Below are 60,001 nucleotides of genomic sequence, written 5' to 3' on the forward strand. Positions count from 1 at the left end.
CAACCATGAAATATGTAAGTTTGCCATAGTTGCTGCTTTATGTATGCTGCAAAGCATGTGACTAACAGCGCAAAAAAAGGACAAGGGACCGAAAAGAAACACAGACGGTCCTTTGTCCTTTTTTTGTGCTGTTAGGGTAATGGATCACCAACTTGCCCAAACATTTGCTCTGCAGAAAGTACTTGCAAACTTACGATGTATGTCCTTCAATCATGACCATTCACCTCTCAAGATGCAAATAGGCTTCAAGAGATAGAAAGAATGCGAATGGAAGTAGCGTTCTATGTCAGCACACGCTATGACCCTGACCCTTTCTTCCACTGAACCTATTCAGAGGAAGGCCCTCCGCGTCCTCGCCGAGCTATCGCCCGTCTTATCAGCGAACCAAGACAATGGAGGCCCTCAACATCTTGCCCCATATGAGTCAGGCATGCTACGTTCACGGCTCAGCCGATTCAGACTTCTTTATCAGTACACAAACAGGTACTGTACAATCGTCGCAACCACCGTGATATCATAACTGCGGCAGACTGCACGCTGGGCCTTCTCTAAAGCATAACCGCAAATGCAAAGGTAGTTTTTCACTCAAGCAAAAGGCTTAACAGAGGTGCCCACAGAAAAACACATGCATGCAACTATCCTATACGCATGCAGACAATATGGGGCTTGCTGCTTCTTCAGCAGTTCCATGAAGATTTGCAAACCGATACGTGTTATCATGATTGTAATAAATGCAGCGTTACCTGAATCATTCTGGAAGCAGAACCAATATCCTTCACAGACAGCGTTGGTTTAGCTCTCAAAAGAGAAAAGTTTTTTTTTTGACGTTCATTTTCACTTGCCTTCTCATTTCTACACTTCAATTAAAAGCAAATACTAAATTCCTAAATGCTTAATTTCTTTATATGGTTATGAATGACAAAACTGGGCCCTTTAATGCCCCCTTTTTCTCATTCACTGCATGAAAGGCATGAGTACCTAGCTTATGGCAGTTGTTGAGAACCCAGCCGTATACAAAGGTCACCTCTTCCAATGCCCGTGGGTAAGGGCTCTCTGGTGACAAGGAATAGTCTACCGAGAGAATCGGTACGTTCACCAGGCGGGCCCAGTCCTTTAGGTAGATCTGCGTAACATAAAAAACAAGAGGGTGCACTGGCGTAAATCATGGGGAGGACAGGAGGGTCCTCACCCCCCTTCTGTTCGGGCTGGGGGGGGGGGGGGACGCCATTGCAAGTGTGCCCCCTTTAAGATTTATTTTTCAAACATGATATTTCAATTGCTTGACAGTTAAGTATAGCGCTCTTAACTTGTTTAATGCCTGTTTATTTCGTAGTACGTGTGTACCTGTGTTCAATACTCTTCAGCTGTGTAAAGCTGTATTGAAATTGCAACTTCAATTTGACCGGTTTTCAAGAACACTCAACAACACAATGCAATCACGTGAGGTGTGAAACCAAGCTTGAATTCTTTTTTTTTTTTTAATTTTACTTCAAAGCATGATTTTAACTTTTATATGATTAAATATAAAACCTATATTTATAAAAACAAAATGGCCGCCGTGGCCAGAAATGTGTCCCCCCTCGTGGTTTTTCTGGATTTACGCCTCTGAGAGGGTGAATGCCACGTTCACGAAATGTGCAACTGACGTCGTAATGTAGCTACTATTTATCACCCAGTATGAACAACACAGAAAGCACCACACTGCATGGTACAGAATAAAGCTGAAAAACAAGGTCGATCTAGCTGGAGACAAGAAGAATATATACTAACACAAGAAAATAACTTTAGCCATGCAGAAACGTCATTGCCAGTATTTATCTTACAATTCAATATACATCAGCTTAACACAAAATGTTACCTGTTGTTTAGTTATTTCAACTATAACTGAAATAATGTGAAAACTTTCAATGTGCAGTCAAATGTTCCTATCGACATAAAGCCACAGCCTATAAATGTGAGCTAGGTTATCTATTTTATCCATAACAAATAAGCTGAGCTTTTGAACAACAGTTTCAAACAAGTGGCCATGAAGAGGAAAAAAGCAGAACATTTATACATAATGCCTTCGTATGAAGTTCATGAAAATACAGAGTGTTAAACAACCTGTGGTACAAAGCGACCAAGCCCCATTTTTTTTTGTGCCTTGAGAGCTCGCTCTGTGGCAATTTGAAGTTAAACAAATTACATAAATGTGAAATAAAATATTTCAAAAGTGAAAATAACTTGAAAATGCTTTGAAATATTATTACTTTAGAGGAAAAACACAAGGCAAAAATATTTAGCAATAGTAAGCTTAGTAATTGAACAGTCCAAACTTTTTCCACATATTATTCTTTTTTGTTTCTTTATAGGAACATTTCCCACCCAAATTCCTCTATGCTTTCACAATTTTCTCTTATGATAGACCCCCTGCTTTGATAGTCCATGTCACATACACAACTCATAAATAAATTAGAAGTCCTGCTGCAAAAAAAAAGAAATGAACGAATTAAATTTTGGGGTTTTATATGCCAAAGCCACGATACAATTACAAGGAATGCCATAGCGGGTGAGCCCGCATTAACTTTCACCAATGGGGGTTCTTTAAAATGCATTTAAATCTAAGCACAACATGGATGTCTTTGCATTTTGCTCTCATTGAAATGCAGCCACCTTGACTGGGGATCAAACCTACGCCATCATGCTTAGCAGGGCAACAAGTTAGCCACGATGCCAATACTGTGGGTAACTCCCACTTGAATGCTTCATGTCTGCATACACACCTCATGAGACTCAGCAGACTGGGCAATGAATCCACCACCATGAAAGTGCAATATAAGACCATGAGAAGGTGGCAGGACATCAGACGAGTTGACCAGGTTGCTTGGTAACAGTGATTGCTAAATGAAAAAGAGAAACAAAATCGTGTTTTTGGAATTAACTTCAACTTGAACCTCGCAAGCACTGTCCACTGCACCAAGCAAAGCAAAAGGAAGATATGGATAACAGCGATTTTATGTACAGTAGGCTCTCGTTAAACGTAACCTGAAGGGACTAGGAGTTCCATTTAGTGAGAGGTGAACAAGGGTGCAGAATTCAAGTACGAAACCGATCGTATTGTCACGTGGTCGTGACGTCGACGAAGACAGCAGTCGGCATTTGCAGAATGAAACTGTTTATTTGGCCGAACTTGTGGCCGGGAAAATGAGAACTAGAACTACAGCAATACACGCTGTACAATGATAGCGGCGAACAGGGCGTCGTCCGTCGATCAACTGACAAGCAGTCAAGCGCGTCGGCTTTTATACAGGCGCTATCGAACTTTCCAGCGATATCGCTGGTGGCGGCGTTATCTCTCGACAAAGCTGGAACATTCTCGTGCGGCGCGCAATCTTAACAGATTGTTCCAAAACAATCGCGAAGCTTCCTACACATCACGGCGAGGCCTGCGCAGCGCGTTGCCCACAGTCTTTGTGGGTGAAGCTTACACTCATGAAATATAAGACTCGCGGCAATGCCCCCCTCTGAAAAAGCATCGTCCCGATGCTTAAAAACAGAACATGAATACATGCAATACTAAAGAAAACTAATAAAGAAAGCAAACATTAGAGTCCTCAGGTGCGCTAACGAGCATAGTACGGTTTAAGGCGCACCACATGCACGACCTCGGGTCGAGCTCGGCGCCTCTGGGAGTTCGTGATGCCGTCGGGGACAACCTCGTAGTCGAGTGCGCCGAGACGTCGAAGTACCCTGTACGGTCCGAAGTATCCAGACCCAGACACGGTCGCAGGGCTGGTACTCGACGAAGCGTCGTCGAAGATTGTAGCGACGGCTGTCGGTGTGCTGCTGGGTCTTGATGCGCAGGCGGGCCAGCTGTCGAGCTTCTTCGGCACGTTGTAAGTAAGCGGCGGCGTCAACATTTTCTTCGTCGGTGACGTTGGGTAACATGGCGTCGAGCGTCGTCGCTGGGCTCCTTCCGTAGACCAACTTGTACGGCGTCATCTGCGTCGTTTCTTGGACGGCCGTGTTGTAAGCGAAGGTCACATACGGAAGGACGGCGTCCCACGTCTTGTGCTCAACGTCGACGTACATGGCGAGCATGTCGGCGATGGTCTTATTTAGACGCTCGGTGAGGCCATTAGTCTGCGGGTGGTAGGCGGTGGTGCGGCGGTGGCTCGTCTCGCTGTACTTCAAGATCGCCTGAGTTAGGTCCGCAGTAAAGGCGGTACCTCTGTCTGTGATGAGGACCTCTGGGGCGCCATGACGCAAGACGATGTTCTCCACGAAGAACTTGGCTACCTCGGCGGCACTCCCTTTGGGCAAGGCCTTTGTCTCGGCGTAGCGGGTGAGGTAGTCAGTCGCTACGACGATCCACTTGTTGCCGGAAGTCGACGTCGGGAACGGCCCCAGTAGCTCCATCCCGATTTGCTGGAACGGCCGGTGAGGTGGATCGATTGGCTGCAGAAGTCCCGCTGGCCTAGTCGGCGGTGTCTTCCGTCGCTGGCAATCTCGGCAAGTATTAAAGGCAGTTTTTCCATTGAAAGCAACAATTCTGTTTAAAAGAGGTTTCCATTCAGTGAGAGTCTACTTGCACTGCAATGGCTTGAAGCAGAAACTCTTTAACAGTAGTAGCCTATGATCAGAATGTTTGGCTAAAATAGCACCATTTCTTTGTATGCTACTGTCTCTTTTCTAGAGCTAAGAGTGTGAATAAAACGATTACTTGGCTAGTTGCACAGAAAAACATTAGGAAAAGCTACTCTTAAACACCCCCTAAGCAAGCACCACCACAAATTTTGGTTACACACTGTAAGTTGTAAAGCACTGTCTAGAGGCCCATACTTGTAAATGTGTGCACTCCACGATGTTTGGACGATAGACAAAAGGAGTAGACAGGACAGGCACAAGCATTGCACCCGCCCTGTCTACTCCTTTCATGTATCGTCCAAGCATAGCGAAGCGCACAGATTTACAAGTATTAATCTCTACTAACTCGTTCAAGATTCTATTCTGTTGTCTAGATACTGTTTTACCTAAGGAGCTTTTCGAATCAGTTCATTGTTCGAAAAGTGAGAAGAAACTGAACTGCTTGCTGCCAGTCCACTAAGGTGGGAGAGCCAGTGTTGACAGAGACACTATCCACTTTTGCCTTAGATAGTGTTCGTGAGTGGCGTAACCTTTCTATGTTTTCTCACATGCCGGAGTCAAGGCAGCATGGCATGTTCCACAATGGACCTCTTTTTCGTTTTTATTCTCTTTCTAATCTGTTTTGCAGAGCATTTCCAGTGAAGGCATTGCACGCTCCACATTGGCTAACGAATCAAAATCACCGACCATGGTCAGTGCAGTTTCAAGCAATGTGTGTGCATGTGATTACGCAGTGCATGTCCATGTGCGCACGTGCATCACTAAAAGTGCAGCTTTCTTGAGGAGGTCATGCACATTTGTTTGAAATTTCAACTGTCTCCACACCATCACACTGTTTTACGCTTTGCAGACATCATTGCAACAACTTGATCTACACACTGAACTTGTTAGCTTACAATACTGGCGAGGGGCCTCCTTAGGTATTTAAAACAACACCTTTGACATGTGAAACTGGCTCCACAGTACCAAGAGTTACTTGCATAAAGTGCTTCACTGTAAGGTAAATGGCGTTATGTACAGTTACAAAGTTTCACACAATTAAAGGGACAATAAAGTGAAATAATGAATCGGCTTACAAAGGTAAATTGTAGTCCATGAACTGTAATGTCGTTAATGTCACCACCATAGCTCTATTAATACAGGAAAAAATCAAGGTCAAAGTTTCATTTTTAAATATCGTGCCGAAATTTCCGCGCATGACTTCACAGATTTCAAAGCGTATTTTTCGTATTTTGATGACATCGGCTCAACGAAATTTCCTGAAACCTGGTATGTTAAGTCTATGGCCCCCTCAGAGGACAATGCGCTTCATTTTTACAGATTAGGAACTACTTAGGACCTAGTGGACACAGCCAAAATCTATGACATCACGGCGTTTGGGGCGGGAAGTTCAAGAGGGCGTCGCTAGCCACAATTTCTTTTTGCACATTTTCTCGTTTACCAAGCGTCTTCTCGCAGCAAGCATGGTCATTTTAGAATTATGAAAGAGTAATTTACTAATACGAGAAAAATCGTTTTTCTCTTAAGTGTCCCTTTAACAGGAAGTTGCAAGACAGTGAGATGACACGTAAGTTACACAACAAAAGTAAATGGTTATGCAGGCTGCACCCTGTGCACTGCGGAAATCAATGTGACGCAAAGCGTTTCGCAGAGAGCTGGCTAAAAAACATCAACAAGGGTTCTGCAAACAATTACCAAGTGGACGATCAATCTATCAGTGCAAGGCAAGCAGTCGTGTGTTTGGTGCAAGCATGCGTTAATACAGCAGCAAATACGATGACGATTCTACGACAGTCACGGCACAATTTCTACAGTGGCCATTCAATATGTGTTCATGACATGCTGATCGCTAGGTTTTTACATTGATACTAGACATTGTAAATGACAGAAACAAGACTTGTGACATCATCTGCAACAAACCATAATAATAATATCTGGGGTTCAACGTCCAAAAACCACGATATGGTTATGTGGGATGCCACAGTGGAGCGCTCGGGAAATTTCGACCACCTGGGGTTCTTTAACGTGCACCTAAATCTAAGTACACGGGCCTCAAGCTGTGGAACAAACAAGTGCTATATAATATAATATACCTGTGTCTACGTGACGCGGTCACCTTATCAGCATGGCAGCAGATTTCCACAAGAACTCATTAGAGCGGAGAAATTATATGGCTTCCAGCTATCGTGAAAGGATTAAAAACTTAAACTGTTACAGGTCATTACAATACTATTCCGTGTTAAACAGTGACAGTTTACCATTCCATCTCTGACTGCCGATGAGAGTAGCCGGCATCGTACAGGTGCAGGGGGACCGTGAGCTGAGGGACATGGTATCTCTACGACAATGGACGGCTCCTCGACCTTTGGCAGACCCAGACGTTCAAGAGGAACCACAACATCGCAGCAGACTTGCAGCGACGAAGAAATAAACTTGTTCACTTTCTGTAAGGCGGAAATCAGAGGCCAGTATCACGTGACGACAAGCATCTTCACTCGGTTCACGAAGAAAAAATATTTAAGCCAGTGCACAGTGAGCAATGCAAACAGTGTAGCAAAGTTTATTTTGTGCTGCCAACACGCGCTTTCCTTAGAGAAACAGATCAAGTGATGCGAGTGACAATGACGTTTCTGTACATCGTATGACAGGACCCACAGGCATGAAACTCACATGATAACATAAGATAGACAATAAGAAGGGACCAAGCTCAGCCTCTGTACAATTCCTCTAAAGGCAACACTTCGATTTAAAGGTTTTACATAATTCTATCATGAATTCACTGCAGATTCTAGAAAACAAATGCGAGTTTAGGCACGTGGCATTCCACTCAGCCTCATAATTACACTATGGCAATGTAAAAGTGCTTTTTCTGAGTCTCTGTGTAACCATCCCTGTGTAACCAAGCTTCTGTGTTACAAGCATCAATTCCTGTGGTTTATTTAGAGCAGATCCTTTCTCATTAAGAGATGATAATGAATGTTTCAGTGGCTCATCTGAAGTGCACAAACATACTGAGTTTCCTATCCTATGACATCGTTTCTTAGAGGTGCTAGGATCAATAATCAAAGTAGGACCTGTCTCAGTCAACTTTCTGCTGTATTGAACTATCACAGATGGCAGTTAGAATTAAACAGGTGTTGCTGAACTAGAGGAGTGATGAAGTAACACATACCTTAAGAAGAACCTGTTCATTAAGTGACCACATCGATTTGAGAAAATCAGTGTGGACATTCTTGCGCATTTCCACCATCTGCTTGGCCCTCAGTTCTGTATCCATGCTGTATTTTCCGAACCTCCAGATGAGCGTCGTGGTACTTCCAAAGTTGCTGCCGGTCTGGTAATAGTGGTCCCGATAGGCCGACAAAACGGCATGGCCTTTGCGTAGCGTTCTCCTGATAGCATCACAAAACTGAAAAGGAGAGATAGAAATAAAAGCAGTTTAAACGCTTCTATCTACATTAGTGAGATTTGCACAGGACACATAAATGAAAAGGTGACTTACAATGAAGGTCATTACATTGGAAAGGCAAATTAACTCCTTCAGCACCTTCCTACTTCCAAACCATATTATTTTTCTTGGTACAATGAAAACCTTGTTATCAAAGTATATAAGTGCTCAGCTGTTGCTCTTAAAGCTGTGTGAAAACATATGAGAAATTTTCATTCTGTGAACTTTCTCTAATATATGCCTCTGTAACTAAAAGATGCGTGAAAATATTTTTTCACGGAAATCTTCAAAGGTGAACTTTCCGCATTATGCGTGTACAGACATTAATGAAAGTGATCAAAACTGAAAGCACAAACCAGATCTTCATCACCTACAAGTGCTCACAATGCACTACATTTGGTGACGACTACCATCATCATCGTACGCGGCAGTGGTGTAGTGGTTTCAGTGGTCGGCTGCTGAACCGAAGATTGCGGGTTCAATCCCGGCTCCGGCAGTCGCATTTCGATGGAGACGAAATGCTAGAGGCCCGTGTACTGTGCATTGTCAGTGCACGTTAAAAACACCAGATGGTCAAAATTTACAAAGCCCACCACTTCGGCTGCCTCACAATCATATCGTGGTTTTGGCACGTAAAACCCCAGATATTATTATTATCACCATCATCATCAATGGTGACAGCAGGCTGAGAATTGAAATGAAAACAACAGCGACATTGGTGGCAGAAAAAGAATTTTCTTTACTACACAAATAAAATCCGAAAACCAACATTTGAAACTCGTGATCAGCTATCTGATCTGTTATGGCCTTATTATGGTTAATGCAGACACCTCTTTCTTTTCTTTTGTAAGATGTCCCAATGCATCCAAACATATTGATATGAAGCTGTGATGATGGCCAAACAGCAGCACCGAAATTGTTAGCATCTAGTCAGTACCACTAAGATTACTATACTCAGCAACAACCTTCCTACAGTGTCCTGGGTACTGCTGATCCACTTAAATAGAATTTGTAAAGATGTGCTAGCTAATTAAGCTTGCTCATTTTCATGACGTCTAGCACTTGTGCGTGTTTGTGATGGTTAGTTTTACTGAACGGACATGTCTTTGTTTCACTGGCTTTCGAATGAAATTTGAGCAGCCCGGCAAATTCTGTAGGGGATCCTGATATCACCAACCAAAGATAATATTTTTGCTTGAAAACAACAAGCTTCTTTTTTTCTTTCTTCTTTTTTTTTTGCCTGGCATTTATATTAGCAGAGCAAGAACATTTAGGCTATGAAGAGCAGGTGCTCCGAGCCTTTGTGGGTGGAGTTTGCACTGAATTCTCAGAATGTCACCAAGAGTAGCGTATAAGGGAAGTCAGCTACATCAGGGAATGGAAAAGATAACTCTCTACGGAGCCAGAAAGGAGATATGTGAAGATGCAGGAAGAAAGCATGCAAGCTGAAGTGCGAGTTGAACAATAAAAGGCATTGAACTACACAATGCACTGATATGAGAAGCAAAGATAGCCCCACTCTGCAACAAAAACGATCTGTAGTCTATCAAAAAAAAAAATGATAAAGGTCCTCACGCTAACAAAGGAAATAATCGTTGATGAAAAGAACAGCGCAGTGAACACCGCTCTGCATTCATGTGAGATTGTGTAGCATGCAAATTTTATTTTACTTAGAAATAGTGCCAATCTCATGAGATCAAAGCAAGTAAGGGGATTACACTGAGTACATTGAAGGAATAAATTACAATAACATGCTAACGTTAAACACAATGCTGGTTTGAACAAAGATGTGTGGATTCTAGAAAATATAGTAGAAGACACAGCTCATACAATGATGCATGGTATATGAACAATCGTAACAATAATAAGTTAAGTACAGGTGGCACAAGATAAAAGATATGAAAAGTTCCTGAACAGGAACAAACCTGTTCAAGGATTCTGTCCGTGTTCAAGGTTTCTGTTCGATAACTCAAGTTAGTTGGGTGTTACAGAACAATAGAACTCGCACCTCCGTTTTTTTCTGAGTCTTTTTTTTTTTTAGTGATAGTTAGGGTAGCAGATTTCTTAACATGAGGGGCCATTTGCCCATCAGTTTTCCATTTAGAAACTGAGTACAATGCTTAGTTTAAAGTTACATGGTCCTCAATTGAATGGAGGAAGGAAAATACCTTCTTTGGCTTCATTATCTACTGGTTTTCATTAATATGGTCCTCAGATTAGTTTCAATTTCTTGGTAGAGCGAACAACCTTATGTTAGTGTGTAAATTAGATGGCAGATCATTCATAAATATTAAGAAAAAAACAGGAGGCAACGCACACCCCTCAGGCACACCAGATGTGACGATATATAATGTCAAGGCCTGACAGTGAATTTCTACAAACTGCAATCTGCTAGAGAGTCCCTCATCCAAATAATGATCGATCTACTCGTTAATGTTGGTTCAATTTTAGAAACGAGTTTTCTGTGTGAGATCAGATTAAAAGCTTTAGAAAAATCGAGTAAAGTTAGGTGCATTTGTTTTTGGTTATCAAAACTGAGCGACACGTCGTGAATTAGTACCACCAGCTTAGTGAAAATTGACTGTCCTTTACAGAGACCATCTTGGAAAGGTGACACAATGCTTTCTTCTTCTAGTTACATGGTTAAATTTTTAATGACCATGTGCTCTAAAAGTTTACTGACTGAACTGGTCATGGAAATGAGCCTGTAATTTGAGACTTTTGTTTTGTTTCCTGGTTAGTGCAATGAAATAGCTTTCACAGCTTTCCAGTCCTGTAGCAATGTGCGTGTTGTTCATGATTAAATATTAAACACTGACATTTGGGTAACCATTCTGCATATGTTTTTGGAAATATATTGGGTACAAAATCTGGTTCGACTCCCATTTTAATGTCGATACTGAGTAAAAGGGTAATTAAACCATGTTCGGTTGCTACAATTGTTTCTAAATGCCTTCGGATGCAGGCGTAAGCATTTGGAACATTTCCGTTGTCAATGGCAAAAAGTTATTAAACTTTGTGTTAAATAACTTTGCCCTGCTGATGTTGTCATCTGAGGGAAATAGGTGTTCTGTGTGTTTGTTAGGCTTAAGGTACGTAATCCCAGAACTTTCCAGGGGGAAATTAAGCTTTTAGGGAGTCAGAAAGGGTATTAAGTATTTTGGTTATGATACCTTTATCTGCCTTCTCATATTATAAATGGAGCATATAGCTTTGAGTGGTTGCCCCAGCGCATCCCAGCAACTCACTTGAGTGCTTGAAGTCACTGTGGTGATGTTTCTGAAACACTGCCCACGGCTTTTAGCCATGCTAGTCTGCAATCCATGATAACCCAGGAGGAGACACTTGCAGTCTGTCATAAAGGTTGGCTTCCCAAGTTCAACTACTACAGCACCGCCTTTCGTCTTCGCCCAGGAAATAGTATAAAAAATTCTTCTGCTGCAACTGAATGACCAAGTGTTGACAGGTAGGTCTGAACAGATAAAATTGCCTCTAAGGCAACACGTGCTAGCCATTTGTGGCTGCATCCCAAGACCCAGATGCGAATGTTTTCCACAAATATTGATATTATGAAGGACCCACACAAACAGCCAAGTTCATTTGGGAGCGGTGCCAGAGTAATGTCAAATAGTGGGGGAGAGAAGCGGTACACCGCAAGAAATGAGCCTCTTCTCACTAACAGTGACTCCAAGATGAACACCAATAAAATGGTCACTGACAAAGACGTATATGAAGCGCAAGGTATTGCCCGTGATTACCTTGGATAGCAGGTGGGTGATAATGCATCTCCGTTTAATGCTGTCAATTGTTCTAGAGCAGCAACGGTTGGGATGCAGTCTTCTAGGTAATGTTCAACATGACTTAAGCAATCTAATACACTATCTTGAGCACACAGTCACTGCCTAAAGCAAGTAACACCCCCATACCAGAAAGTTTTCCACTTCACAAACCCTTTCCCCCTGTTTCGTACTAATTTATCAATGACTTTCGCTATTCTGGATGTTACAGAAACTGGGCAGTATGAGGATAAGTCAGAAACACCTTTTCTGATTATCAGTATGAGTGCCACCCCAATGCAACTTCCCAAATCTCTGGAATGTGAGCACAGATGCCAACATGGCTGAGTATGACAGTACACACTGTGCAGCTGATCCCATGCTTGCTTTTACACATGCTTTAAAGGGGAACTCCGGCATTTTTTCAAATAGCATCGACAGTCTTGTAACATGTAGAGTGGTTCAATTTCCTTAGAAACTCGTCAATAATTTTACTTAACAATGAACTGATGTGCCAAAACCAAAACAGGTAGCTGTATCGTGCAACAACTACGAAGACATCACAACCTGCCCCGCTGCAGGGCCGTAACTAAGGGGGGGTTGAGGGGGTTCTGACACCCTCCGAAATTTTTTCATTCTTTAATTTTTCGGCTGAGAGTCCAATATTTGCACGCCTTCACAGCGACCACCACCTGCCAAAGTTGGCCATTCTACACACAAACACCCCCAAAAAAACTTCCTGGGTACGGCTCTGCCCCGCTGTAATGTGAACACTGTACAAATGTGCTGGTGTGAGAGAAGAGAAAATGGCAATGTCATCCCACAAAGCACTAAGCTGTGCCAGGTTTTTGAAACTTCACATCAGCGATTTCAGTGACGATTTGAGTGCTGAAGGATTGCCGTTTGCTTTTGACAGCCTGCTCAGAGAGCCAGCGACGTATCCTACAACACCACTAACACAGGATGGCCCGCAAATAATGGCATGATTGAGGAACTCATTGAACCATAACTGAAATTCATTTTCAGGGAAACCAAATGACTTGCAGTAGCACAATTTGCCATAATTCGTCAGAGTACCAAATAGAACATATATTTCAAATATTATTGAGATCAGTGAACACAGAAATCACTGAAGTTATCCTTTAAGCTTGGCAAAAGATCATGACGTCAGATTACTTGTAGTGTAATGGACCTTGACCAATCGTCTGGGGTAACGTCCATGAATACGCCATCTCTACATGTCATAATATTGTTTCTTCTACATCACGACAATGTGATTAACGTAAATGGCAGGGTCAAGTCAAAAGCTCATGCAAACGTATTCACGAGGAAAAACATTGGTTCCCTCAGCTATCACCATTACATTTTATTGAAATGTAGTGCATGCCCACAAAAACGAGGGCTTTTACTTTTCCTTAGCGTCCCATGGGTCAGCTATGGTGGACTACATTTATAATATATGTTGTTTTCACTAACATCAGTAAGCTATCGTTCATGACTTGCAGAGTGTCCGCTGCTCATGATCATATAAGGTTACTTGCGACTATTTGGCCTATATCATAGTTCTTCTTCACTGCTTCTAGAGGCTGACAAATTTTTAGTGCTCTTTCTTTGCAGGACTATTGCGTGTTAGTTTTTGTATATACATCTTCCAAACTAACCTCAATCTCTACAAATTCACATCCTCACCTGTTTGTTGTAACCAAAGCAGAAAGTTAGTTAACAGTCCGTCTCTGAAAAATGCATTTCTCTTCATTCTTAAAATAGGTCTACGTACGATATACAAGCAATGATTATAAACAGGCGTAAGCGTATTTGTCATTCGCTGCTTAAGGTGTGATTTGTGCAGCTAGCAAATTTGCAGACACAACAGCTAGTAATACCAGGAATGCAGAGTGTATAATGCAGGCAAAAGCTACTCAAGACCCTGGAGTAAGAGTGTATTTTCATTTCAGTTTGTTTTAGCTTATTACTACAACTTTAAGCTTGCTCTAAGCAGCTACGAAAAATCTGCAACACAGTGTAGTCTCAAAATGTACAGCTGTCACACCTGCATATTTAAGAACTGTTATGTTGCGGTCCCACGCAAACAAAGTCTAGCGTCAAAAATTTTCGTACTGCTTATTTTGACAGCTCAAGAGCCTCCACAGAATGTATGAGCATTCTTTCTGATGTTGGACACTGCATTACTACTCTGCCAACTTCATTAAGTAGTATAGTACATCACATCAGACGTACAAGGCAGCAACCCCTCACATCGCTCAGACAGGCAGACAAAAGACATAAGATAGCTGACTGTGATAGAAAGGGGCAGAAATAAAAGACTCGCAAGCTCTCAAGAGCTCGTATGAAACAAAGACGCGAGCATGATGGTACTACGTAAGTCCCCTGATAGGGTACCTCTCTTGCAGTAAAACAAAATATTAGATAGCCAGTGATATTGTAAAAGGCAATGCCCACAGATATGCAGTTATTAATGGTGCATGCTCAGAAAACAGAGTTTGAATTTTATCCTGCATAAGCACAGCTGGTGATACGTCAGACTCCATACCACCACTGCACAAACAACAATGAGTTGCCATTCATCACACAGCTTGCGCCCACACATACCGGCCTGCACAAACTCTTCGCACATGAGGAAGAAGGAAAATAATCACTTAAGGAAAACTCCGCCGAAGCATAGCAATGATGTGATTGCATAAAGGTGATGCACCTTTTTGTGTATGCTTTCAAAATATGCTTATTTGAATAGTACATATAATAAGTATTCGAAAACTTTAATTGGCATGTCTATACTAAATTAAAATTTATTTTTATCTCTGTGATACGTGCACCACAGGCATAAATGCATCTTTCGTAGGCATACACACAGATAGCGGCAATGTTGAGATAGCTCTTGCCGGGGCTGTGATGTCATTGCTGGTAGGGTGGGGATGTTGCTGCACCTCCAGCCAGAGATTGCCACAGTGGCTGGAGGTGCACCAACTGAAAACCACAAACCTGGACTCGTACACGAATCTAACGGATGCAATTATTTATTTTCGGGTATGTGACTGCGTGGCGTGCAGTTGCCTCTGTTTTTGGAACTCAGATCGCCTTAATCACGCGCGCAGAGCTAAAGCAAATCAAATCGAACCTGTTGCGCTGTCTCCGCAAAGTTGTGCTATGAATAAACTACTTTCAGGTGGCTACTTCATTCAGCACAATTTGTCATACGGTGCAATCGGGTGCAAATTCGAGCCCGTTCGAGTTTCTTGATCGTGAATGGCTTATTCGCGAAAGATACGGGAGGGGCCAATCGCGGTCGAGAAGTTCGATCCCGGTTGGGGCTCAATCGCGATCGAAAGTTCCCGTGCGACGTCAAGTCTTTAAACATCGAATTCTACGCGCCCTCCGTGCCATAACCTCTTACGAGACTTGCAGCGGATTTAGGCGCATCACTCACATAAAATCCCATGCAGCGCCCGTAGAAGCTCGTGGGGTCGAAGTTGTCGAACTCCTTGAACAAGTCGTTGAACTTCATGTTTTCGTTCACGAACAGGCTGCCTTTATCCGTGTGCTCCATCATCTGTTCCAGTATGGACAAGCCGGCTCTGAGGCCGCGCAAGATGCCGACGTGGTCGCCCAATTCCTTGGCGAAACTTTCGCCTCGGAAAAACGGCGAACCACGCTTCATTTGCAGAGCCCTGCAGAGTTTGGTAGTCAGGGGGATGAACCTATCCGCGACTGAAACGATGCTTCGAAAGCCGTTCGCGTGAGTTTCCGAGTCGAAGTCAAACAGGTGCGCATCGCTGATGATTCTGTTGGCGGAGGCTTCGACCGAATGCAGTAGTTCTTCCATCGAGTTTAGGTGCGCAAGTATTTTACTTCCCGTCTCCGTTTCCACTTCTCTGAAGTACTCTATGTTGGCACGGACCATCGTCGTCAGCATTTCGTACAGTCCCGAGCGTGGCCTCCCGATGCGCGACATGTTCACCAAACTGCAGCTGGCCGGTGCCGAGTCAGGCCGGCAGTCCTCAAGGTTTTCCGAATCGCTGCCACAGCACAACATTTGCTTGACATGACCGATTTGCACGCACCTTCAAAAATCCTGTTTCCTCCGCCCGGAGAGGGGAGAATGAAACGTAGCGAAAGAAAACGTGAGAAGCGTATAGGGTAAGGAGGATGGAAAGAGATAAGGAGAGAGGAAATGGCAAGGGCCACAAGGGCGCGGTGCGCGGCGCGCTCAACCTTACGGCAATTTGCGAAACTAACGAACGCATCGATTTCGCACAGAAATAGCCCGCGCTGATGAGATGTGGGGAAAAAAAGAGCGCTCATTTCGCCGGCCTAATTGACTCGGCGCTTCCATCTCAACCGTGATTTGCGGTGACAGCCTATCTACCGAGTACCGGCCATATAAAAACAGCTAAACTGCGCACAATTCGAACACATATGTGGTAGAAATTTGGTCACCATTAAATACCGATCTTCCTTACACGCAAATTTTTTAGGCAGTGGCACTGAATCATTGTAAACACTTGATAATTGATTGCCTTATATGTCCAACTACAAGCAGATATGAAATGCAAAATAAATGATTAAGATAGTGATCGAATAGCCTAAAGAAGGAGGGCCAAAGCGGGGAATAAGATACGCTGCCACATGACATATATAACACACGTACATAACCCTCGTTCCAGAGGGATCACATTATCTAAAATATTGCTTTATTTATTGTTTTCCGGTGTCCCAACTACACACGAGATATATAGTGCACTATTTTAGAACATTTATTAGAATTGTGGAAGTCGTGGAGGAGCAGTGCGAAAAGGGAAGAATAAGGAAATCAGCTGCACGGTGCTGCAGCATATGTGGCGATCATTTGTGTTTCATCATTCCAACCTGGCGAAAAGCGCTGTGAAGGTTTTGCTACACCACAATGCAGTAGTTCCTTGGACCAAACAGAACCACGTGGTGATAATGAAAAGGTGAAGCGGTCGTTGGCATTAGTCAGCCGCCAGACGGACGTTATAATCAGTTTTGACAACGAGTGTGGCTCACAATTTAATTATCGCAGCACAAAGCGTTTAGACACCCTTGGTCATAAAGTGTGAAACCGTGAGCAGTTCTGGAAACTCATTCATAACAGCAGCGCAGAAGTGAGAGAATGTGTATAAACGTTTCGACTTAGTCTAGCTGTTCACTACACGCGATGCGCGCGGCCCATGGCTAGGTCCGAGTATTTTGTGCCGATTATTTACGCTTTCACAAAATGAAGATTGCTGAAAAACACATTTCCGTTGCGTAATTTTTTTTTCGTTGCTGAATTTGTTGTTGCGCCTCTGCCATAGGCTGAGGATCTTCGCGAGGCACATGCGTTTCGCCGGAGTCTGGGCTCTCTCGCGAACAATAGATGACGTCACTACTACGTCACTCACGTGTGACGTCACTTGAAGACTTTTTTTCCCTAAGTTAGTTTTGACTTTTCCCCGTGTCGCCACGGAGTGCCTAGTATGTCACGTGCTTCATGAATTTCGTCCCTAATGTCCTAGTCTCCTAGTGTCATCTTCACCTCCGCCGGCGCTGTCTCCGCGCACGTGTCACGAAGTGTCGTCGGTGTCGTCAAGTAGCCGCAAAAGTCAATACTCCCATGAAATGCGACGTTTGTGGCGTTGGCCTGTCTTCACTGGAAAAAAGTGGAGCACCACATCGCAGCGCACAAATTCGCCGCCGACTACGTGCAGCAGGCGTTCCACAAAGATAAAGGTGAGTACCCATCCTGTTTTCAGTTTATAGTTGTTGGAAAAGACAGTGTCAGTGCATTTTTATCATCTTTTGTGGTGAGGCTGTACAGCACATGACCGCTTCCACGTGCATTCACTGTGCCAGCTAGTTATAATTCGCATGTGCTTGTCGCGTAGAAAAAAAAAAAAAGAAAACAAGTATGCACAGAGGCACTAATTTTCACAATTTGCTCGATCACACTGAAAGTACTGCCGCTTGCGTCGCTTTTTTGTTTTCCCTCTAAAAACAAAGCAGAGCAAATATGTCCGGTGGATACATGATGTGTTGAAACAGGTGAGCGCACAAGACAGGGACAGTGAAAACGACACATAGAGCGCTACTTCCAACTAACATTTAATGCACTACACTCATCACGTGGTAACATCGAGTGCTTCAGAACAAGACTATCAAAAAAAAATTTAATTTTTTTTCTTCCTTACGCTTTTTTTTCTTGCTAAAGATTACAGGCGGTAACGTGCCTATGGAAACAGGGCGACAAAGCGAAAAAACCCTTGATACCATACAGAAGTTTTTGACCGAGCTCATGAATGCGTTATCAACGGCAAAAACGGCTGTGTGATAAATGCGACATGAGATGAACATGGGTTTTAACAAAAAGCGGGTCATCCAAATGAAGGAACAATGATGCGGCTGAACAAAGGAGGCTGTAAAAAGGTATTAAAAATGGCCTTGAAAAGGTTAATACTTAAAAAGTGAGAACAACAATAAAAGTTTTGCAAAAACGCAGACTCTTTCTTCGTGAGTGACACAGAGGGCATGCTGACACAGCTGGGTCCGAGCTGTTCTGCACATGATGCATCATATATTTCTCGAGCTATGACAGCCTGGTCAAGAAAGGGGGCACAACCGCAAGCTGCACAGTGTAAGGCCATGTTGCCGTCAGACTTTTAAATTGTTGGCGTGTTCACGCAAGCGATCGTTAATACATTGGCCAGTTTAGCCGATGTAAACACATCCACAAGAGAGCGGAATCTTATACACGATGCCGCATTTGCAAGACAAAAACCGCGTGGTGTGCTTCTTGCAGCATGTCAGGCCTTTCACTGTTCACGTTTACACGCTTGCACAGGCCTCCAAAGTTTGTTGTGGGCGGTAAACACTACACTGACTCCTGCGCACCCTGCAGCCTTCTTAATCCTATGTGACACTTGGTGCACGTATGGGATAACAGCAGTTTTTGTCCCATCTCTGTTTTTTGGAGGCACATTACTGGTTTTCTTGAGTCTGTGCAACAAGGTCTCCGCAAGGTCACGCAAAACTCTGGAAAACGTGTGCTCTCGAAGAAAGATTTTGTGTTTTTGCAAAACCTGTTGACTTTTATTGTTCTTACTTTTTAAGTTTTAACCTTTTAAAGGCTTTTTTTAATACCTTTTGATGACCTCCGCTGTTAAGCCGTATACTTTGTTTCTTCATTTGTATGACCCATTTTTGTTAAAACCCATGTTCATCTCATGTCACATTTATCACCAAGTCGTTTTTGCCGTTGATAGCACATTCGTAAGCTCGGTCAAAAACTTATGCTTCAGAAGTTTTTCAGAAAGAATATTAGTGCACTGAATGAGATGAAGGGTAACTGAAGGACTTAATTTATTTTGTGAAGCAGAGAGAGTGAGGGAGCAAAATAAAACATTTAACATTAATCTATCAGGGGCGTAGCCAGAAATTTTTTTCGGGGGGGGTTCAACCATACTTTATGTATGTTCGTGCGTGCGTTTGTATGTGTGCGTGCCTATATACGCAAGCAAAATTGAAAAAATTTCGGGGGGGGTTTGAACCCCCCAACCCCCCCCCTTGGCTACGCCCCTGTAATCTATGTCTAAGGCCTTTGAACTATTTTCGTTGGTTTAATGTCTCTCTCTGATACTATGTTGTATTTGTATTACAGAATTCAGTGAATGGAAAGCTCAGGAAGAGGCGAACTGTTGGTTTGTTCTTCACACGGCTCCCAAAAAGCTGGCCAGTGGGGAAACGAGGAGCCACTACTACTCTAATAGATCAGGAGTGGCTAGGCCAAAGGAAGGTCATGGTAATCGTCGAGAAAAAAGTCAGGGTACCTGCAAGTCCGGTAAGATATGTCTCATTTATTACTGTGACAAAGAAGGAGAACACTCAGAGCCCGGCACCTGAAGGTATCACCATAAATGTAAGGCACCAAAGAAAGCATTATGGCCATAAAGCAGAAATTCAGCACTTGAGGATGAGTGACAAAGAAAAGGCCAACGGGGTTAACCAACGTAGCAGAGGACCTGGAGCGTGGTGTGCCCATGAAAACCATATTGAATAATATAAGAACATCTGTTGGGGGCATGTAAGCTGAGGCCAGCACATTTGGCAGAACGCATAACTCTGCATAACATCAAACGGCAGTTTCACATTGCTGCTCCTGAACAGTGTCACACCAATGATGCTGTCAGTGTAGATATGTGGGTGAAAGCAATGTAGGACAAAGGTGAAACACTTGTCTGTCTGTATAAGGCACAAGGTGCAGTGGACCCAACTGGTACTTTTGTTGCAACAGATTTTGCCCTTGCTTTGATGACAGAGCCACAAAAAGAGCTGTTAGAAGAATTGGGCACTGGGCAGTGTGTCTTGACTCAACACATGGAACTACAGGGTAACAGTTTGAGCTGACCACTCTTCTAGTGCTAGATGAAGTGGGATAAGGTATACCTATAGCCTATTTCATCTGCAACAGGATGAATGAGGAAAACTTGGCAGCTTTTTCAGGTCTCTTGAGTGTGCCATCAACGAAAAAGTGGCTGCTAAGACATTTATGTCTGATGACGCCTCACAATTTTACAAGGCATGGTCGTCAGTTATGGGTGTCCCTCAGCAGAAACTTCTCTGCACCTGGCATGTGGATAGGAATTGGCAGAAGAAGATACATGAGTTTGTAGAAAAACAACTGAGGCCAGACGTGTACCACAACGTGCGACTCCTTTTAGAGTTCCTTGACCAGCAAGAATTTGAAAAGTATCTGTATCTTCAATCATTCCTTGACACTGAGGAAGAAAAACTGAGGGATTTTCTGAAGTACTTCAAGGACAACTATGCAGTTAGACCTCAAGAGCGGGCCTACTGCTTTAGGACGAGGGCAGGTATCAACACCAACATGCACCTTGAGAGCATGCACAGGACGATGAAGCACAGCATGCTGGAGGGAAAGAAGAATAAGCGTGTTGATAAACTAATTTCTGCACTCATGGACTTGACATATCATTTTTTGATGAAGAGGGCAATCCAGATGATCAAAGGGCAAGAAGTTGAGTGCAGTTGAAAGGTACCACAGATCTGGCACTGAAATGGCAGGTTGTGCCAAATTAAACGAAGACAGCACGTGGACTGTGCCATCTCAGTCTACTAAAGGGCACTCTTATACAGTGACAAAAGTCGGGGATGCTGCTTGCTGTCCCTTGAGATGCAATGAATGTGCAGTGTGTGCGCACCTGATACACTTCAAAGTGTGCAAGCACATTCACTGTGTGGTCATTGCTAACACATTGTCAAGCACTGACAATAACGACTATGAGAGCCCACCTGAAACAGTAACTGAAACGAGTCGGGCATTGCACATAGTGCAAAGCATTGCAAAGGTGGAGGCGGCCACAACAGTGCCGAGCCAAAAGTCATGGATCGATCTCGGCCGCGGCGGTCACATTTCGATGGAGGCGAAATGGTAGAAGCCCGTGTACGTACGATGGCAGTGCACGTTAAAGAACACCAGATGGTCTATAGAACACCAGATGGTCAAAATTTCCGGAGCCCTCGACTACAGCGTGCCTTTACCTACCTCGTGGTTTTGGCACGTAAAACCCCAGAAATTATTATTATTATTGCCAATGATGACCACATGCCTCAACAAATATGAAAAGTACTATGTGTTGATGTTGGCACTGGACCGAGGTTTCCACTAAATATAAAATTTAAGTCACTCATATGTCTCATCTGCTCTATCTGACACAACTGCTGCTGTAATTAATAATTGACTGGAATGCAAAGTGTTCGATTGGTGAATGTGCTGACCTGCCCATTTCTCACTTATGATTTCTCATTTCAGATATTGTATTACTGATTGTAGAGGTGTTAAATGACATTGATTTCCCAAAGCTATGGAGGAACCAAACCAGCATTTTAATAAAGCCTTATTGTCAAAGCTTAACCTGGTTGTGTCTTCCTGTGTTGATAATGCATACTTGTGCACGCGGTTTCTGCACTACATTCATTACAGTAATGCAATGCAGTTTCATTTCAAGCCACGAGGACAGAGTCAGAATCGATTTAGATCTGTTTCTTTCTTTATGAATGCTTAGATTATTATTGTTGTTGTTGTTATTATTATTATTATTATTATTATTATTATTATTGCAGCGGTATTTGCACACGTTTTCTGGCTACGGCGCGAATCCTTTATTACAGAGGAGAGCTCGATCAACATCGACATCGTCTGCAATGGCGGATTGTTTATTTGCAATTTGCAGCGTTTGCGCGATGTAAATTGTTCTTTCGCTAGTTTCTTGTACGCGGTAATGTTAACATTAACGCTCGCTATCGAGTTTAGGGTATGTTTTCTCACACGTGAAGGTGTGGTGCCTTTTTCACCCGTGGATATTCGTACTCGACTCCGCTCGCCTACCACAGCAGGTGAGGTCATTGGTAAGATACACGTTCCGATGCAACTTCCAATTCAACATTGTGCTTTGTATGAGTGTCATGCTCTGCGCTTTCGACTCTTTGATCGTTAACTTGCGCTAGATGTGGTATCGAGCCAGTCGAGCTCTGAAAATTCATTTCCGATGATCGGGACACGATCTTGAACGTGCATGAACGCGCGGGTACCACACAAAATATAAGCTAAAGCTGTGCAGCAAATTCAGATGTACTAGGTATTGCCGCGAACAAATATTGCTTTGCTAATGGGCGTCGATGACTGCCCAGCCCCCCCCCCCCCTCTTTTTTTTTTGTACATACATGTAAACCGTGATTTCAATTTGACAGCTTTGCTTTGAAGGCGCTTTTAGTGCTATAATGGAAGCGATAGCTTGCTTTTGATGACCTCTGCGCTGTCAGTGCATCAGGACATTGCATTATTGATAAGACAGAATTGTTCACGTCCAACACCCCTCGCAACGTAAAGCTTTTGAAAATTCTTGCGCTACACTTGCTCGTTTTCACGAAAGGGGGTGGTTTTGGAAGAGTTCAAGCACCCTTGACCTAAAGACGCTGATTTCTTCTTATCAGTGCTAGAGTTACTGACTACGCTACCTAAAGGTAGCATATGCAGTAACTAATCAGTGCCTGCCAGCAGCGCACCAATTGAGGGTGTGTTCTGCATAACTTCGTGCAAGAAAAAAAGAAAAAAAATCAGAATTAAACGCACAGTAGAACTTGCTACAACTGAGCTGCAAGTCGGGTTGAACTTTCCATTCAAGTGCGAGCTTTCATTCGACTACATTAAACCCTTTCAGACGCGATCTATGAAGAACTGCCTGTAATTCGTCAGAGTTGCACATTATCTCAAGGGACTCGACGTTGCAACAAAAATATTGTCATGTATGTGCTTTATAGTAACTAATCTTGATTAAACTGCAATTGCATTGAACCTGAAGTCATTCATGTTCTGCTTTTTGCAAAAATAGAATGAAATCTCAGGCTAGAAATATAGTACTAATTTTTCTTTTTTTGGTTATGATCATTTCGAGCAAAGATAAATTATACTTTTTAGGTGACTTGGAAAAGCGGAACATCAAACATGGTAGTGCCTTCTGCTAATTGACTATATTTAACAGTACACTGCAAAATGAAGTTGAAAACAGATCTATTACACAGGAGGTTCAATTTATCCACTCTTAAATGTATCTTGTTCTTTCTTAGCCACTAGTCAACACGACTAGCAAAAACATGTGATGTAGACAGTTGTATACAAAGCGTCTCAAACAGTTATAGAAAGAATGGTGTGCTAAAAGCTGCAGCAAGACAGAGTACGACTGCGAAACTGCAGTCGTAAGTGCCGCCGCTTTAGGTTTACAGGTTGATCCATCCACGGCTTGGATGTAGACCATACTTAGAAACTAACTCGGATGATACCGTTGTCACATGGTGCACTGCTGATCGCAATTAGGCCCAATCAGGGTGAAATTTCTCAACAGTGATTGACTCGTTTCTGCAACTTGCATACAGTAAATAATCACAGTAGAGAAATTCTACCCAGTCAGGTCCTATCGTGATCAAAATTGACAGTATGACACCCATAATACATATTTGTCTGGGAGGCCAACTTTTGGATATACAGGTCTTACTAGAAAAGAAAAACTAGATACATTGTTCGATAGCAGCCTATTAACATGTTGGCTCACGCACTTTTTCAAGCACATTCAAGACGTGGCATGAAACTCTTGCTAAACTCTTCTCACTCAGTTTGTATCGATCAGCTTATTTGCCATGTTATATACAAACAGATGCGGTCACCTATAGTGCACACTATGGGCTCACTTTCTTGAGCTAAATTTTCGTGACGTACAGCCTGACACTTAGAAACACCATGTGGCTCTCTTGTTTGCAGTTCATCCGCCTTGGTGCAGTTGGCCTGCCTTGCAAACTCATAAACGGCATTGTGTGTTGCTGCCATGTCTTCCGTTACTTTCTCTCAGTAGCATGAACGAACTATCCGCACCCGTTTTGTCTGCACTACAACGGAGATGCCTCAACTTCAGCCTATGTTAACCCCCACTGCCTTTCAAGGAACTATGTCAACAATGCCAGCACTATGTGCTGCTGGGCCTCATAACATAAGCTTGCTCAGTGGCACAAACTGTCCATATACTTTTGCCCCACAATGCAACTGTGCCATTCTCAGTGGTCCGTATTGGGAAGCACTCCAGATCTACAAACACTATGATGTGCTGTTGACTGCTAGAAAATGACTCGTTTATAACAGCGGAGTTTTGCACTACATAGAAAGGGTTATGAATGTAAAAATGGCCATCCACTCCCATTTGTTGCACAAAGCTACGATAAAATTCATATGGATTTCTCACAAAGAACAGCATTTTAGTTGGCGAAAAATTTGACATGGTCCACAGTTTGAACTCGAGAACGACTTTTTTTCGGGGTGGTCGCTCTACCATTTAAGCTAACCAGTATGCTAATAATAAAAGTGCGAGGGCAAATTCAGTTTGAAGCGCATGGACACTGAATATGACAAATGAGTTCTGTGGAAAGCACAGTAGGTATAAGTAGCTTATAAGCAGCTGCAAGTAATGTTTTTTCTTTCAAGTTTGATTTTCATAAATAGATATTAACACAGAATCTTCTGCTAAAAGCTGCTGCACGTTTCCACAGGACCCATTTGCCACATTCTGTGTGCTTTGACTTTTCAACTAATTGGCCCTTACACTGCCCATTGCTAGCCTACTGGCTATCTCAGTTGTAGAGAAACAGCCCTGGAAAGGTGTTGGTTCCAGGCTTGAGCCCAGGAACAGTACGAATTTTTTGTTTTCCTTTCTGAGAAATCAGTATGGATTTCCTGGTAGCCTTGTACAAAACAGGTGGATGGCCATTTTTCAATTCAAAATAACTTGTTCTCTACACAGATGATGTATGCGAACACAACTGTGATGCCTTGAATCATGTCTGGACGAGCTGGGCTTGGAGCATGTAGCCAAATGTGATGGTAGGAGCTCCAAGTGAATGTTCTCAAATGTTCATTGTTCCAGTGCTCCCAGAACGAGGAAAAAGCTGGGACACAGCACTGTGTGCCTTGGCTTCTTTCCTCGCACTGTGACATAATGAAGTAGTACCAACTAGCCCAGTTCATTGCGCTCTAAAATGTGTTTAGCTACTTGTGATGCCGTTCAGACCAATCTGCTTGGCACATTCACAGGTAGCAATAGAACAGAGGGCTGCCGAGATAGCAAAGCCATAAATGCAAGGCCTGCGCGTGCACATCTGAGCTTGCAGAGATGGTGTCCTGCATAGGTCACTTGCTTGATGAATGTGCAATAAATGCAATTTTTTGGGCAATAAAGGTGTGATGACATATGCAATTTCTACATTTATTTGCTGCAATACAGAAACGTTCTCGATTTGTTCGAGTAGTGATTAGCATTTATGAAAGATAATTAATGCAAGGTCATGCTATATGTATTACTTTCAATTGAAAGACCCTGTGGCACAATCTTAATTATACAAAAGTAATATACAGCCAGCAGAGTCAACATGTGCCGTACAACTCCTCTCAAGTTTCAAGGAGGCTATCTGGGTAACAGTTGGGAGCATTCGCAACCAGCCGGACAACACATGGGTGGCCCTGAAAAGGGCCGTTTCATGGCAGGCAGCATTTGCCAAGTTTCAGTAAGGTTGAAAGTCGGGTGAATTGGTGACAGAGCATCTGAACATGTAAAGCAGCGCACAGAAAAAAGACACAAGAGGATTAATATGATTCAACAGGACAACTGTTGCACTTGCCACTAGTTTATTCTTTTAAAAAATATGTATATAGTACATACCCACAAGTGCACCACATGCAACAATGACTTTTGCTCATAACGGTGCTTAAAAAAATTTGAATGTTGTGCACTTGTACATATGTGTATTACCCCCTCCTTTTTTTCCCTTCAAAATAAGCTAATTGCAAGTGCAGTGGTTGGCCTGTTCAATTGTATTCCTCCTTTCATGTCTTGTTTTTGTGTGCTGCTTTACACATTAAGATGATCTAAAGCAGTCTTGGTTCATGTTGGGAAGGTAGGCGAAGGAATTTGCTGCACTCGCAGGACTTCGTGGCCTTTTGTGTTGCAGTGGCTGCACTTCAGCAGCCTGTAGCAGATACCCAGCTCGCTGTGTCCATGTGACTTCACTCCAGGTCCGAAGTCACGGGCAAGAGAACTGACGATTTTGGCCAGCTGATCGATCCCTTGGCCTCTGTGCACATGGTACCCATCAATTGCTAAGAGCGCACGTCGTGGCTCTTTCGAGGAATTGAGAAACCGATGCTGTGGGAACAAAAAAAATTAGTGCAATTAGGAAAATTGTGATGCATTGAGACAAGAAAGAACTTGCAGATCAACTGAAGTCACTAAACAAAAAGAAAGGGAAGTGAACAACATGGGACCACAGCCTACAGTTTCATAAGATAATGGAAAAATTTGGCAACATAAAGTGTTGCTAGTATGCTGCAATGTGAAAATTTTTCACTGCTAGATGGGGCTCAGCCGGAACTTTTGAAATCAATACACGCTCCTTTGAATGTTTACATTGCCCCTGTATATGTGGCTTGCACCAATATCACAGCTTGAAATTACATAGCCATCCACCCCGTGTGTCGGAACGGAACTAAAAACAAAAACAAAAAGATATTTTTGGCCGGAACGAATATAACAAACGTTATCTATTATTTCGTTCCAGAGTGAAACCGAAATATTTTTTATCAGTTTTCACTTCCCGGGAAAACTTGGTGACCTGGAACAACCGAGGTCATGCAACGTGAGCAATAATACATATGTCAGGGTATAGTGTTAGTGCTTATTTCATGCAACCAAAGTAAAGATGTTCAAATTTTATGAAAAATGAAAAGAGTGGCAACCAGAGCTGTTTATATTAATGCAAGTGGACCTTCGTGTGCCAGCCACACTAGTGTGGAGAGGGCATTCTCGGTGCTGAAGTTTGTTTTATCAGAACAGCGGTCTTCCACCCTCGATGACGGGCTACTTCTGAGAAAATGCTCACTCCCTTGACACAAAACATAGAACCTGCTCAGAAAATTCGTAATTCACTTTTGAGAAATTTAAATACAGTAACTTGGAAGGGTGCTAGTTTTGGGGTTTTGTGTGGCTGGCCCAGAAGCCCCTCAGGGACGAGACCAAGACAGACCAGCAACCATCTTTACTCTGCCGAGCCTCGGCCGCAACTGCCCACTGCCAGTGGCTGCTGAGTGCGAGCTGCGAGCGCACCATCGCTCATCATTCTCTTCTTCTACGGCCAGCACGCTCGCAGCCACCGCTTCTATACTGCCCCCTCCCCTCCGGTGAAACAGGGGAGGAGGGCGCAGTAGCCGCTATCCTTGGCCACAGCGGACAGCACGTGGCGTGCACGACCACACGTCGGCACGGTTCGTCCACCACTGTAACCAAGGTCCCGGTGTTGTCCGTGGCAACTGGGGGCTCCGGGGCTCCGCATCCATTTTCGGGTTAGCAGTCGTCGTGGCAGCCGCCTTGCTGCCACCGTTTGTGGTTGCCTGCTCTTTCCTGTTGCTGACCTCTGGTTCTTCCTTCCTATAAGTGTATAGAAGCGTATAGACAAGTATAAAAGTGGCGGCTGCAAGCGCGTCGTCCGTAGAAGAAGAAAACGAACGATGGCACGCTCGCAGCTCGCAGTTGTGGCCGAGACTCGGCGGAGTAAAGATGGTTGCTGGTTTGTCTTGGTCTCCTCCCTGACGGGTTTCTGGGCCAGCCACAGCCACGACACCCCACATAGCTCGCGCTAGTCTGTAGCAATTCGTCGTACAGTTACTTGCGCTCCTCTGAAGAATGCGGGAAGAAAGTGTTTTACCCGTCCCACGTTCTTAAGAGGAGCGCAAGTTTACCACAAATCCTATGTTTTTATCGTTACTTTACCTTCAAGTTTTCGCATAAAAATAAGAACCGTTACAAAACATTATTTTTTTAGTTCCGGAACAGAAACGGAACTTTTTTCGGTGGAACGAAACTAAAACCGAAACTAAAAACATTTCGTTCCGACACCCTGCATCCACCATTGCGATGAATCACTACTGAAAGCTGACCAACCACCACTGAAGCTATAGTGACAGTACTAGAATATGTACCGTACTTACTCGAATCTAGGCCGCTCTCGATTGTAGGCCGACACTCGAAATTCGCAAGGCCAGAAAAAAAAAAAACTTAATCATGGTACTCGAATCTAAGCCAACCCCCCACTTTCGCACATTGTTTTTTATAAAAAAACATCAGCTTAGATTCGAGTAAATACGGCACATGCATTTCAGATTCAATTAATGGTTGCCTGCACATTTGTATAATGCCCCAACTGCTTTGACACTAACGCAAGGAAGCAGCAGCCAACGAAAATAAATATGAATATTTCAGCCTGCCATACATGGAGAACACGTGCAAGCATCCAATGCTCATATATGAAAGACAACAGTGTTAGAGGAGAGAGCCTGGTGCGGATAATAGAAGAATTTTGACACAGCAAGCCTGTGATGTACACTTCACTACATAGTCAAAAGTCTGATAAAAACTTGTCAGATGGGGAAGGTACCAGATTAACATATTAGAATGCGCCTCAAGCTTTTTAAAAGTACATAAAATTGATGCTTCGGGACCACTATGGCCCCATTGCTCACATTAAAAAAAGCATCAGTGGGGTGCCTATGTATAGCCTATGTGCCACAGCGTGCAGGTAGGGCAAATTACCAAATGTACAGCTAGTTCCACATTTTTCCGATTTCATAAAGATTCCATGAGCAAACATGAAGATTACTAATTTGTAGCAGATTGAGTGTATTCAGATAACATCGGTGCATGTCTGTGGACCCCTTTAATTTCGCTGAAAAAAAAAAATATTTTGCTGTATGAGTCCCTAGGGCCACGAAACCAATGTTAGTTTTGCGAAAAAAAAAAATTTGCCTAAGTCAAAAAAATTTGGACGGAAGTCTTCACTCAGCAGAACTGCTTTTTGCGAATTTCCCGAAAATACGATTTTGACGAGATCCTACAAAGAAATTATTGCAGCTGCGAGTCAATTTTTCTTGGCTTACTGTGAGTAACGTGCATTTATAAAATGTTATGTTGCAGTTCTGTTGCCCATAACTTATGCAAAAGAAGTTGCAAATACGGCACCCATTGCTCAATAATGCTCTAATTTCAGATTTTTTCACTCCGCGTCTATAATACTCGAAATTTCCCAAATTTTCCAGAGATTTGCCACGCGTTAGGTTAACCATTGTGCTAAGTATGATTGCCGAGGATGATGTCAGACGCAAACCATAAATGCATATGGTAAGAAACGTCTCTAAAAATAAAATACTTCGAAATTCAGTTTAAAAAAAAAGGCCATCTTCAATTTTCTTTAAACTCCCCAGAATTAAAGCCAAGCACGTGCTCTAACTTAATCTCTAAAAACATGTTGCATTATTTTTGTTAGATAGGAGTTACAAAGCCACCAAAGTGTCCAAATTGACGTCAAGTTCACACACAACCACTTAAAGGGGTGGTGCCATCAAATTTGTGGCTTGTGCATTCTTTGTTGCAAACATTTCTCATTGATCTAGGAAGCATGAGACACACTCCCAAATTCATGTATTCTCTCGAAACTATTTCACATCGCCTTAGTTGTATGAACGACTTTCGGTTTCGGTTTCTGGGCGACAAGTTGGACACCGACATCACCGTGTAGGAAGCTAGAACAAGTGCACCCACAAAGTTGTGACACATGCAGTGCTGCATTGTCTGCTCTCGCACACAGATGCAAGCAACCGTCCGGACGCCTTCAAAACTTGCTAAAATCCTCCATCATCCGCAGATGGTCGGCGAGCTTTCAACAATGACTGGTAAAACCAGTTTTGTCTACGTAACCCAACAGCAGCACCACATTAGTGAAAAGATGTTGCGTGGAGTTTTGCACAAAACTCTCCACAGAATGGTACTGCACTGTTAAACAGAACGTCTCAAACAAAGGTGAAAACCACCTAACGTTATGGAAATTTCAAGCAGTATTGAATCCATTGCAAGAGACTCTTGTCTGCTGAGACAGTCATTTCATAACAACTGACCTACCTTCATTTTAGAGACTAAAAACATGAATTCACAAGTGCAACCAGTACTTGCTGGAAGCAATCCACACTAACCAGCTGCTGAACTCACTGAATATTGGCATGACTCTGCTGCTCACTACCCGAGGCCAGCAAATGCTGCAATGACATTGCTGTGCCTATAGTCGGGTACAACTTTAGAAGACAGGAGAGGCCCCGCCCAGATGACCGAAGCGCAGCAGCCAATTGCCTCCGTGACTAAAGAAATAGTCCCGCTAGGCATGTTAGGCATGTTCTCCGTCGGCGGGGTCACCGGCCGTCCGGCTCATGACGTCACCTGAAGTGCGCGCCTATTGGTGGAGGCTCGTATGCATCCGCCTTTGAGGGGAAAATGCCGCTGCCTTCTAAAGTTGTACCCGACTATAGCTAATGAAAGCTGTGATGTTGAGAGGGTTCTTTCAGCTGAGGTACAGAGTCGTCCACTTCCACCTTGAACACCGCACCGTGCGGCCAGCACTCCGCGGAGCGCCTCTCTTGGTTGCTTGGGTAACTAGCGCGTATGCGCAGTGACAGCTCTAGGCGGAGCCTTCGCCGCGTCGTCTGCTAAAGCGCGGCAGCTCTGCCGAATTGTACTTGCTTTGCGGTGAAGCTAACTTCGCTCTTGCTATGCGCATGCAAATCCAGCATCCAGCACGGTTCAGAAGAAGCGAAGCGACTGCACCTTGTTCAGTCTAGCTTTTGCTGCTAGTGTTTTCTTTCATTTCTGGATGCGATCTCACAACCAATAAACCTCGGTCCGTGCATGAGTAAACTTTCACAGCCGCGCTTGAACTCCTACAACTAAGCAACTCAGCTCCTTTGAGCCCAGTAGCCAGAATGTTCCCGCTGCTCACGCAAATGTTTTTGATCAGCTTCAAAGCTAGGCGCCACAAAATTGGCGATAAATGCATGGTAAGGTCTGACATAACAGCTTTAAATGTGCGAAAGTTTGGATTCTTACTCGCCTGAAAGCAAAAGGATGTGAGCAATTTGCCAATTTCAGAGAAGTTACATTACATTCAGGTGTTATCAGCACTGCTGCCTTCATGCGCTAGTGAATTTAACTCGCCAATACGACGCCCTAATTTGCTACTCATTTGCAACCATGCTTATTCATACCATTGATGCAGAAAAATGAAGAAGCATTCTAACAGAGTTTGCAACGCAATCAGTTCACCAAAGAAGCGCCGCTGACAAATGATTACTTCTGTAAGCAGGCGCTGAATAAAGCTTGACTCCCTTTTTATCGCTAGGTGGCCCAAAGCACCGCGTATCGCTTTATATATTTCTTGGCTCAAAACTTTAGCACGAAGCAGAAAGTTTTCCGTGAGCCTTCAATTCACAGCGCAAACTTATATTTTTTTATTGTCGACTTTGTGTCGCCAAACTTTCAGCTGATGAAAACAACCGTGTGAGTAGCGGGAATATTCTAACTGTACGGCACAAAGCATCTGAGTAGCTTAGTTGCGGGAGTGCCAACCCGGCTTGGCGATCTTACTCGTGCACGGGCCAAGGTTTATTACTTTTAAGATCGCATGCAGAAAAAGAAAACAGTAGGTAAAAACGCAGTGCGAAACGAGGCGCAGTCGCTGCGCTTCTCGATTTCCATGAGATTAAGTTACCTTCATCGAAGAGCAAGCGCGATTGGGCGGAGCCGCTGCGCTTTAGCAGACGACGCGGCGAAGGCACCACCTACAGTTGTCACTGCGCTTGCGTGCCCCAGCCGCCCGCGAGAGACGCTCCGCGGAGCGTTGGCTGCACGGTGCGGTGCTCAAGGTGGAAGTGGATGCCTCGGTACATCCAAAGGTGAGACAGCTCTCGAATGAAGACCAACATGCTGCACATGCAAATGGCAATGTACGTTAACAAGGACGCGTAAAAAATCGGTGATCAGCTTTTTGTGAATTAAATGTGTCTTTTCCTAGATGTTATCAAGGCTCTTTACTGTCCTTTTGACTTATCAATTTGTGTAAATGTATTTCATGTAGCATTTCTAAACTAAACCCCCCCAAAAACATGCAGTTCAATGATGGTTCCACGAAAAATGTGATTTCTCTCAAATTACCAGCTTGAAAAATAGCACCCAATTTTTACCCTCTAATTTGAAAAAATATAAAACACAAAAACAAACCACCGTAGTTATGCAATTTGTGTTAGAATGCTTTGGCTTCCTGTGCGACACAATTTGTACAAACCTCACCACCAGACAGGCATAGATGAGACTGTGGCTAAGAACATGTGCAAGGTTGTAACCAAGCTGATCACTGCGCATCATAGCAACAATAAGGCCATCGTCATCACCATGACCAAAAAATAATGAGCCACCGATCAAGACAACAAATGTGTGTGTGTACCTTTCATCACATTTACCACCAATCATACAAACAAGAAACGAGTTCATACATTTGTTCATATTTGTGTGTTATGTGCTAGACAGCTTCACTGGTAACCTGCCTTCACAAAATGGAATGGCTCGAAATTTTTATCACAATTTTACGCACCAATTCAGTCATACACACAACACATTGTAAACAGTGGTAGTTTAGCAATAATACGCCAGCAAACGAGCAAGGCCTTATCTATAAGAAAGCAACATTGTGCTTATAAAGCCCCTGTTGCTGTGGTTCGTGTTTGTGCACTCAGCATGTATACGCACTGCGCATAAGCACCACGGCTTGACACAGGTTGCCAGTTCCCTTAGTCACAGTGATGGCAAAGCCGCCTCTCAGCAATCACTCCTTTTGCCTTATAAAAAGCATAGAATAAAGTGGGGATGCCTAATAATATAGATTGTAATATCAAGCACGAATTATGGTGCATGTAAAGAACAGAAGACTGTACAGCAATCCGAATCGCTCCTTTGCACAGTATGAAGGCCTGTCCACCAGGCTGCACAACAAACCGGTTTTTGCAACATTGAAACATTTTAAAAATGCAAATCCTGTTGAAACTGCAAAAAGTGTGCTAGATTCTATCACTATAATTTACGGTCCTTCCATTTCCACTAGGATATGATAGCACATTCTAGCCAGTTAGTTGTCTGTGTTTCTAACTTAGAATTATTATGTTTAAGCTGTTGCATTAACGTAGACAGAACTTTCAATGGCAAACTTGTAAGGCATATTGGGAAACACCCAATGGCTCTCTATTGATGAATAAAAGGCTTTTACAGGGCTCTAAAATTGCCAAAGCTCCGAACGAGTGTGACTATTGGTGTTGAATCCTTCGTCTGAGGCAAGCTTTGAGATTGGGCTAATTGCTAATCCATCTTCAACAAAAAGGGTAGGAGTGGACAACAGACAAAGAAGGGAACAAAGACAACCGTTCCCTTCTTTGTCTATTGTACACTGCTGCACTGTTTGTTGACGATGAACTTTGTTTGAGGTTTCTAGTCTCACTGATATAAGTCGTATCAACGTTCATGCGTGGAATTTTGTAGATTACCCCTGGTAACTTTTATTGCTCCAAGAGGTCTTTAACATGTGTGAGCTGTCATGTTACCTAGTTTTTTGGCATCTGGGAAATTCTCACACAATTAGTGTAAAAAAATCTTGCAATTGACTCGCTTATTCCCTGCACCATGGGATGCCCACATACTTTTGCTGTTCCCGTTTGTCCTCCCAAAGAATCAAAGTGCTCCTTCGACAAATAGTTTCCAGGAGGTTACCCACAAAATGCGTGAACTGTGACACATCCTACATTAGTGGAACGAAAAGTTCAAACAAACAACAAAACACCATAAAAAGTGCCTTGAGAAAGGCAAGACGTGCTCAAACACTGGTGGATAATTATTCATTACTAACCAAGCGATTAATTTGGACACCACTGCTCTAATCGCAATGAAGAAAATCTTTATACATCTGATCTCAAATGTGGTATGTGTGCAACTTACTTTAGCTGTACATGTGTTGACCTACCCAGGATATACACCAGCACCCACTGGCACCTAGGCCATAAATAATCACCCTCTTCGCATTCTTTATTGTGAACAAGGGGCCCATAGTGGTTCTGAAACGTTAATTTTAATTGTTGCCTTTTCAAAAGGTACCTCACATACATGAACCCATTTCGTCGACAGGTTTTCATTCGTCCACTGAAACAGATCGAGATAGCAGTGACTTGTGGGCTTTCATTTATTCAAGGGCAACAAAAGTTACCTAACAACGTCATAGTGAGTTGGTTGTCACTGAGAAGATGCGGACACTGGCGGTTTTCTGAATTTGGTATCACCACATACTGATGTTTCAGTCAAACATTTCTTTTCCCATGCCTTGAAAACACTGTCTTACTCTATTAGTGGCCTTCGGTGAGAAAGGCTAGGATGCTTGTGTCACTACCACTGCCATTGTTGATGAACCATTCCACGGACATTGGAATGGTTTATCAAAATTGTCTCTAACATACGAGCCAGCTCATGTGACGGCACATGCAAGCCATGTATTCTCAAATGCCTCTACTAAAAATGGCACCACGTTGCCTCACTCCGCTAAATCTAAATACTGAAAAGCATCCTCACTGTCCATGTATGTCACCGTCTTAAAGAAAGGGCATTAAATTTCAAGGCCTTGTTTTCCACTGTGTATAATGGCCACATGCAAGATCACTAAAAGGTGTGCACGTGCTTAACGTGCATTGTCACCTTCATTTCGGTATTTTCCCTGTATCTCAACATCGTGTGAACGCCTTGTCAATAACAACAGTCAGGTATTTCAGATGAACGCATATACACGGGAGAAAATTGCTAGGAGCACTTACAACTAAGTTTTAAAATTCGTTAGAATGCGGTGCGGACGGTACGCATCTACATACCGCTTTGATCGGGTCTGTTGGCAGTGCAGGTTTACCGTGCAGCAATACGGATATGCCATACCGTCGTGGTCGGCATGTCAGTATTATAACCCGCAAGACCTCTACCGCATCACTTTACCGCAAGCAATGAGCAACTAGCGCGGCTAAAAAGTTCTTAAAAAAAGCTGCGTGCCGACCACGACGGTACGGCATTTCCCTCAGCGGCGCGCACCAGTATGTCAGCGTAAACTTACCTCGGCGTTCAAGATTCGAACACACGGCAGGCGTTTCAGCGTAGCCGTCAGCTTGCGGTTCAGCAAGCGCGTTTTCTTGATCTGGCGCTCCGCATCGGCGTCTTCAGAGCTGGAGCAACGTGGCAGCACTTTGAAGACGTATACACCACGGGGGCCACATCGTGCTGCAGTTGCAGAACTAACTTCTAAAATGTAAAGAAAATACAACCTTCAGTGACTGATGCCAAGCATCTCACAATTTCAGAATACGTACCCCTATATTGTCGCATATATCTTGAGGGTCCGCGTTGGCACCGCAAACGTCGTTACCACCAACGTCAGTCTACGCGCTGAAAGTGCATCGCAGAGACGGCCTCAGCCATTCGCACAGCGTCAAAACCACCAAAACTAAATGTGCAGGTCTCGACGGATGTTTTCAAGTGAAGGCGACTCCTGCACATGAATTTAACCTGGCTGTCACCTATCAACACACCGCGTAAAGAAGGCATAACTCAAACAAAGCCGGCGACTGCGGTGAGGGGGTGAGGGTACCGAGTAGAACGGTAGAACATAGGCACATAGGCAAGTAAAGGCTGGGGACAAGGCCGAGGAATCGTCGGATCTTTCCCTAGCTACAACAGTACCTGTCTAGGGGCAGGGAGTACCTCCCTATGGTAACGTCAGATCCGGTTTCGCGCCAAACCGGGAGAGCCCCGACTCCGGGGATACGCTTTCGTCGCCACCCGCATTTTGCTTTTCCGCGTTTTCTCGTTAACCATAGCGCCTTCTCGCGGCAAGCGTGCCGATCGTTTTTTTTTTGTGCCCCTTTAGCCTGCGACACATCGCGGCCACACGTTTCAGCTTCGCTGGTCAACCATCTGTACGGAGTGCTTGTGCGGTGATTTCAACAGCGAAGCTGTTTAAGCTATCGGCAACTTGTGCTCCGCCGTGCAAAACTCCACAGGTGGGTGGAGGGGCACCTCCTCCATCTTAAGTGGGGGCCGGGCAGGCAGATGCGGTCGAGCGTCATTTTGTGCTATGTATGCCATGGCAAAAAATATATATATATTTGTGGGCGGGGGCGGGTGGGGGGCACGGGCCCGGTGTGCCACCCCCTGGTTACGCCACTGGTGCATATGAACAAGGCTCCCGTTCTGGGTGCCGAAACGTCAATGCATATTTATTCTGTTGTGGTCGGCGTCCTCGTCTTGTTATTCAATGATTCTGCCCGACCACTAGGGTGTCCGTCGAAGCCTTGATTTGACATATATATATATATATACAAATATATATATATATATATATATATATATATATATATATATATATATATATATATATATATATATATATATATATATATATATATATATATATATATATATATATATATAGGCTATCGTACCTGTGCTGCCGCCGCAGTTTGCATCAAGAAACCTCGGGCCGAAAGTGCGCCGCCGATGCTGTCATGCCCACCGAACCACTGAAACACTGTTTTCCGCCAGCTGCGATGAACGCGCAACGTCGATAACCGTCGCGCACTACAAGAACAAAAGAAATGCGGTCGAAATCGCATAAAAGCAAGGCGACAGCTAGGATCACTCAACCATTTTACCGTTGGCATTACCAGTTGAAGCTTCAATTTAGTGCCTCGGTCTTCCTCTGCGGCAGCACTGAATCTTACGGATACATTGAGAGTAAAAATATACATGGTTCGAACTTCTGCGTGCCGTCGAGCTTGCTTTCACACCGTGCCATAACACTGGTGTCGCACGGGCACTTTTGATCGCGATCGGGGCCGATACGGATCGAGTTTGGCGCGGAGGTTAGCCAAATGGCGATTAAAAACTGACCATGCAGCAGCACCTCAGACTATGTCGGTATCAAACCTGCAGGCTGCGATCAAATGTGCCCGCCTGACGGCGCTGTCAGGTCCACGCTCCGCACATCGTTGTTCCTACCCGCGCGCGAAAAAAAAAAAAAAGAAAGAAACGATGGCTTCAAAAAGCATGCAGCCGCTCCGCGCGAAAGAAAGAAATGAAAATGACGTCTGAAAACAAACAACAACAAAAAGCAACGTGGCTCCACCCAACGTTGGCTCCGCCCCCGTCCCTCAGTGCACTTCCGGAAAGGGCGACCCGATAACAAGAGGTCCCGCCGCAGTTGCCAGCTGTGGGATCTCTTTCTGTATGACTTTCCCTGTACTTACAAGTGTTATTTGGAAATAATAAAATTGAAACGCTTATTTACGCTTAGCGTCGTTGGGGAGAGGTGAGCGAAAGATAGATGAAAGGAGAAAACCAACGCGTGTCCTATACCTGAAATATCATAAAAACAACTTAAACAAGCAATAGCTTAGTTATGCCATTAGTTATTATGTAAGACCATGTATCTTAATTATCAGAAGCCATACACGAACAGCTCTGCAGGCCATTGACTGCATTATAATTCTGCCCTTTTGAACGATGAAGTGGTTGAACATTACCTGACCTTTGATGGTCCAAGGGGGTAGCACCGTTCCATAATTTTAGCACTATTGCCATTTCTGACGTTATAGACCCTTTTCATAAATACGCCACCTGACGGTGGGCTTTTCGTCAGTTTCGCTTCGCAAAGGAGCGTGGGATAGCCAGCGCCATCGTGAGGGCATGGAAAGCGAGCCGTCAAATGCGTGAGTGCTGTGATGTTTGTGTTGGCGGCTAGTTCTCCGTGTCATCCGCTGAAATCTCACCGTTTGCGTGCTTGAACGAGCTCTTAGTACTCTCCGTTGGTCTTTCTGAGGTGCTTCCGCTGCACAATGAGCAACATTTTGTACCCTTTAACGGGTTGGACGAGCAGTTTGGCTCGACTGCCGCGGTTGCGGGACCGTGACCACAGCCAACTCGCGTGCGCGCCCGGACTGGGAAAAAAAGGCTCGCCGAAGCTACAAACTTCTCACCGAAGGAAAGGAAGGACGTCACTGTCGCGGAACTACGCGAACGCAACCGTGGAAAACCCTGTCTGCCGCAAGCCACACCACGCAACTATTTGCCGGACGCCACGCGTTGGGTATATTTGTATGCAGTGGCGTAGCCAGGGGGAGGGGGGGGCACACAAGGCTCGTGCCATTTTTTCTGCCCTGGCACACAGAGCACAAAATGACACTCGACCACATCTGCCTGTCCGGCCCCCACTTCCGATCAAGGTGGTGCCCCCCCCCCCCCCCCCCCCGAAAAAAATTTCTGCCTACGCCCCTGTTTGTCTGTACTAAAAAATGTTGCCACGTGGCTTACGATATGCGAGTACTGTTGCTGCTACTAAATGAACGGTACGCAACTTTATTTTTATTTTTCTGGCTGGCCTTACGAACCCTCGCAGTATTTCTGCACAAACAATCTACCGCAATTCACCGCATGCAGGCACTCGGGAGAAGGCTATTCATTCGTAAAAGCAAGGCTGCACATGGCGCTGTGAAATAAGCACGTCCGTTTCTGTAGCGCGTTTACAAAACGGCGCCCTTCCGCACGCCCGTTTGACATCACGTACGGAGAGAGAGCACGTGCGTTTGTTGTTCAAGTTTTATCGCGTACCTTATCGCTGTTCTCGTCGCGATATCCTCGATGGTGGCACATGAGAACGCAGCACGTCTGCACCATTGCAGGACGCCGTCTCTACGAAAAACGTTGATGACAGTTCACGATTCGGCGGTGCTGAAATGTCACGCGCTGGCACGTTGCCGAAGCCTGCGTCGTCTGCTGCGATGCCCTCACAATGGCGGCAGACGGTAGTTTGCGTGCGCGGCGCTAGGGGAGCCCTTTTTCGAAAAGGGTCTATATACAGCAGTATTACTAAAATAAGTGGCAAGCAGTTGTACGACTTGCATGATTTCTGCGAAAAGGCCCCCGCTGGAATCCTGCGCTGACGTGCTATGCAGTGAAGGCGAGGCAAAGGAAAACTTCGTACGACCTTGTGGTTGTTCAGTTAGAAAACTTTTTTCTCGCTTTAAACAAAAACTACTCTTTTCAAGCTTCCTGTACGTCATACCCACAAAGCATACTATACCACGATGCAAAAGCCATATTTTTACTTGGACCGCTACATTGTGAAAATGAAGCCGCAATATGGGTCAAAACGCCATTTTTCCCAAATTTGTCACAATATTGTGGCAATGTTTCTTCTTCTTTCGATCCCGCAGTATTTTTATCACTTACTAGAGGAACCTACAAAGCCCCCAATGTGAATATATTACTCGCTGAAAAATCGGTGCTCTTTCTAAGGAACTCTAAACATGCAGCATCTTGCGACTTTTCGTCAAGGCCAAAAGTAATGAAAGTTGGAAAAAAAAATGAATGAACTATCATAGTCATGAAAGACAGTGCCTTGAAATTAAGAAAAAAATTGTTTCGTAGTAATGGCTCAAACCAGTCATTTTATATAAATTGTCATGTACGACACAGTTTCACTTCCGTGCCCCAAGTTCGAAGCGCCCTCTAGGCAACACAAACTTGTTTCCCGAAATATAACGCCTCAATAACTACTTCTGGGTGTGTTCAGATAAGGACAGACCAAGGGGGGTCCCACCTATTTTTTGTTTTGCACGAAATTTTTTTATGAGCTGGGCAAATGTCTCTATAAAAAGGAATGAACCTTCGTTTTGCGGAAATTATTACGGATTTCTAGGGAAAAATTCGCGTTTCACAACAGGTGGAAAAAGGCAATTCTGCAACTTTCAGATTTCACAACTTTGGAGGCCTATCACTAAAAACTTAACGCATTGTGGACATCAGTGTTAATTTTCCGTAAATTTTCAGCAATAGTACTATCGGCCTACGGAAATTTAAATTTGTGTGACTGAGTACATTTTTGAAAAATTTGATTTTTGAGTGGCTGCCTCTGGCTGACCCCAAATTCAAGGGTCTTTTTTCGCAGTTTTCGCAATTATATTACCATTATTGTTAACTTGTCAACTACAAATTCTCTTTTAAAATTAAGAACTTGTGGTATTAGAAGCGTAGTACATACTTTATACGCGTTGTACTTGTCGTATTTGTATTAGCAACATTGCTTGGCCCCTCAAAGCAGATACGCCTATGCAAACGGTGTAAGCTCGAATCTTCTTTGATGAAATGTGGGTGATTATAACGCTAAAATACTCTGCATTCTTCCTTTCCGCATTGGTTGTCAACTGTTTATGACTGGTCGAAATTTTCTGGGTCACGTACACAGCCCCTGCTCGTAACGCGATGCCACAAATGAGGCAAAAATGATCCATCGCGTAATGACCACTTACATACGACTACGTAAAAAATTAAGATACTACACTATTTTCAATGCGGCATAGTTTCGGCCATTGGTCCTTCCCCATTCGTAAAAAAATATTTTTTTGGTACGTCATAAAATCCCCTGCTTGTTACGCGACGTCAAAAATCTGTGAAATCTTGCGGATTTAAAATGACGTGTACAGTACTTACGGATTCAAACGCAACATTAATTTGTTTAGTAAAGCGACTGGTATGCGCAGTTTCTCGAGATAATTACCATGCCATGTCGCGACGAATCTGGTCTCTAAAGATAATGTTGGCTCTGATCTACGCGTTCAAATAAAAATTACGCCGATATGACCCGAACTGAAGACGGTGAAAACAAAAGTATGTGCGTTACTTAGCCATAAATTGTCCTGTTTCAATCCGTGACTATATACTGTACACACTAAACAGCGCATTACTATGCTGAACAAAACCTAAACTTTTTTTGGAATAACCGCACAGTGTATCATTCTGAACGTAAATCAAGAAGGCTGCCCGCCGATCACATTGGCAGCGGCTACTTGTAGCAGTTGGCGAGATGGATTTATATGAGCATCATAAATATTTTCAGCTGCAGTATAACGATGTTGAGCTGTTTGTGCATGTATACAACTCTGTGAACTCATCCTTTCTCAGAGAAAGAGAGAAAGAGAGACAAACAGACAGCGCTGTGCGTATGCGCTTCTTTGCAGTCCAAGTTGTATCTTGCGCTGTATGCAAGACAGTTCAAGATTAACCAAGACCAGGGGCGTAGCCAAGGGGGGGTTCGGGGGGTTCACCCCCCCCTAATTTTCAATTTTGCTTGCGTATATATACACGCACACATGCACGCATACAAACGCACGCACGAATGTACATAAACTGTGGTTGAACCTCCCCCCCCCCCCCCCCGAAAAAAATTTCTGGCTACGCCCCTGACCAAGACCAATTATCTCGACTGTCAATTCAGTGTCCTTAGTCCAGAAAACCGTGGACACTGACCATCTCGCTGGTCCGGTAGATCAAGTTGAGGGGCAAGCTTGAAAGATGGGATCTCAATGTGCGCTAGTCACCTACCTTATTTATCGCCTTGTTGCAAGCCGCCGCGATCGCTGCAAGCTACCATATGATAAGCAAGGAGAAGCAGGTTAATCGGAGAGACTAAAGCGGTAACCTTTATGGCTCTTCCAGTTCGGCCCAACTAAAACACTCGACACTTCTGCACATTCGTTGACTCAAAGCCACTCAATGCTATTCCTTTTCGAATAAAGAAAATGAATTCCCTGAAACAGGAAGAATATTTGATCGGTCCACAAAATGTTTACTAGTTCCCTCCCGTATTTGCATCGTCGATTATGTAAATTTCAGGCCATGCAGAGCAGAATAAAAGCATGACAGAGTGATCCAACGTTATACAGCCCCTGTTCAGCGGGGGCTCCTCTGCAGTGCTGGAGCTCAATGCGCGAAAGCGTCAAATTATCAGCCTGCACCGTCAAAGCCTACAGTGCATGGTCGTGAGACACGGAGGATTATCTTCACAGCAGAAGCGTAGAACAAATTTTATTATATAATTACGTGATTGCTGCGTTGAATGAAAACTTCGCCTTAGTTGTGGGTTTTTCAGACAGTGACCACTGTTCAAAGTGGGGGGGGGGGGCGCCCCCTTAGCTTTTCTCAGTAGGGTGGGGTGGGGGGAGCTAGCGCCCCCCTTGCCCCCCCCCCCCCCCCCCGATAGATACACCTATGGCCAGAACCACTATTAACAGAGCATCGACGAAGCTGGTCAAGCTTATTCAGTGACGACGCAATGGCAAGACATCCGCAGCTCTGCAGTCATTGGTGGTAGCTCATTTCAAGGGTAGCACGACATACTTGCACCTAAATGCAAGCATTGTGCTTGGCTGTGCTGGTTGGTGGTGGTTGGTGATTGGTAATGAAAGAGAATGCCATGTGAAAAGCATGAAAGAGTCACTCATAGCACAGGGTCGGTGTTGGTAATGAAAGGGAATGTCTTGTGAAAAGCATGAAAGAGTCACTCATAGCACAGGGTCGGTGTTGGCAATGAAAGGAAATGTCATGTGAAAAGCATGAAAGAGTCACTCATAGCACAGGGTCGGTGTTGGCAATGAAAGGGAATGTCATGTGAAAAGCATGAAAGAGTCACTCATAGCACAGGGTCGGTGTTGGTAATGAAAGGGAATGTCATGTGAAAAGCATGAAAGAGTCACTCATAACACAGGGTCGGTGTTGGCAATGAAAGGGAATGTCATGTGAAAAGCATGAAAGAGTCACTCATAGCACAGGGTCGGTGTTAGTAATGAAAGGGAATGTCATGTAAAAATCATGAAAGAGTCACTCATAGCACAGGGTCGGTGTTGGTAATGAAAGGGAATGTCATGTGAAAAGCATGAAAGAGTCACTCATAGCACATGGTCGGTGTTGGTAATGAAAGGGAATATCAAGTGAAAAGCATGAAAGAGTCACTCATAACACAGGGTCGGTGTTGGCAATGAAAGGGAATGTCATGTGAAAAACATGAGAGTCACTCATAGCACAGGGTCAAGTCTGTGATGAAGTGTCCACAGACAGAATGCCTCCATATTACTAGCGAACACGCACAAGGACTAGAGAAAAAGAGACAGGACAACCGCTAGGTTGTCTGTCTGTCTCTCTCGTGTATGCATTTAGCCCAGCTAAATACATTAATGAATCCACAGATAGTGTTCTAGCAGCAGGTGATGTTGCAGACAAGATGATCAACATATGGTTCGTGCCGTGGTGCTAACATCAGGTGGAAGGAAGAATTGCAGAGGAAGAAGCGGGAACGAAAAAATGGATTTGTTGGACGTTGAGAGAAAGAAGATAACTGTTGCTCTTGTAAAAGAGCTTGAATTGAAGAAGCAAAGTTTCATGGAAGAAGCACAGTTTCAGGTGTCTATATGCTGCAGCATGAAATTGAGTCCTTGTCCATGCAAATAAACCAGCTGTTCAGTTTGAAGATGCACAGGAACTCGTGTTTTTGACAAGTTTATTTTTTGTTAAGGATCTTTGTAGTCAAGGGAACGCAATAAACCAGCGTGGTTTGCAGTTTATGCAAGTGCCCTAGCTCCTTTTTTTTTATGGCTGCACGATCGCAGCCAAAAATCTCCCGATAAACTGCCTCGACCCAATTTCGCAAAAAAGAAAAAAAAAGGTACCGGTATGATCGCGACTAATCGCGAGACCACCGCCCCGGCACCCGTCGTGCCTGCGGTAACTATTCAGCACACAAGCACTTCTGGCGCTACCACACTACAGTTGTTTTATAAAGTATGGCCAGGCTCAGGGAGTACTTTGTGCTCACCGGTGTGGTACTGCGTCCGGTTGACTGACGGTTAAAGGGGTCATGAACCACTTTTCCAAGTAATGATCTAATGACTTCAGTATCGGAGTGTACTGCCTCCCGAATCGATTGCCGCAAAAATTTCTCGAATCCGTCAAGAATCAGCGGAGTTACGGGGGTTTGGCGCACGCTCCCAGCGCTTTCTCTCTTTTCTCGTGCCGACGAGCGCACTGGAAGCTAGACAGGGAGGGATGGCATGGGAGAAAGAAGTTACGTCAGCGCGCGTCATGAAACGCGATCGCTCTCCCGCTGTGATTCGCTTGCGCGAGTGCGGCTACCGTGTACTGAGGAGTGCGGCGCCGGCAAGTGGCGGCACCCCGCGGCAAGAAGCGCATCTGATCCGAACGCCGCTCTCGATTTACGTCGGCTATCGGCCAATAAGCATGCTATGTCTCTTGTGACGTAAACGGACAGATCCGCGACGTAAACGGACAGACGCCCCGCCCACTGACGAGAGTGAGAACCGGCCTCTGTTTGAAAAGAGGGTGCCTGGGGAAACGGCAACTTCGCGCTCCGCTTGTGGCCATTACGCGGCGCGCACGACTGTAATATTTGGCAGAGCAGTTCATAGCCGTGTCAGCTTTCCGCAGGATGTGTTTTTTCAACAAGCCCAAGGTGTGCTTCATGACCCCTTTAAAAGCGACACCCAGATAGCGCATTTTGAAGCAGTTTCAATCAGCCAAGCACCAAGCGATGTCTGCTAAGTCGTCTAGCTTGCGAGGCACGTAAAAGAGAAAGCGTTCACTGGCCAGCGCAACGGTGCATTTGGAACTGACCATATGAATCTGAAGTACCGTGGTAGGGTGTTCAGCTAGAGGCAAGCGACCCACTCAGGTCCATAAGGTTCGAAATATCACGGGCTTTACCAAGCCGCGTGCCGCCTCATATGAACACGAGACCTTGGCCCGGCCCGAGCCCGACAAAAAATTTCAACTACCCGGCCCGGCCCGGCCCGGCCCGACCACAGATCGGGCCCGAGCCAGTAATCTAGGTGGTGTTGTCCGAACATGGAATCGACAACAAGGCGTTTTAAGAGGCAAATATCTACGCTTTGTTGGCGCGTACGGTAATTGTTTGTGAAAAGGGGCTCACGGAGAAAACAGTTGGGTGGACATACTGATCGGAACGATGATCGTTTGTTCGGCAGTGCATGGTATACTGTATCTATTTTTTCTACAAATACACTGGGGATCATGAAGGGCGTTTTGTAGCAGACATTGTAGCAATAAGGAAAGTGATTTGCAGCACGAGTTCAGTTTCGACAGGGAGCGCAATAACAACAGATGAGGCATGAGGACAGAACGCTCACTTCACTTGGTTTTTATTGCACTCTCTATTGAAATTTATAGCATGCTCTAGCCACAAACCCAATCGTGCACCCTTCTGGATATGTCGCACTTCTTCAGCATTGTAGCACCTTGCCACAGCAAGAGAAATTGAGGGTGAAAAGCCATATTTGTGACCTTTGTTGTAAATGGCCACCTTCTACCGGTACAACATCGCTAGGAAGGCACAAACCATTATAATATGGGGAAAAACTAGCACAGTGCAAACCATGCATAACATACACTGCTGAAAACTGCAAGAAGAAGCCCTCAAGGAGGAGTTTCATAGATGATATTTAAGGGTGGCACAACGTTCGGGAACGAAAGAAATGAAGGGGTGAGCTGGACAGCTATATGCTCATTCTACAGAGGTCCACAAAGACATCCTAGATTTGCTCCAGTGGTAGAAGTTAAGAAAAACGACTGCCGACGCCTTCGCAATTCGCAAGGCAGATACTGTGCGCCCCTGGGGCTAGCGCAAGCAGTGCAAGAAGCTTTAGCGCGGAAGGATGTGATGCAACAGCGCATGGCGTGCTTAAAGCCGGAATCTCTTGATATTTTGATTTTTCGCACAATAACATGTGAAGAAGTAAACTATGAACTATGCCACAAGGCATTTATAGACTGTATATACCTAGCAGTGGTATGGTACATGAAAAGAATGCTATGACAAATAGCTTTTTTCTTTCTTTCGGCTGCTTATACGCATACACGCGGTGCACGCGGTTCCATATTTTTACCTAGATTAGTGTATACACTAATCTAACGACGAATACAGTTTGAAATACGTGACGTCACGCGCGGATATTTCGGCGCGAAATTTAAAAATGGAACTTTGCCCTTGATTTTCTCCTTTATTAGAAAACTTATATTGGTGAAATATATGACATTCGGGTTCGCAGAGTACACTTCATCAGTATAAACCGATTCAGTGTTTCACTTTAGTGTCCCTTTAAGAACCGAGCAAGTCCAAGCCCGTAAGGTCGAAGTCTGGGTCAGTTGGTACATGACGCTGAGGCAAAAACCAGTCAAGAAGACGCCGGACAAGGGAAAGAAGTGGCACACACAACGACTTCGTTGTGTGTGTCACAGTGTGTTGTCCAGCGTCTTCTTGACTGGTTTTTGCCTCAGCGTCCAAGCCCGGCCCAATCCGAGCCTGCCACCTCAAACCCGGGCCCGACCCTAAGCCCGGCACTTCAGGCCCGAGCCGGGGCCCGCCGTAAAAAATACTTTACGTGGCCCGGACCCGCCCACGGGCCCAGTGGCGTAGCCGGGGGGGGGGGGGGGGGGGCACACGGGGCCCGTGCCCCCCCCCCCCCCCCCCCCCGAAAATATTTTGCTGTGGCATACAGAGCCCAAAATGACACTTGACCAAATCTGCCTGCCCGGCCTACCCTTCAAATCAAGGAGGTGAAAAAAAAAAAGATTCTGCCTACGCCCCTGCACGGGCCGGACCGGGCACGGGTTTTCGGGTAGGCCCGAGGCCGTGCAGTGCTCTAGTGTGAACTGCCACCCTACTTCTCGCTGCGCGACGCCTCTGCCGCCATAGGCGTACCTACCGGGGGGACAAGGGGGGATCTAGCCCCCCCACTGAGAACTGCTAGGGGGGCAGAGCCCCCCCCCCCCACTTTCGACAGTGGTTATTGTCGGCTGCATACTGGGAAACTAACAAGTCAGGCAAAGTTTTACTTGAACGCAGCAATAACATAATTATGTAATAAAATTTGTCCTACGAATCTGCTGTGACGACTGTCCTCCGTGTGTCATGACCACGCACTGGAAGCTACCTGCGGTGCGGGCTGCCTATTCCACGCTTGCGCGCCTTGCGCTCGAGCATTGAAGAGGAGGCTGTCGCTCAGCAGCAATATTACAGCAATCTGTCATGATTTTGTTTTGTTCTGCCTGGCCTGAAATTTAAGTAATCGGCGACGCAAATATGGGCGGGAACCAGTAAACGTCTTATAGTCCGATCAAACGCTCTCGTTTTTGAGGAAATTCAATTTCCTTCTTTGAAAACGAATAGCATCGCCACTGCTCCATATCCAAGCTGCTGTGAGCTGAGTGTGCAGAAGTGTTCAGTATTTTAGTTGTGCCTAGCCAGGACAGCTAAAATAGATTCCCACTTTAGTCTCCGATTAGCCTGCTTCACTTGGCTTATCATATGGTAGCCTGCAGCGATCGTGGCTGCTTGTAACAAGGCAGTGGACTTGACCACATTGAGAAGCCCAGCTGTCAAGTTTGCCCCGTTACTTGATCTACCCCACCAAGGAGATGGTCAGCGTCCACGGTTTTCTGGACTAAGAAGACTGCCCACCTGCAAAGGTTTGTGTCTGTTCCTAGCATTAGATTCGAAAGCATCTTATCATCGGGGCAGTGTCCGTTCTGCGGCGTCCGCACCCATACTGCGCATGCGCGAACTCTACCCCCTCTCCGAAGCGGAGGTGGCGTGAGCGCTGCCTCCGCTTCGTTTCTCCTCCCCCGTTTCCCTCTCTCCGCCACAGCTGTACGCTCGTATATAATGCGATGCGCACTCGCTCTCATTGCACTCTCCTTTGCAACGGCACTATGGACGCTCGCGAAGCTGAACGTAAACGGCAACGCCGGCAAGCGAATCTCGAAACTGCGAGGCTGCGAAAGCGCCCGTTCACTGTGCTTCCGTCGTTCTCTCTATGTGCGACGGCGTGCGAAACGAATAACGTCAATGTCGGCGCTAGTTGCAGCGGCAACGCCACCGCCGCGTAGCAGAGAAAGGCTAGGGGAAGTCGAACGTAAACGTCAGCGTCGGCAAGCGGTAATTCAAACGCCTCGACAACCACCGTCTCATAAGCCACATAAGAGAAACGGAAACTGGATGCGCACCCTCCGCGATGCTTTCGCATACCACCATGGTTGCCCGTAGGGGGAGATGATGTGCAATTTTGTTTATTTTTCTCTCTACCTCTTTGTCAGCAACGATGAGTTCACATGCAGAGAGTTGTACACGCGCAAAAACAGCTCAACATCGTTGTACTACAACTGAAAGTATACACATATAAATCCATCTCGCCCGTTGCTATAAGCAGTCATTGCCAATGTGATTCGCGGGCAGCCTTCTTAAATTACGTTCAGAAAGAGACACTCTCTGGATATTCCGAAAAAAAAATGAGCTATTGTTCAGCACAGTAATCTGCTGCTTATTGTGCACACTCCATTTTAACGACGCGAGTTTTCGCAGATTTGTGACGTCGCGTAACAAGTTGGCGATTTTACGGCACATTGAAAATTTCTGACGAATAGCGAAGAACCAATGACAAACAATACGGCGTATTGAAAAAAGTTCATTATTATTTGTTTTTTACGCCGTCATGCCTAAGTGGTAATTACGGGGTGGATCAATTACGCGTCATGTTGTTGCGTCGTTTTACGAGCAGGTGGTGTGAGCATGACTCCGAAATTTCGACCGATCATTAACTGCTGACGACCTATACGGAAGGAAACAATGCCGGGTAGTACGTTTAACGTTATAATCGCCCACATTTTTCAAGGAAAATTTCAGCTTACACAGTTTACGTAGGCTGTTTACTTGGAAAAACCGGAGGGGAGGAGTAAAGCGCCACTTCACCGCTTTTCCGTGCACCCTCCCACCCAAGTTGGGAAAAGTAGGAGGGCAAGGAACGACACCTAGTATATAAGTTCGTAGTCATTTATAATCTTATAAGTATACACAACCAGCTCAATGCGGTTTCCTTAAGTATTAATCGACTGAACTTGAGCTTCTCCTTTAGAAATACTATATTAGAGGGCTCTAACAGTAAAGAAATTGGCACTCGGCTTATCCTGAAGACTTCTGCGAAATACCTTGCTTTGTCAGCCACATGTTTTGTTTATTAAGTGAGAATTTAAGATACTAGAGTCATGGGAGCTTCTTCGTACTCATCGTATTTACAACGCCAAACTGAGACTGTGAAGTTTGCGGATGTAATGTTCAGATGATGAACAGGTTAAATGTGGCTGCACTTCTTAAACTTCATGGTAATATTTCCAAAATGTTAATAAACACTGCTGTGTTGTCGCGGTATAGGGCGGCCGAGCCTGCACAATCCATTTGTGCAGATTCTTCCTTGATTTAGAGCAAACAGTTCTGAAAAGCAAGTCATCTGATCAGCTCTATGAATATAAAAAATCACCTGAAATCAATTATATATACATATGTGTGTGTGTGTGTGTGTGTGTGTGTGTGTGTGTGTGTGTGTGTGTGTGTGTGTGTGTGTGTGTGTGTGTGTGTGTGTGTGTGTGTGTGTGTACGGCGGACAGAGTGAGCGACGCCAGCCCCCCCCCCCCCCCCCCCCCCCCCAATCGCGAACGAGTTGGTACGCCACTGTCTGCCGCCGTTCTCCCAGTGGAATTCGCCATTAGGCACGCACAAATTACACTCGACAACGCTCTGATAACCACCATGCTAAGCCATCAGGGTAAAAATGTGCCGGTAATCATTACAGCGCATTTTAATAATTAAGCCTACAGGTACAGTACTCACGGAATGAAACGGGAAATTTAGAGCTAAGTATTGCACGTACTTTCGTTTCTGGCGTCGACAGTTTGTGTCATATCGGCGTAATCTTGACCCAAACACTTGCATCAAAGCTAACATTACCTTTAGCGGCCAATTTGTTGCGACGCACATGACGCGGTTATCAAGAGCAATTGCTCATAGCAGTAATTTTACTAAAAAAATGATCGCGTTTCAATCCGTGAGCACTGTAAAATCAAGCAGCTGGCTCTCACCTCCTGGTGCTGCAGCCACTGGTGACTGCAGAAGTGCTGTAGATGCACTACGCAAGATGCGTAGAGAAGAGCCAGCACCACGTTCTGTATGCAATCTTCCATACAAAGCTCATGGACATACAAAGTTGGAAATTTGGTCACGTGTCCTTCACTCAACAATGCAGCTGCCTGTACATAGCAGAAATAAGCAGAGCAGGTATAGGCGGTGCGCAGTGCCTATAGGGGCGCCACTGAAAGCCGCGTAGCGACGGCCGTTGGAACCGCAGGCGGGCTTCGTGCCGGAGACGCCTGCTTTCACTGCAAGCATGGGTGATGTGCGTGTGTGCAATTTGGCGTTTGTGCGCGGCCCAAATAATTACTTCTGTGGTCACGGTGTGCGCAGAGGAACCGCACCTTATAAAAGTGGACGTGCGTCCGATTTCACAGCTTTATGGGACGACATTGTCACCATAAACGCCAAGTGTTTGCCACAGACCATGACCTGCGGAGGCCATGCACAGACGAGCATCAACAATCTTCCCTGCGAAGTGGCGCTCATCGTAAATGCGCCGCTTTCTTTATAACGCCCCAACCGCTAATGGCTTCATTTGCCGACGCGTGAACCATCGTTTTCTATGGACACACTAGTTTCGTTTACATGCCGTGTGTTTTATAGTAGATTTTGAGGGCGCTCTGTCGCACCGGCGAATGGTTTGGACAAGCCACGCGAAATGTCAGCGTTGGTAAAACTTCCAAACCAGCACTATAAACGTGAGAAAAATATAGCACGTATAGGGCCCCGGCAATAATTACGTACGTCAGTTGGGTTTGTTGGGTCATTTGATCTTTCGCTGTTCAGGAAATACTGGCTGCAGATCCTGGTGTTCTTCGTAGGCTCCCAAGGATTCCCATCCTCTCTGAAAGGTCCATAAGGTTGCAAAGTGGAAGAAGCAACAATTGCAATGAGTCAAAAGCACCTATTTGCAATATTCACAGTTTGAAAGCAAATGCCAAGGGTGGTCAAAATATATTGCTTGCAAACCACGTCCTTCATTGCAATCACCTTCAAAGGAGATACAAAACTAGAATGAAGTAACATGAACATATATTCGCCCGTAACATGCAAAAGGAAAAAAAAACAGCAGTAGTTAGCACCACTAGCAAGAATAAAGAAAAAAAAAACTTGAAGGTTTCAGAATCGACCCCACGCATCAGTGGCGTAGCCAGAAATTGTTTTCGGCGGGGGGGGGGGGGGGGCACGTCAACACTGTATACATATATATATATATATCTGTGTGTGTGTGTGTGTGTGTGTGTGCGTGCGTGTGTGTGTGTGTGTGTGCGTGTGTGTGCGTGTGCGTGTGTGTGTGTGTGTGTGTGTGTGTGTGTGTGTGTGTGTGTGTGTGTGTGTGTGTGTGTGTGTGTGTGTGTGTGTGTGTGTGTGTGTGTGTGTGTGTGTGTGTGTGTGTGTGTGTGTGTGTGTGTGTAAACGAATCGCAATTTGCTAATAGTTCAAAAGCATAAGCTTAACAATGGCTAACTATGGCAAAAGTTCAAAAGGAAATAAAAGCTGGCATACGAATGACCAGGCGACGGTGGTAAGTCCCGAGAGCCAAGGAGTCGCAGTCCCGCAGAGTGCTGGCGAGTCTTCTTGCGTTGGATGGTATTGCAGAGCAGTTTTACCCAGAAGTCTAGTTTCGCCACCTATATATATGCAGGTGGCATTCTCAGTATACACTGGCAACAAATGAGCGGAGATCGACCAGTGTCACATACGTTCTTGTAAAGTTCTGGTTGGGGGGCGCGGTTGTTGTTGCGAGCCGATGGTTTAATAAGAATGAACCACGATTCCAGGAGTTTTCTTTTGTCCCGTTTTCTGCTCGCAAAAAACGCAATGCACACTTCCGGGGCATTATGTAAAGCTGTTTTAGCTTCGGCGTCAGCCTTTTCATTCCCCATCACGCCACAGTGAGCAGGTATCCACTCACACACTCACACACTAACGCCTTACTTCGGCAAGTAATGCGCACCTCCACTTCGGAGCACTGGAACAAACCAGAACGCCGGCACAAGCGGCTTCATAAATGGGACCCAGAAATGAAGTTTCGTATGCCTCACAAGCTGAAGCGAAATATGACATGCATCATTCACCGCACTCGTCTTGGTGTGGCATTTACAAGACGCTATGCCCACTTGATCGGCTGCAGTGACACTGGTCCCGATTGTGGTCATTGTCGGATACCAGAGACACTTGAACATATATTTTGCGCCTGTCCAGCGTACGCACGAGAACGACAAAAACTGATCTCATCGATTGGGCAGTATCATACTAGGCCTTTAACCGATGAGGTTGTGTTAGGTCCTTGGCCTGACGTCAGCAGCACAAGTGTGGTCATAGAAGCAGTCGTTGCCTTCTTACAAGCCACTGGACTGGATGCACGTCTTTAGATTTGCCCCAGCGTCACGAACTATATTCTCATCTCCCTACCTTACCATCGTCATTCATCACTCTTTCGCTCCCCTGTCCCCCCTCCCCAGTGTAGAGTAGCAGGCCAGAGCAAACTATAGCTCAGGCCGACCTCTCTGCCTTTCTGTAAATAAATTCTCTCTCTCTCTTGTCCCATTTTCGTTTCCGAACCAACGTCGTCGCATCGCTTAGGTCGAAGCTGTGTCCTGTGCAGGGGTGTGCATGGGGGCTGTTGCGACTTGGGTGGCGTGGACAGTGTACACGAGTGGGCATTGTGCCCGGAGCAGTCAGCAGGACAAAATGATGGAAGAAAATACTTTATGTACAAGTATTTACATCGTCCGATCTCAGTGAACATGCACCTGCGCTCTTCGGTGCGCGGGAATAAATAACGTGGTTGTGGTCCGCCCCCTCTTTCTTCTCTCCATGCGGTGGCCAGGATTCCACCAATCCTGCAGCACTGGTAGGTGCATAATGAAAAGCACACACGCACCTCAAAAGTCAACGTCCAGTTGACGACGTAGCGCTTAGAGGTTGAATATTGACACCTAGCTAGGATGACGCTCTTTGGGGAATTGGTGGCTCATTGACCCCACTTAGTCGCACTTGGACGGGATAAGGCCAGACTGGTGAGAGGATCTGCACGGCGTCGGAAAGGCGACACCGCAGCTGCACAGAGCGCTATTGTATCCCCACTCCATCCCGCTCAGAAATTTTGTTCTCAATCGCTGAAAGGCGTGGAAGAACGGCGACTGTCGTCGGCGGTCGGGGCCACAATAACATAGGTGGTGAAACGTCTATGTCATTTTGTTAATAATTGTTCTGTTACAGCGGAGTAAACCTAGCTTTTCGAATCACGAATTCACCCGTCTTTTGGAACATTCTGGCGTCTAAAGTATGCATCCTGCATCTGCAATTTTCTCATGGAAACGGAGCGATGTCTTCGTTCCCAGCTGGCGCGACACACGCTCATTTCACCGTTTTATAGCCCTGACACAAGGGCACTCTAATGTCCTTTACGTAAGGGGACATCTTCCGGAAAGGAGTTCATGTGCAGTGACACACGACAATGGAGTAACTCCATCCCGGCAATGTTCCTTTTCCGGAAAGCAGATCCCGCGTCGACTTTTCGAACGTAAAGTGCGCTCTCACACGCAGCGTGCATAACTCAACAATGCAGCCTTTCAACGAAGGCTCCGTGGGTGCCGCCTAATCCCCTCTGTGATGTAATTATGCGTGACCCCACGAAAATGCACGCCCGAGGCTGAGACGTTACCCTCTGAACGCCCGCATCAAGTTGCTAGCGCAGTCATGTTGAATTCCGGCGGTGTCATTTGCTTTGTAAATAGTGTGGTGCATTGTAGTCTGCACAGTAGGCGCCGTTAACAAAACCCCCACCAAACCACGTGGTTTCTTTAATGTTTTTCCTCCTGCTGATTTAACGAGCAGTGCCTCTTTTTGTTTTTTTTTTATTTATCACACTTTTTTTTTGTGTGGTGCACATTTCAGAAACCGAGGCTATCGGCGCAACTTTTCTGCAAATTGTTCTCCAGAGCAACGAAATGGGCTTAGTGTGTAGTGCTGTACTTTCTGCCCTCGTGTGAGATGTATTAGGTAAAAAGACGAAGTATGTGTCGAAAACCACTCCCCGCTGTCCGGCCAAGGAGCAATAGAACGAAACGTCCCTGGTCATGCTGTCAAAGATGAACACCCCCTTTTCGGGCCCTCCGCTAGCTCGATATGATCCTTTCATATTCAAGACGTCTCCGCCGCAACGGTGTATTCACAATACCATCTCTATAGCTTAATCCCGAGCTTTCGGCTGTTCAACAATAGTTACTCATAGCACAGCTCAGAGTGGGAGAGCGGAGCCCGTTAATCAGCGTGCGCTGCGTAGTTATAGGACCGCCATGGGCAGGCACAGCGAGGACAGCCAGTGAAATCAGCAATGTTCGCGGGGGCGTAGCCAGAAATTTTTTTCGAGGGGGTGAAGGGTTCTACCATATTTTGTATGTTCGTGTGTGCGTTGTATGTGTGCGGGTGTATAATACGCAAGCAAAATTGAAAATCTTCGGGGGGGGGGGGGGGGGCTTGAACCTCCCAACCTCCTCCCTTTGGCTACGCCCCTGAATGTTCGCACCGAGATGTCTTTTCGACCGTGGAAAGCAATTCTAGAAAAAATCCAGGATGTCTTCAGGCGCAGATGGTTGTTTTGGTCGGTGGCACACGACGGTACGAAAAAAATTTCGAGGGGAGCTTTAGCCCGATCAGCCACCCCCTGGCGTACGCCACTGCCACGCATTACACAACTTCTGTAAAGTGAATGTGCATTAGCGGCAGACATCAGGGCTTAATGTTATGGCGTTTCCTCATACCATGAAATCATGTCATGAGGCATTCAAAACGAGGTTTAATGTCCTGTCCAAAGGCCCACAGGTGCCAGATTGTACAGCCAGTATGCAGATAGCTGAGGCGAGCGCGCAGCGAACATTCTGTACCGAAGATTGCATGCCACTGCGATAGAAAGATTGAGCATGCAGCCGATATTCCGTGTAGCACATGTATGATTCAATCGGCACTTTTCTGAAGGTGCCGTTACCTGCTTTTTAACACGCAGTCCTTTCTTTAAAGCGTCTAAGCGCAGTTACTTCTTCATAGCTTAAATTTACTCCGCATGGTCTGGCTTCGCGCTTCGCAAGTGTCACAGCAACTACAGCATTCGCCTTGACGCTCACGGTAACGCCAAGTAACACTGCTCGCCTGAGCCCGCCTACGCTTCCGCGAGCCGTGGCGACAGGCGGCATTGTCGGCACTTTGTGCAGTGCCTTAGAGTTGGCTGGGTCCAACCCTATGCTCCTTACTCTCCAACTGTAGTTCTGGCCAAAAAAGGTGCAGGAAGAACATTCTGTTTACGTAACAAACAACCATTTTAATAATGCCACTGGTGCTTAACAGCAGCTTCATGCGTCCTTGTCTTCTTCCAATGCCTTGTTCATCCAGTTGGGTGCTGCAGAACCAATCTTCTTGACGATGTTGTTCACCTGGAAGCAAACACTCTCGATCTGCTTGTTCCCAAATGGTAGGACCTCACGAGCTGTAAGATCACATAGGGTCAGGGAGATCAGCACAGAATTCTTACGTGCCAAAAAAAAAAAAAAGCAAATGCCCGATACACGACTACAATAGAAGTGATGATTACAAACAATTCCTCATTTCTGAAATTGTAACCTGGCAAGACTACACATGCACTTTCTCGTATTTTATGAGGCCCCCTATACTGCATTATTTTGTCCCACCACTTTACCATCTGCCCTAACAGTAATATAATAATAATAATAAATTGTGGGGTTTTACGTCCGAAAACCACAATATGATTGTGAGAGAGGCCGTAGTGGAGGGCTCCGAAAATTTAGACCACTAGGGATTCTTTAACGTGCGCCTAAATCTAAGCACACGGGCCTCTAGCATTTTGTCTCCATGGAAATGCAGCTGCCGCAGTTGGGATTCAATCCCGCGACCTTCGGGTCAGCAGTCGAACACCATAAGCACTAAACCACTGTGGCAGGTATCCCAACAGTGAGCAACTACAGAGGTACAGTGCTCATTAAAGGGACACTAAAGGCAAATATTAAGTCGACATTGATTGTTGAAGTAACGGTCCAGAAACCTCGTAGTGCTACTTTTGTGCCAAGGAAGTGCTTACATATTTTGAAATAAAATCACGTTTTAGTGGTCCGCATCGCCTTAGTGCACTTCATATCACCCGCCTGAAAGCGGTGTTTCTCACGTCACTGCTGCCGTGCCCAACGTTGCCCGCCTTTACTGCGCGGCGGCGTGCACTGGCGGCTAAGGTCCCTAGATAAAACAAGTTTTTTATCTAGGGACCTTACTGGCGGCGTGCGCCATTCGGGCATCCGGCAACATCACATGCATGCGGCATTTTGTCGAACTTTCTGTCAGAGAGACTTTCACAAGCGCGCAAAACACACGCGGCAGTACGCGATACCGAAACTACCACTGAGACGCGACCACGTGAGCGAAGCAGGGTGCCGGGCGAAGCGCAGTTCGGCGAAAAGGGAACCTTTGAATCACGCGCGCCGTTCCCCATGGCAACGCCAAAGAGGTTCTTTTTTCCATGAATCAAACAGAAACGAACAAGCAACATTTTATTACGTCTCTTGATGCACAGAAGGTTCTTTTTTTATTGCAGCTAGTTTGATTACGAGTGATTAATTGTAGTCGAACTCTCTCACGTCATCGGGATCATTTCCAAAATGTCCCACTTATGGCGCTCATCGTGCGATACGTTTAGCTTAATTTCTCGGTAAGTAGAGCACTGCTGTTGATGATATTGCCATTTTAGACGTTGTCATACATTGAGCTTCCACTCTGACAAAAATTGTTATTTGCCTTTAGTGTCCCTCTAAGTGAAACACTGTATTCGGACTGCATGATGGCTGCTGCTTTTTGTGCCATAAGAGAATGAGTGTGCTGGGCGACCAAAATCAGTCGCAATGTCTCACAAGGGATCTCCCTTTCATCGTACACCTCACTGCATCAGCTGAGTGCCATCAGCGCAGTTCACAGCGGCACCACACAAGAACTGCCGGCAACCACATGCTCAGTGTACAGCACTTCAAACACTTATCTCTGTACATTGAAACTTGACATGCCTTTACGGCCTCTTTTAGCCATATGTACTTACCCTTAAAACGGATCAAGGAATCAACCTGATCAATGTAGCTATCAAGTCAGCCTTCAGTTATCTTATTTGTGACTATCTGCTCTGCCTGTAATAAGGGAATATGAAAGGCATTGTCAATGTCTAGACCACAAATACTGCTTAAAGGGGTCCTGACACCTTTCAAAGTAATTGTAGAATGACTTCACTACTCACGAATCCCCCGGGAAAAAAAGAGAAAATATTAAAAAAAAAGTCTTCCAATCCTTCTGGTACAAGTGGAGTTACATGTAACCTTTTATCGTATGGTTTAGATGGATTTCTCTTTTTTTTCATCCCCACAAGTATGCATGCTGAGAGCTGCACAAGGTAAACGGCAAGGTTAGACCTAAAAGTTATGTCACTGCACATGGGCATATCCAGGATTTTATTTGTAGGAATTAGGGGCTACTCTCGCTTATATGCGTGTGTTTATATGTATATCAACTAAAAAATTTAAGAGGGTGAGATGAAAGACACCAGACTCCTGTGAACATGCGAGTCTAGTTATATTAGGCTCTCATGTTCACAGGGGCACCATCTGAAGATCGGCAGAATTTTTTTATGTTCAAAAAGTGTTTTCAGGGCACTTTAGGACAGGCTTAGATCATCATAATTGCACAAGTAAAATGACAGATATCTCCTACGCAATTGCGCAGGGCACTTTACTCTGAACTGTGCATTGAACAGAAGGCTGAAGCAAGCCACCTCAAAGCCTCAAATATGAAAGAAAGTTCACGTTAGAAAGCCTTGTGAGAGATAAAATAGCCTCCGTTTAACAAATCTAACTGTCATAGGCGATCATTCCTTATGTACAAGCATTTGGACTTAGCAGTGCCCAAAACATTTAAGATGAAGCAGTCTTACAGGGGGGAACTACAGATATTTGCTGTATTCTTTTTTAAGTCAATTCTTTTTATTTACCAGAAAATATACTGCTTCGACTCCTTGGCTAAATGCTGCAAGAAAACAGCTAAATGGGACCCAGGAGACCATATCTACATGACAACCTGTCACAGGTTGTGATGTAGATTTAAAAGGCAACCCCCCCCCCCAAAAAAAAAAAAAGATCAGAATACATAGTACAAGATGATTACACAGTAATTAAGCATGTACTTACTTGTAGAGCCGGAAAAAAAAGCATTTATGTTACATTATGAACAATTAAAAAAACTAACAAAGTATAATTCTACAAGATAACACTTAATACTCCAATTTTACTGACAGAAAGACATATTAGCACCACTAATACAAGAAGTGCAATAGAATAAAATAACACTATTAATACCAATAGCTTTCTCCATGACCAATAGTCACAAGAATAGAATAACAATACACAAGACATCAGAAACCAGAGTAACCTGTTATGTAAAACACAGTCCATTGCAGATCAAGACCACATTTTAAATAAACAATTGAATGTGTAAATAAACTAGTAGCACAGAAATATTTCACGTAATATTTTTATCGTGGGTTCATCTACCGTAAAATCCCAAGCAAGCTCCCCCCCTGCGGTGAAAGATAATCAGACAAGATTTGGAGGGGGGGGGGGTGCTTGCTCGGTCATATGGCCTTTGAGGTATTCCAAATAAATAAATAAATGTAACATACTGCACAAACACTGCTCTGTGGTATCTAATTTTAATTGCAGTTCGTCTTCCACATTGCTTTTGAGATCCGTGAATGATGTGTTATTCTAGCTGACAGTGGTAAACAGCAGTGTTTACTCTCCAATGTCTCACTGAACTTGACTTGATCTCAAATAATGCGGTGACTGGGTCAACTTGCTCTGCTTACCTACTGCTTACATATTTGTAAAAGCATTTATTTCATTATTTGTGACTGATAAACTTTCTGTCTCCATGTGGACAAGGCAGGAAAGACGCAAGAACCAACAGTACAACAAGGGTACAATTATTAAAGAAGCCCATGTGACCCCATTATTAATATGAAATGCAGTTGAAACACTGCAAGCAAAATGTGCAGTAGCTTCTGCTCGAAACAATTTCCCCACCATGTGTTGTCTTGTGAAATTTGCTATTCAACAAAAAATTAATGGCATACTCTAATGCTCGTGGGAACACAAATGCCATGCTGCATGGCAAAGACAAAATGCCAAAGACAAGCTTCCATGTGACCCTCGAGTTAATTCGTGAAGCCGATCAACGCTGTGCATGGCTAGGTGCTATGGTGCACAAGACGTGCCATATAGAAAACAGCTTTTGCCAACACCAACAAGTGTCATCAGCTTAATTGTGCAATGCACTCATTGAGCAATACGACTTGAATACAGTACTTGGCATGAAGCTACTCGTATACCACTGTTGGTTTAATGCCCGGCGAAATATCCTTTGTGAAGCCACCCCCTGTGGTGCCGAACCAAGCTGTGAAAATTAATGAATGCATAAATGGACAAACACAATTATCTCGTTTTCTGTTGCTGACAGCACATAAAAGCAGTAAAATGCACACCTCACGTACAAGTGTTTTCAGTATAGGCGATGCGCAAAGCGCCGACGACGCCATCTGCCGCCATGGCTCGGAAGCGCTCGCGGGGCCCGGCGAGCTAGCAGTGTTCCCGCGAGCGTCTATACTCGATGTGCACGGATGGATGTGTTTTTCATCGTGATTTAACGATTC

The 60,001-nt window shown here is 44.9% G+C and overlaps 2 protein-coding genes and 1 long non-coding RNA gene across 5 annotated transcripts; 1 reads left to right on the forward strand and 2 right to left on the reverse strand.

The window, feature by feature from the left end:
* Window positions 1–794: 794 nt before the first annotated feature.
* On the reverse strand, window positions 795–15,998 carry LOC119378685 (hormone-sensitive lipase). 2 transcript variants are annotated; one of them, XM_037647730.2, is made up of 5 exons: window positions 15,296–15,993; window positions 7,799–8,035; window positions 6,885–7,070; window positions 2,763–2,879; window positions 795–1,123 (listed from the first exon to the last, which is right to left on the reverse strand). In XM_037647730.2, exons 1-5 carry the CDS (start codon window positions 15,899–15,901, stop codon window positions 902–904), a joined length of 1,368 nt encoding a protein of 455 aa, XP_037503658.1. In that variant the 5' UTR covers window positions 15,902–15,993; the 3' UTR covers window positions 795–901. The 2 variants fall into 2 exon arrangements, with proteins under 2 accessions (XP_037503658.1, XP_049267753.1); XM_049411796.1 differs by lacking the exon at window positions 7,799–8,035 and having other exon boundaries at window positions 15,296–15,998.
* A 1,446-nt stretch (window positions 15,999–17,444) lies between these two features.
* LOC125756834 (uncharacterized) lies at window positions 17,445–25,589 on the forward strand. Of its 2 annotated transcripts, none has more exons than XR_007414794.1 (3): window positions 17,445–17,598; window positions 19,523–22,290; window positions 24,197–25,589. It is a non-coding gene; the product is annotated as an uncharacterized LOC125756834 (long non-coding RNA). The 2 variants fall into 2 exon arrangements; XR_007414795.1 differs by having other exon boundaries at window positions 19,523–22,278; window positions 24,197–25,588.
* Window positions 25,590–25,719: 130 nt separating this feature from the next.
* LOC125756833 (uncharacterized) lies at window positions 25,720–36,031 on the reverse strand. Its single transcript, XM_049411797.1, has 3 exons — window positions 35,735–36,031; window positions 35,482–35,666; window positions 25,720–26,624 (listed from the first exon to the last, which is right to left on the reverse strand). Exons 1-3 carry the CDS (start codon window positions 35,748–35,750, stop codon window positions 26,364–26,366), a joined length of 462 nt encoding a protein of 153 aa, XP_049267754.1. The 5' UTR covers window positions 35,751–36,031; the 3' UTR covers window positions 25,720–26,363.
* Between the last annotated feature and the right edge of the window lie 23,970 nt (window positions 36,032–60,001).

Source organism: Rhipicephalus sanguineus, unplaced genomic scaffold, assembly GCF_013339695.2.
Source record: "Rhipicephalus sanguineus isolate Rsan-2018 unplaced genomic scaffold, BIME_Rsan_1.4 Seq926, whole genome shotgun sequence".
NCBI lineage: Eukaryota > Metazoa > Arthropoda > Arachnida > Ixodida > Ixodidae > Rhipicephalus > Rhipicephalus sanguineus.

Coding starts and splice junctions, on each gene's coding strand:
- LOC119378685 (XM_037647730.2), bottom strand. CDS start 15,901: ATGTTGTGCTGTGGCAGCGATTCGGAAAACCTTGAGGACTGCCGGCCT. Junction 7,071..7,798: donor ATGAACAGGTTCTTCTTAAG/GTATGTGTTACT, acceptor TCCGCCTTACAG/AAAGTGAACAAGTTTATTTC. Junction 1,124..2,762: donor AGTCTGCTGAGTCTCATGAG/GTGTGTATGCAG, acceptor TATGTTACGCAG/ATCTACCTAAAGGACTGGGC.
- LOC125756833 (XM_049411797.1), bottom strand. Junction 26,625..35,481: donor TTCGAATCTTGAACGCCGAG/GTAAGTTTACGC, acceptor TTGTTCCCACAG/CATCGGTTTCTCAATTCCTC.